This window comes from Aedes aegypti, chromosome 1 (genome assembly GCF_002204515.2).
Source record: "Aedes aegypti strain LVP_AGWG chromosome 1, AaegL5.0 Primary Assembly, whole genome shotgun sequence".
Taxonomy (NCBI): Eukaryota; Metazoa; Arthropoda; class Insecta; order Diptera; family Culicidae; genus Aedes; species Aedes aegypti.
Genome location: NC_035107.1, coordinates 242,016,405 through 242,088,493, shown reverse-complemented (window position 1 = coordinate 242,088,493; position 72,089 = coordinate 242,016,405). Strand labels below are relative to the sequence as shown.

The window sequence follows — 72,089 nt, the reverse complement described above, 5'->3', positions numbered from 1 at the left end:
AAATTTCATAACGCTGGAGGGGGTGGGTGGGTGTCGTAAGGCTGTTGCGGCTCATACAAAATTTGCAAAATATTCATACAAATTGCGTTACGAGGGGGTGGGGGGGGGGTATCGAGAATGGCCATTTTCAGCGTTATGAAATTTGTGAATAAACCCTTAAACCTTTTTTTGAAAACAAAATATTTTTTTCCTAATTCTGCAACCATGTTTAACAAATGCTTAAGAACTCTTAAAATCATACTGCACATAAAAAAAGTATAATATTCATGTCTTTACAGTCAAAATAGGCAAATTCCTTACGGTATCCATACTGCCCCGTGTCCCCCTACCCTACTATAAATAAATAAAAAAAAAAACATAATATGTTGATATTATCAAAGGTCTCGGCCGTCAAAAAAAGAAAGGAATCTGTCTTATAGTATTTGCCATGTTCTGGAACATAATCTATTCATTAGCTTAGTGTTACCAGAGCGCTCCATCACTTTCATTAGAGAAAGCTATCTTTACCACGATGATACAGTGACTCAACCTCATTTTCGTACGGGGCACTGTTTCCATATCAAGTAGGTTTAAAACTAATAAATGATTTACGGACTTCGATGTACTTTATCAATTACGAAGGTCGTGGGTGTCATCCATTACTCGGCAATCATAATCATATTTATTCGCTCAAATCTTTAGAATAATGGAAAAGTATTGAATTTGTGTCTTAAATTGAGCCAATCGTACACCTTACAAAAATCAAACATACAACATTTCCAAACTATTTTTTTGTGTGCTAGATGATTGCTCAATATCTTCATAACGTTGTTCAGTTGTATTAGAGTACATTTGGAAAAAATATAAGCGGACATATTTGAAACTTTTCCAATGTTTTTTGCTAAAAATAATCTAGTAAGTCGAAAAATAACGTAATTTTTCCAGGTTCACTTCATTAACAATAGGGTCCTAAAGCCCTGTCTCAATTTTATTACCAAACGCTTAAGTTTAGGGCAGAAACACATGTTTACTCAATTTTTAAATGATTTTCATTGGTTTAAGTACAAAAAACATTTTTTTTATGATTTTTAAGATTTTGTCACACCCCTTGGTTTAAACTCGAATTTTGGGTATATTTTGTTTTCCGTGTCCCTTCCGAAATGTCAGATAGGAACAACCCCAGTGTTAAAACTATATGCCCTGTGGCATTTTTGTCGAAAAAGTGAATGTCAAACAAGATCACAAGTGTCAAGGTTGATATTTGGAACCATTTTTGAAATTGAAGTTAAAAAATGATATAGCCGTTATTTGAGCGGGAAAACTTGCTAAAGTAGTTGCAAGAACATGCTCTTTCGTATTATTGAATAAAAACGAGAATTCATTAAACATTTTAGGACCCAATTATTACTACAAATACTGAACAGGTTTCAAAAACTTATAATCATTTTTAGGGTACTTACGAGTGGTTATCGGTATCTCATACTTTACAATCTTGGTTAATATAACATTTAGAAAAAAATCTAAAACCAAAAAATTTAGTCAATTACTTTCAGTTTGGCTCTTATATAGATGCACATAATCCATAGTTAATGTTCCCATCTAAAAATTGCGCAATTATTTTTTTTATTTCATATTTTACTACCAAACATTATCATAGAGATTGATAGAATAAATATTATTGCCGTGACCGCAACACATGCATTATTTGAAATGATGAAAACAACACGTTATATTCTACAGTTAACTCTCCCTTACTCGATATTGAAGGGACCATCGAGTAAGGGAGGTATCGAGATACAGAACACATATTTTTTAAATTTTAAACTTTTTATTATTTTGACAAAATACATTCAGAATAGTTATTTTAACTTGAAAAACAATACAATTTTTCCACATTTACCTATGCGATACTTTTTAACCGATCTGCAAAAATTAAAAATTTTAGCACCCAGAAATTGGCAGTAAACCTTAATTTTACTGTCAATTTAATCATAATAATCGAATTCATGAAATTTATTATCGTTTGGAGGACATTTGAAACTTTTAATGAAAATATCGAGTTAGAGAGGTAAACTTACTTGGGAAACTCAAACAGATAGCATCGAGTTAGGGAACATCGAGTTAGAGAGGTATCGACTTACAGAGGTATCAAAGCATGCTAGATTGAAGGGACCGCGCATTCCATCGAGTTAGGGGAAATATCGAGATACAGAATATCGAGTAAGGAAGAGATGACTGTAGTAAAAAGTATATCAGTGCTCTCCGCCCACTCGGAATATTTTGTATTTTTATTATAAAATAAATAAACCGCAGAATAGGGTCATATTTTGAGTATAATCAGAATAAGAATCAAAAAATAATTCGAATATTGGGATAACATCAATCATGTGAAGGTATGTACAGCATAGTGTAGGGTATTTTGTTTTAAAACGAAGTTCTTAGTTTCTGCTGACAATTTTGAAACTAACCTTTTACTGTTGTTTAGAACAAAAATTTGGTTTACATTGTTTGAAAATAACATTTCAGAAGAGTTTTGAAATTATGACATAATCATTTTCTATACTCAAGGAGAATAAATTTTTTTTATGAATTCTGTAAACTTAATATGGGTGGTAAATGACTGGACAATGCGTACCATTGGTACTTCGCGTACCTGCAGGTATAAAATAGACCCCATTTGTGGTCCTTAGCCTCTTTTCCAGTAACTCCTATCCCTACCTCCCCGTGGTGCCGCCTGGGATACGAGTAACCGTAGGGAAGATCGGGTAACCAACCCTGGTGGAACCTTGGTCGTATGCTGACAGGGAAGGGGGGCTCCTCTCTTCTGAGGGTGTAGCTTATCAGAGCGTCTGTTCTCCATGTTAGGGGCGGCTCAAAACAGCGTCTGTTCTCCATGTTAGGAGCGGCTGATCATCGTCCTAGTGCCAGCGTGGGACTCTAAACAGTGCTGTGCACGATGATCCTCCGGCGAGACAGGGGGTTGGTGCAGGCCTTACAAGCCAGCCGTAAAAATCATCAGTACAGGAAGCATACAATGTAAATTCGGACCGGAACAATCGGCATAGACCCAGGCATCGAAAACGGACTAACGATTGGAAACTCGGATCATGGAACTGTAAGTCTCTCAATTTCTTGGGAAGTACCCGCATTCTTTCCGAATTATTGAGGGTCCGCAAGTTCGACATCGTAGCGCTGCAGGAGGTTAGCTGGAAAGGGTCGACGGTACATACGTATAGGGATGGTTATACCATCTACCAGAGCTGCGGCAATAGACATGAGCTGGGCACAGCTTTTATCGTGATGGGCGAAATGCAGAGGCGCGTGATTGGGTGGTGGCCAATCGACAACAGAATGTGCAAGTTGAGGATCAAATGCCGTTTCTTCAATATCAGCATAATCAACGTGCACAGCCCTCACCTAGCAAGTGACGATGACGATAAGGACTCTTTCTACGCGCTGCTGGAACGTGAATACGACGGCTGCCCAAGACATGATGTCAAAATCGTTATCGGAGATCTCAACGCTCAGGTTGGCCAGGAGGAGGAATTTAGACCGATTGTAGGGAAGTTCAGCGCTCACCAGCTTACGAACGAAAACGGCCTTAGACTGATTGATTTCGCCGCCTCCAAAAACATGGCCATACGTAGTACCTACTTCCAGCACAGCCTCCCGTATCGGTACACCTGGAGATCACCCCAACAGACTGAATCACAAATCGACCACGTTTTGATTGATGGAAGGCACTTCTCGGACATTATCGACGTCAGAACCTATCGTGGCGCAAACATCGATTCGGACCACTACCTTGTGACGGTTAAAGTGCGCCAACGACTCTCCGTTGTGAACAACATTCAGTACCGACGCCCGCCCCGGTACAATCTGGAGCGACTCAAGCAACCCGAAGTCGCAACTGAATACGCGCAAAGCCTTGAGGCAGCGTTGCCGGAAGAGGGAGAGCTCACCGAAGCCCCTCTTGAGGACTGCTGGAGTAGTCTCAAAGCAGCCATAAACAACGCAGCGGAAGGTGCCATTGGGTTCGTGGAAGCAAATCGACGGAACGGTTGGTTCGACGAGGAGTGTCAGACGGTTTTGGACGAGAAGAATGCAGCGCGGGCGATGATGCTGCAGCAAGGCACCCGTCAAAACGTTTAACGATACAAACAGAAGCGAAGACAGCAAACCCATCTATTCCGGGATAAAAAGCGCCGCCTGGAAGAGATGGAGTGCGAAGAGATGGAGCAGTTGTATCATTCTCAAGAAACACGTAAGTTCTACAAGAAACTAAATGCATCCCGAAAAGGCTTTGTGCCGCGAGCCGAAATGTGCCGGGATAAGGATGGTGGTATCTTGACGGACGAACGTGAGGTGATTGAAAGGTGGAAGCAGCACTACGATGAACACCTAAACGGCGCAGAGGAGGAAGATCAAGACAGCAGGAGGAATGGCTTCATCAGTACGGCGGATGAGGGAGACGTACCAACTCCCACAATAGGTGAAGTGAAGGATGCTATCAAACAGCTCAAGAACAACAAAGCAGCTGGAAAGGATGGTATTGGAGCGGAACTTATTAAAATGGGCCCGGACAGGTTGGCCACTTGTCTGCACCGATTGATAGCCAGGATCTGGGATACAGAACAGCTACCGGAGGAGTGGAAGGAGGGAATAATATACCCAATATTCAAAAAGGGTGACAAGTTAGAATGTGAGAACTATCGAGCGATCACCATTCTTAATGCAGCCTATAAAGTGCTTTCCCAGATCATCTTCCGCCGTCTATCGCCACTGGCAAGCAGATTTGTTGGAAGTTATCAAGCCGGATTTGTGGACGGTCGATCGACGACAGACCAAATCTTTATGTTGCGGCAGATCCTCCAAAAGTGTCGCGAATATCAAGTCCCTACGCACCACCTATTCATCGATTTCAAAGCGGCCTACCATCGACCGCGAAGAGCTATGGAAGATTATGGACGAGAACGGTTTTCCCGGGAAACTGACTAGACTGATCAAAGCAACGATGGATAGTGTACAGTGCTGTGTGATGATATCGGGTGCTTTATCGGACCCGTTTGAAACACGCAAAGGACTTCGACAAGGCGATGGTTTTTCCTGCCTCCTGTTCAATATTGCGCTAGAAGGTGTTATGAAACGGGCGGGCTTCAACATGCGGGGCACGATCTTCAATAAATCCAGCCAGTTCATTTGTTTCGCTGACGACGTGGACATTGCACATTGGACCGAATCGACAATTTAGCCGGAAAAAAGTGTTATCTCTGTTCTCGTCGAATTTAGACGTTCGATGTCTTCAGAGAAGTTATTCGTAATTGAGTTTTGCATCTTTTAAGGAAAAAGTTAAATAGGGTGGCCCATATTTAAGCTAAAATTTCGACTCAAACTTTTTTGTTTGATGAAATTTGTGGCTACGCTCTTCTGCAAACTTTTAGAAAATATTATTTTGAACAACTTTGTCGAAGACACTTTTGATCTAACTCTTCATTTGAGCTAAGTAAATTGATTTTGAAAGTATTAACTTAGGGTGGACCCAAAAAATCAGTTATTTTGATTTAACTTTTTTGTTTTCAGTTTTACGTGAATGTGGTCTTCAGAAGAGTTGTAGAGGAAGTAAAGATACACGTTTTTGCTGAACATCGCAAGTTTGTAATTTTTGTGATTTTGAAGTTATAAGCAAATTTAAGTGAAAAACTATGAAATCTTTAGATGCCCATAACTCATGGAGTTGGTTCGATAAATTTTTTCTTTAAGTGGCCTTCGAAAGGCCATACAATAGGCAACTTTTGCTGAAAAAATTGTGAGAACGTATTTTTTGTAAATTGAGAAAATTCACTTCAAAGATACACTTAAAAAACTCGAAATTCGCTTGTAACTCACAAGATTTTAAAGTTCACGGCGTGCTATCTTCAGCAAAGTTGCAGAATTTCATTAAATCTACAACTTTCCCATACACCAATTTTAAGAGAAATGTGCAACAAAATATGAAGAAATGATGATACGATTCAGATGTAGGTCACCTTATATTTATTACTATAAAACATTAAGTTATTATATCAGCAGTCGCTTTCATATACTTGCTGTTGTAAACTTTGTATGGTATTGTGATTTTATTATTATTTTATCAGTACTCAGTAGTATAATTCACGTATAATTCAAAATGTAAAATGATGCCAATGCAATATAAGAAACTTTAACTGTTTCGTCATTGTGACAGCCTTTTGTGACTGAATACATACAATAGTGTCCTGGGATACAGAACTGTGGGAATGGTGGAATAATCTAACATTATTGAAGAAGCCAACGTTATCAAAAAGTGTGCAGGTTTGGAAAATTATTGATAGAATAAAAGTACAATTATATTGCTACTACTTGAATAATTTTGTATTAACTATTAGTAAAATGTATTATAAGTTCTAATATTTTTGTTTCACATTTCTCTTAAAATTAGTGTATGGAAAAGTTATAGATCTAGTTAAATTCTACAACTTTGCTGAAGACAGCACGTCGTTAACTTTAAAATCTTGTGAGTTACAAGAGAATTTCGAGTTTTTTAAGTATATTTTTGAAGAGAATTTTCTCAATTTACAAAATATACGTTCTCGCAGTTTTTGCAGCAAAAGTTGCCTATTGTATGGCCTTTCGAATGCCACTTAAAGAAAAAATTTATCGAACCAACTCCATGAGTTATGGGCATCTAAAGATTTCATAGTTTTTCACTTAAATTTGCTTATAACTTCAAAATCACAAGAATTACAAACTTGCGATGTTCAGCAAAAACGTGTATCTTTACTTCCTCTACAACTCTTCTGAAGACCACATTCACGTAAAACTGAAAACAAAAAAGTTAAATCAAAATAACTGATTTTTTGGGTCCACCCTAAGTTAATACTTTCAAAATCAATTTACTTAGCTCAAATGAAGAGTTAGATCAAAAGTGTCTTCGACAAAGTTGTTCAAAATAATATTTTCTAAAAGTTTGCAGAAGAGCGCAACCACAAATTTCATCAAACAAAAAAGTTTGATTCAAAATTTTTGCTTAAATATGGGCCACCCTATTTAACTTTTTCCTTAAAAGATGCAAAACTCAATTACGAATAACTTCTCTGAAGACATTGAACGTCTAAATTCGACGATAACAGAAATAACACTTTTTTCCGGCTAAATTGTCGATTCGGTCCAATGTGCATTGTCGGAAGAACGTTCCAGGTGGTTGCTGAACAGTATACCAGGCTGAAACGTGAAGCAGATCGGGTTGGATTGAAGGTAAATACGTCGAAGACGAAATATCTGCTGGCTGGAGGAACCGAGCGCGATAGAGCTCGCATAGGCAGACGCGTGACGATCGACGGGGATGAGTTCGAGATGGTGGACGAATTCGTCTACCTCGGATCATTGATAACGTCGGATAACAACTGCAGCAGAGAAATTCGAAGACGTATCATCGCCGGAAGTCGTGCTTACTATGGACTCCACAAGACCTTGCGGTCTGGTAAACTTCACTTCCGTACTAAGTGTACCATGTACAAGACGCTAATAAGACCGGTAGTCCTCTACGGGCATGAGACGTGGACAATGCTCGAAGAGGACCTGCAAGCGCTAGGAGTTTTTGAACGACGTGTGCTTAGGACGATCTTCGGCGGAGTATGTGAGAACGGCGTATGGAGGAGAAGAATGAACCACGAGCTTGCGCAACTCTACGGTGAACCCAGTATCACGAAAGTCGCCAAAGCTGGAAGGGTACGATGGGCGGGACACGTTGTGAGAATGCCGGACAACAATCCCGCAAAAATGGTGTTCAACTCAAATCCGGCCGGTACAAGACGAAGGGGAGCGCAACGAGCTAGGTGGTTTGACCAAGTGGAGCAGGATCTTGGAAGTGTGGGGCGATCGAGGAATTGGAGGTTAGCAGCCATGGACCGAGTTAGTTGGCGTAACATTGTGACGCAGGTCATGTCTTGAAGGACGTAGCGCCAGCAAAAGAAGAAAGAAAGAAAAGAAAGAAAGATTAAAATTCAGTTTGGAATGTTGTATGTTTAAATTTTGATAGGTGTACGAATATGGGATTGGGTGAATTTCAGACACAAATTCAATACTTTTCCATTAATCCAAAGATGAATGTAAACGAAAACATTTTATGGCTGTCAAATAATAGATGACACCTATAGCCATCAATATAGATAAAGCATTTTAAACTCTGTTAGAACGACCAAGTCCGTTTAGCGTAATTCAAATTTTATTTTGCTTTTAGCTGTAAATAACAATAGTAATTAGATCGTAAGAATTTGTGCTAACTGCAGTGTCTACTTACAATCTTGGTGTTCGCACTAGTTTAGGTTATGTTTTCTCTCTGTTGGAAACCTTGGATCAGTTAGGCAATCGATCTATTATAATCATAATTAGTTAACATGTAGAAAGGTAATGATTAAAATAGTTCTTAATAATTCCGTTTACCTTCGATTATCGCAACTTAGGCTAATAATTCCTATCGATGTTTTTTTCAGCTAAGTTTGCACTATGGTCGAAGCTAATAATGCGATATTTCTCGCCTATAAAACGCAACAAATTTAATGATATGCAATTCGATTTCATGTGTGTTACTTACGAATAGGTTCTTAATATTATGGATTCAAAAAATAGCTTTAGATTTTAATGAGTTGTTACTGCAAATTAACCAAAATAAATCGCCAAAGGTATTCAAGAATGATAATGACTCAGCTTCGATCAAATGACACCTAAAATCCAGTCTCTTCTGTCCACACTGACAATTGTCCGCTGACCCTTTTGTACATTAGCCGAGCTCAGGCCGGGGGGTGATCATCGATGTGTTGTAACAATTCCCCCTCCCGTGAAGCCTGGTGATGGTCTACAGATTCTGAAGAACTCTCATCAGCTTCACCAACGAATCCAACATAAAGCAACGCTAGTTTTACCACCGGTCGTTTGTACAATCCTCTGGCCGTGCGCACTAGAGCCTGACGTACTCGTCCGTCCCGTCCTACGAATACCTTCTCCACCCTTGCCCTTACATACTGGTTACGCACCGCACCACCCACGATCAGCACTAGATCACCTTCCCGAATATCTCGCACCTCCTCCAACCATTTACCACGGCGTCTGATAACCGGTAAATACTCCTTAATCCACCTCCTCCACATCGTATCGGTTATGTGTTGAGTGAGGGACCAGTGGCTCCGAAGATTAGTTCGGAAATCTATTGGCTTTGAAGGTGGCTGTTTGACTCCTGACGAGCTTCCCAACAAAAAATGGTTTGGAGTTAGTGACTCCTCATCTGCACTTTCCAGAGGCACATAAGTCAATGGCCTCGAGTTGATCATCGACTCGGCATCGGCAAGAATGGTGGCTAATGTCTCATCGTCGAGTAATCGTGGTGCCTCGATGATCGTTCCAATAGCTTGTTTGACGGAGCGAACTAAGCGCTCCCATACTCCGCCCGTATGGGGAGCGTTTGGGGGGTTAAAGCACCAACGGGTGTTGGTGTTAGTAAACGTTCCAGCGAGGTCATCATTTATTGTTTGCATTTCTTGTTGCAGTTGTTTGTTGGCACCTACGAAGCAGGTCCCATTATCACTAAAAATTTCCGCAGGAACGCCGCGGCGGGCAATAAATCTTCTGACCGCCATTATGCATGACTCGCTCGACAAGCTATAGACCACTTCAAGATGTATGGCTCTCACCGTTAAACATGTGAAGGAGCCACCCAACGTTTCGATTGCGTTCGACCCACCTTCACGAGCAAAGGCCCGAAATATTCCACCCCGACATAGGTGAACGGTTTGATAAACGGAGTCAATCGTTGTTTCGGCAGCGGAGCCATAGGTGGTGGGCGAGGAATTACGTTGGCCAAATGACAGATGAGACAGCTCTTTGTGACTTTCTTAACGAGTGCTCTCAGCCGCCGAATTTTGTAACGCTGACGCATTTCGTTAACTACTGTCTCTGAGTGGGCATGGTGGTATAAGCGGTGGAACCAGTCTGCAAGGAGAGATGATATTAGGTGGGTATCTGGTAATATGACGGGATACTTAGCTTCGTGTGGCGCATACCAAGCGGCGCCGATTCTTCCACGCATACGCAGAATACCATCCTCGTCCAAATTATGTCGGGCATCAGCGCTTCCCTGTGTCCCCTGTAGTAAATGCCGTTCTTCAGCAAAAACTTCGTTCTGACCTGCTTCCATAAAGCCTTCTCCGCATGCTGAAGTTTAGATTGCGACAACATACCAAGTATTGTTGCTTCCCCATTTCTTCGGCGCTTGAGATTCTCGATGAAACGAAGTACATAGGCTTGTGTTCGTTGAAGTCGCTCCCACTTACTGAAACGAGTCACGTCAACTACTGGCTGGGCTGGCTGCCAGTGTACGTGTTGCACATTGCTCAACTCTGTGGCGGTCGTGAAACAACGAATATTGGGCCACGAATCTTCAGGGTTATACAAGAAAGCAGGTCCACGGAACCACTGAGTTTCCGTGTCGAAATTAGGGCCATTACCCCACTTCGTGGCAAAATCGGCTGGATTTTGGCTAGATGGTACATATCTCCATTCACTCATTCGTGTTGACGATAATATTTCCCCGATTCTAACCGCAACAAACTGATGATACCTTCGGTGATCAGAGTTGATCCAAGCGAGGACGGTTTTTGAATCACTCCAAAAGTACTTCCATTCGATTTGGTATGTTTGAGAATTGATCACCAATTCTGCTAGACGTGTGCCTCAAACGACAGCGTTAAGTTCAAGCCGAGGGACGGAGAGTACCTTGATTGGCGCAACCTTGCCTCTTGCAGCAACCAACGCCACTTCGATTCCTGCAGGTCCAATAGCACTGAAATACGCCACACATGCGTACGCTTCGGTGCTAGCATCGACAAATACGTGGAGTTCTACTGGGCTTGTTACCGTATGCCGGAAATAGCTGCGTGGTATTCGTAGACTATTTAGCAGAATAAAACCACTTATCCAAAGCCGCCATTTGTGAAGCAATTGAAATAACTATTCTTTCTAAGGATTGTAAATGTAACACGTCAGAGTTCGTGGCAAGTCAAACTAGATATAGTTTATTCCCCTATTCGATACATCGCTCATGCCTATGATCTAATCGATAGCTCTCAATCTGAGAACCCTCTTATGGGTTCTGCTATTTCACCGAAAGTAGCATCTTCGCTCCGCCACTACAACTCCTTTTCCCTAAAGTCGAGAGCTCATTCGAATCTATTATTAATCCTAAACTTATAAAAAATCAGAAAGCAAACTTCTTCTTCATGCTTGCAAGGTAAAAATATTTAAAATCTATTTGTCTAGCTATTTGCTTAAAACATTCGAAAATTCAACAAAATTCAATAGTACACGAAATCTATTTTCCTTTTCTTCTTAGATTTTCTTTTGCTAGTTCTCTTATTAATCACTTGATCGGAGGTTCGAACACCTTCCGCATTAACTTCTATATCATTGGCAAGATTGGTCGCTCCTCTTGCATCAACATCGATGAGAGCGGAAGCAACCTCAGCTGGAGTAGATAAAAGGTTCCAACTGGAATCCTGTTCCTCATCGAACAACGTAGAATCGGCCGCAAAGCCATAAAAGTCCGAATCAGAATCATCATACTCCTCTTCCTCACTCCTCCTGCGTTTTCTGCTGGGACCAGCGTTGCCAAAATCTTCATTCAAATTGCTGTTGCTAGTGCAAGAAAGTTGTGCTGTTGAAGTGCTGGGACTCTCTCCACTAAAAACAAAGCGTTGAGTAAATCTTCGGCGAGAGTCCTCGGGGATCTTGACTTGACGTTTGTGCGCAGACACAATTCTTCCCCGCAAAGATATGTTTTACATCATTTATCACTTCCTCTCTCGTTACATCCTCCATCACGGCGTTTATACGGTGTATAGGCATAATCGGATCCACGAATGTTCTCCTCCATCCCTCGAAGAAAACGTCCAGCCAGCTGCGGCCCATGAGCGGAACAAAATCATTAGCTCCCTGGAGCACAATCAAATACTGATCACTTAAAATTCCATTCAACTCTACAGAAACTTTCGCTTTGCCTAAAATGTTTAGCCTATTACCGTCAATAACATACAGTTTCCTATTGCATTTTTCTAAATGGCATTTACGAAAATTTCGCAGAAAAAGAGATTCAGATACTACGCTTTCCGCGGAACCGCAGTCCACTTCCATCGATAAACGCTTCTTGTCAATCATCGCCTCAACGTAACACGGTGCGTTCGTTTTACTCCTGGCAGAAACCATCATGCAATGAATGTCCTCATCATCGGTGTCTGATTTGTTCAAATCCACTTTCAAACGCTTGAACAAAGCCGATGAGTTAGAAGTCGAAGGTTTGGGAGAGTCAATAAAATTAACAAATTGCCTACTCTTACGAGGACTCTTCCTCTTCAATCTGTAGCAAAATTTCTTGGTATGGCCAGCTTTATGACAAAAGGAACACAAAAACTTTTTTTTTTTCCACTATCATCCCCATGCTTTCTACCTTCGCTTCTGCTTCTAGAATAATACGAACTATTCCTATCAAAACTCTTGCTCCTACTGCGAAAATGTGACCTGGGTGAATTGCGAACGATCCTTCTGCCAAGCCTAGCAACTACACTGCCTCTTTGTTCATCGTCGCGATTAACAAAACGAGTACTATTCGATGACAACTCTTGATTGACGATCAATTTCTCTGCCTTCGCAGCCGTCAAGTCGTCCTCGTCAAACAATCTTTTCTGCAAATTTCGGTCATACGATCCCAAAACTAATGCATCACGAATAGCTCGTTCTTTGAAATCTCCAAAGCCGCACAATTCAGCCATTTGCTTAACGGCAAGTACGAAATCCTCAGATTTTTCATACTGCCCCTGTCTACGGGTCCAAAACTTAAAAGTATGTATGACATCGGAATCCTTCTTGTCATACCTCTTTTTCAAAGCGTCCGTAATTTGCCTATATGTTAAATCTTTAATGTTTTGCCCCGGAAAAAGTAATTTAAGCTGACTATAAACTTCTGTGCCACAAACGGCCAAAAACGAAACTTTGAACCTATCAGCAGTGTAATTGTTATGCTCAAACAAAAATTCTAGTTGCTCCAAATATTGCGAAAAAGGAATCGTTCCCGGTACATACGGCTCGGTTGTTGTCGTTAACGACATCCTGATTAAAAAAAAATAAAATAAAACAAAAGCACAATATGCAAATTAATCCACCTATTCGGCTTTAAAATCCGACAATTAAAAACACTACAAAACAGCTACAACCCAAAAGTCAAAAGGAAAACGTTTCACGTACCTGTAAAATGCACTCTGCAACGGCGGTGCACAACCAAAAGCGCAACAAAACACCAAAGCAGTCAGCAGCAGCAACTAGCAACAACAAAGCACTTTCCAACCAGCTCGCAACCGGTCCTCCACAGCAGCCGCAACAACAACTTCTAATCCGGAAAAGCAGCAAAATCCTCAGTCGGACGATGCACTCACTTCGCAGCAATGTCAGCAAAATGACAGAGGTCGACGAACTTCACCTCGATGTGCAGCACACCACCAACAGAACGGTTGCACTTTCGTACACTCGACGGCAAGCAACAGGCACACAAAATGCACTTTTCGGCGATGTTCACTCGCTGCGTCAAACTGTCAAAACATGGAAAAGTGGTAGGCTGGTTTTACCACACTGTTTCCACAGTTGACTACGATGAGGTGCTGGAATTGTTCAATTCACCGAATGCTTTGTGCTGTGGATAAAAGAAAAATAAAGTATAAGAAAACTGCAACAACAAAAATTGCTTTAGGCGAAAGACAATAGTCTTTTCTTCTTTTGTATAGTGCGAAATAAAGCACTGCAAAGAAATAAAAATGAAATCCTTCCACACAATAATGTTAGCGTCAAATTCAAAAGGCAATCTTGCAGCCACGCTAAACGACAAAATGCATGGAGTTATACAATTTTTTCACCACACTCGGAACGAAAGAAATAATTTTGCACGCTTTTCTACAAATTGGCTCGTAATTCACAATAACGTCGCACTAAAAACCAACTCACGCCGAAAAAAAATCACACCAAAATGATCCAAAAAATCACCAGCGGTCGTGAAAATAAACGGGAAAAAGTGGTCCAAATCCTCTACCTCGTCGACACTGAAATAACTATTCTTTCTAAGGATTGTAAATGTAACACGTCCGAGTTCGTGGCAAGTCAAACTAGATATAGTTTATTCCCCTATTCGATACATCGCTCATGCCTATGATCTAATCGATAGCTCTCAATCTGAGAACCCTCTTATGGGTTCTGCTATTTCACCGAAAGTAGCATCTTCGCTCCGCCACTACAGCAATGGGCCGTCTATCGGGGCATCCCACCCTATACCAGCCGCCCACGCATCTTGGATTAAAATTCGACCATGAATGAGAAAGAAGGTAACGAGTCCGAGTGGGTCAAATAGACTCATAACCACTCTGAGCATCTCGCGTTTCGTAGGCACGTGTAGCGACTTGAACATTTTTGAAATTTCCTCCTTCGGAGATAGGGCGTAAGAGAACACATCAGTTTTGGGGTTCCACTTCATTCCCAAAACAGATTCTACCTTTTCAGCCCGGGTAATGTTGTTGTTCCTTTTCTTTTTGTCGAGGGTCTTCTTGGATGGCCTCGAGCAATTTCTCCGAATTTGACAGAAAGTTTCTAATCTCAAATCCACCCTTAGAGTGGATGTATTTAACGTCTTTTACGACTTCGATAGCTTCATCAACAGTTGCGAAGCTATCAAGATAATCGTCCACATAGTGGAACTTGATGATCGCTATTGCGGCCCTGGGGAACTGCTGCATATAGTCCTGTGCGTTTAAGTTTTTTACAAACTGGGCAGAACTTGGGGAACAAGTTGACCCAAACGTTGCTACATCGATTATGTAAATGTGGGGGGTTTCGTCGGGGTCTGTTCTCCACAAAAATCGCTGGGCATGTCGGTCCTCGGCACGAATCAGCATCCGGAGAAACATCTCCTTGATGTCACCGCTCACCGCAAACTTATGCTCGCGAAAATGGCTGAGGACGGCGACTAATGGTGTAAGTAAATCCGGTCCCTTTAGCAAGGCCGAATTGAATGACACTCCATGGACCTGAGCTGCAGCGTCCCAGACGAGTCTGATTTTCTCTGGTTTTCTCGGGTTGATGACGATGCTTAACGGAAGATACCAAACACTTCCGCCCTCCGCGGCTACCAATTCCTCTGGAGAAGCTTGATGGCAGTAACCTTTCGCAACGTATTCGTCCAGTAATTGCTTTACGCGGGATTTGAGAATTGGTTCCTTGTTCAGTTTCCTTTCCAATGCTTCGAGTCTCCGAACTGCCATGGGATAACTGTCCGGAAACTTCATGTCATCAGCTTTCCATAACAGTCCAGTCTCGAATCGTTGTCCAACGCGACGAGTGGTCTCTTCAAGCAGCCTCCGTGCCCTTTTCTCCGCTTCAGATTCTGGAATAGGAAAAGATAGATCAACTCCTGCCTTGTCCAGGGTGAAGTAGTCGCTGAGTTGTTGATTCAGTTCTCGATCTGGAACTTGAACAGCCGAAGCATGGAAGTGAACTGATACAGAGGACAATGGTGAGCTTCCACCGCCCCCATAGATAGTCCACCCTAATCTGCACTTGGCTGCGGTTGGCTCCTTGGGCCCACCCTCACGTATTTTTAGCGGAATTCCTAGACTGAGATTGTCTACACCTATGAGGATTTTTGGTTCAACCATCTCGTAGTCCTCAAGATACGGGTATTTCGCACTCAGAAGCCTGTATGGCAGCGATTGTTTCGGAAGCAACAAGTTATCCACCGTTCTGGCGTCGATCAGTTGGTAATTTTGCGAATTCCTCTCTTTTCGCGTGACGTTGCCTGTCCATTGCAATGTAAGAGGCTCCACTGGGCCAGTGAGTCCAAGAGCATCAGCTAATGAGCGATCCAAGAGAGTTGACGAGAATCCTTCATCGATAAACGCAAATGTGGACAGCTGAACACTATCTTTGGAGAGAGTGACCGGAAGTATACGGAAAAACGGAAGTAGTTGCCGATTATCAGTACGCAGCGATGAGTGGCTTGTAGATAGGTGTACCGGGTCACGGGAAACCGGTGCGTGTAAGAGGGAATGGTGTTTCTCCTGGCATCCTTCAACGTCGCATCCCTTAAAGGTCTTACAGGGCCACTTCTGATGAAAGTTTAGACGTGTTCGGCACAGGTTGTTTTGTCGCACGAATTTCATACGATCTTCGAAACCTCTTTTCCTGAATTCCTTGCAACCCCACAGTCGGTGGCTAGGACTGCTACACATGGAACAGACCCTGGCTGGTTTTTTCGTTGACTCCTCGTTGTTTGATGAATATGCCGAATGTTTGTCATGAGAGTACGAATACGCTACAGGCTATTCTCTACTTCTTGATTTATCCGGTTTTGTGTTCGTCACGGTTATCGGAATTTCGAAGGAAACTTCGCTAGCTGCTTGCATCAACTGTTCCATGAAATTTCCGAAAGTTGCGAGAGTCGGTGCGGAATTTAGAATTTTGTACCTGGCCCAGTCTAGTTTGAGCTGTGCCGGCAGCTTTGCCACTAGCTCCTGAAGCAGCGTGGGGTTGTTTAGGTGATTCTCTTGCTTTGCCGCCTGGAGATGAACGACTAAATTCTGAACAGCCAGGCCAAAGTCTATTAAGGTTTCAAGGCGATCCGGCTTTGGAGCTGGAAGTCGTTGTATCCGATCCAACATCGATCGAATAATCAGCTCAGACCGACCGAATCGCATTTCGAGAGTTTTAATGACATGCGGGACTCCTTCGGGCATCAATAGCCTACTACGAACGGTTTCTAAGGCGCTGCCGCGTAAGCACCTTTGGAGCCGAACCTGGTTTTCCACATTGGAGAATCCGCATGCTGCCGTTGTTTCCTCGAAAATTCGAATAAACATAGGCCAGTCTTCCGGGTTTCCATTGAACACTGGAAGATCCTTTCCGGTAACCTGACGTGCTGCGATCTGCATGTACGCGGGAGGCAGTGAAGGTTGAACAGTTTGCTGTGGCGAAGGAAAATTGTGCAACGACATATTTTGAAATGGGGACGCAATCTGCTCATGCAAACGATGTTCCGTGGAAATCGGTTGATGGTGAAGGTGAGAAACATTTCCGACAATCAACGATGGTCGTGATGGAGGCAGTGGCAGAGGGGCTTTTCGCGAAGGAAGATCCGTTGTCTCTTGTTTTTGGAGATCTTTCTGTTTGTCTTCCTGACGATCCGTTAACCACTTTTCTACCTTGCTGCTCTTCGTTCCAGCCGAGAATTCGGAAACAGACGATCCTCGATCGCTCATCTGGGCATGTTGCCTAATCAGCTCCTGGCGCTTTTCGAGAGATGCTTGCTTCATTCGCAACCTTTCTTCTTGTAGGGCTTTCTGTTTCGCCAGCTTCTCTTCGCGTAGCTTGGACTCTTCTTCCTGACGACGATGCAGTTTATCGATTTGCCGCTGCTTTTTTTCAAACTCAAGTCGCTCTAGTTCTTCCTTTTGTAGAAATTCTTCCTCCTTCAAACGTTCCTGCTCCTCCAATAACTTCAATTGCTCTTCGATGATATCTGATCGGTTGGATGTAGCACTCCCGGTTTTCGAACGGACGACGATGTCCACGGTCCTTTTGTATCTTGACGAAGCTTTACTGCTGGCAACCTTCGATCGAGTTTTCATCGTATGCGTTTGCTGCACACCATCCTTGTCTCTGGCGGTGTTCGAGCTGGACGGGTGGCCTTTAAGTTCACATCCTCGGCATATCCAATGATGATTTTCCACGCTCGCATCAACTCCTACACATCCGAAGTGGTGCCAATCTCCACATATATCGCAAGCGACCATTGCATCCGCTGTATCTGGTCGATTACACGATCGACAACCTGGTTTAGGGGTACCCTCTTTATCCATCTTGACGAGGTCAAGATTCTAAAAGATTTTGTTAGAACGACCAAGTCCGTTTAGCGTAATTCAAATTTTATTTTGCTTTTAGCTGTAAATAACAATAGTAATTAGATCGTAAGAATTTGTGCTAACTGCAGTGTCTACTTACAAGCTTGGTGTTCGCACTAGTTTAGGTTATGTTTTCTCTCTGTTGGGTACCTTGGATCAGTTAGGCAATAGATCTATTATAATCATAATTAGTTAGCATGTAGAAAGGTAATGATTAAAATAGTTCTTAATAATTCCGTTTACCTTCGATTATCGCAACTTAGGCTAATAATTCCTATCAATGTTTTTTTTCAGCTAAGTTTGCACTATGGTCGAAGCTAATAATGCGATATTTCTCGCCTATAAAACGCAACAAATTTAATGATATGCAATTCGATTTCATGTGTGTTACTTACGAATAGGTTCTTAATATTATGGATTCAAAAAATAGCTTTAAAATTTAATGAGTTGTTACTGCAAATTAACCAAAATAAATCCGTAAAGGTATTCAAGAATGATAATGACTCAGCTTCGATCAAATGACACCTATCATCCAGTCTCTTCTGTCCACACTGACAATTGTCCGCTGACCCTTTTGTACATTAGCCGAGCTCAGGCCGGGGGGTGACCATCGATGCGTTGTAACAAACTCAATATATCATTTCATAGTTTTTTACTCACTTGATGTGACGCCATTGTCCCGTACGAATATGAAATTGGGCCACTGTAGGTACATGGTATTTTGTACCCGGGGAAGTCAAGGAATCGAGCAGACCAAAACGATCGGAATGCATTGGATTCTATAGGCGGCTTCAGGATGGAAGTTCGGCATTAACAATAATCTCTAGAACCCACCACACCTTCGCTGTACATATTACACTGTATTCCAATATTGAAATTTTACGGTTAAAGCTAAATAAACGCTACTACTATAGTTACTAATAACATCTTCAGTCGATTTCGCGATCGGCTAGTTAAAGCGTTTGCCGTTTCTGTTTATTTCGGTCTTCTTCGTTTTCGCCTTTGGCTGATCTTTTGGCAGAACCTTTCTTACCGTCCGAATCTACCGAACGGTTGCCTTCCGCACCTTCGGCTTGAGATTCCACCGCTTCCGACGAGGCAGGATCATGTGGATGACTGAACCTGTTCCTTAGCAACGATTTAAACTTACCCTCCATGGTGAACATGGCCTTGCAGTTATGAGCCTGCCTGTCCGCACATCGCCAACAACTGACGCCAGTTTTAGAGATTGTTAAGCAATTGTACAGATACCCATCGTCCAGTCGCAACTGATACACGTAATCGGGCCGTTTGAAGAATGTGTAGCTCTGGGTGGAGCCGAGATCACTGTCCATGATTTCCCCGTCTAGTTCCTGGGGTAGTTCGGTGAACATGTCCTCCAGGTCGGACGCGTGACAATGACTCACCCCTGTTACCACAACTTCCTGGCAGTCTTTGTTGAGTTGCACCTTGCCCCTGCACGTGTACTGGGGCGAAAGATGACACTTCCATATCGAGAAAGCATCATGGACCACATCCAGTTCGTAGGTGAACTTCTGGAACCGAATCAGACACGTGGAGCTGTCTTCTGGTGCGATCAGTACTTCAAAGTTTCTTTGTTCATCGGGGATCTTCAGCCGCTTGTGAACGTCCACGACCATTTTGAGTGCCGCCAAAGAGTTCTTCTTCGGCTTTTTGTGTTTTCTCGTGTCGACCGATTCTTTTGCGGAGTCCTTCTTGATCATCTCCTCAAAATCATCGTTGGACGGTCCGCCGCCCGTGACATTTTGATCTGTGCTCTCTTCGGGAGGCGATTCGGTCGCCAAGGACGCTTGATCCCCCTTGCGTCGCATTTCACCCGTCAGAGGGTCAAGATATTCCATCTCGTCATCGTCTTCATCCGCGACGATGTCCTCGAGTAGAGCCTTTCGAGCTTCTTTCCGCTTCAAATCGCCCTTCTTGACCATTTCGCCGTTCGATGGATCCAGAGTCATCTCCTCGTCATCATCGTCGTCATCAGAGTTATTTTGGCTGTATTGACCAGTAGATGGATTCAGAAGACCTTGGCTGTCTTGACCTGTGTCTCCCGTAATTTCCTGAAGCATTGCATCGATGGGATCAACTTCCTCAACCGATGCCACCGGATTGGGTTGAGTTTGAGTATGCTGCACAGAGGTTTCATCTGTGGATGTTCCTCCCATTTCTTGATCTCTACCCAGGTCCTCTGACGTTTGTTCAGCCTCTTTGGACGAGTTATCATCAGAACCATCAGAATGACCTTGGACTGATTCTGAGTTGTTCTGTGCAACCAACCTATCGTCAATGGTAGCTTTTTGCGGCAGCGACCGTTGAGACTGATGCGGTGGAACGGGTTTGCGAGCTTCAACAGATCTGTCCACCAAATCGACCAAATCGACGACGTCGGATGTGGGTTCGTGGTCGTGTGTGGCAAGTTCCATACAAATGGAGAACTTTTCGTCGGTCTCAAGTAGGCTGATGCAGGAGACGCATTTCCATCTGGAAATTAAGATTGCGAAAGTTAGGTAGGTATAGGTTTCAATAAGGTTATTCTGTCCAAAGGTTCTTCAGATTAAATTCGAAGAGCAAAATCAGAACGGTAGATTCAACGCCAACCCATCCCAATCTTAAAAGAGTACCTAATTAATTCCGCATAGACATTTCACATTAACAAGTTTGCCATAACGGACATTTCGCATAAAGCAGAAGGTATACATATAACTTTAATTGTGCAAAACGTTCGATGCGAAACTTCACACGAAATGTCCACCCCCTAATAATAGGGTAACGACTGTTTATTTCGTTCATAACCATAACGGTTACTTTTCATTATGGGACAGTTTGACTTGCTATTTTTTTTTCTATTTTTTCCGAACAAATCATATTATCTTATGAGTGGAGCTGAAAGAGCATTGGAAAATATGTTGAAAACTGAACTCAACTCAATTTTGACGAAAATGCAGATGGGACTGACTTGCGATTCACGGCAGTGCATTGGATATAAATAGAAAACGTTGTGTTGGGATGGGCATCTGATTCATCCGGAAGAGGTGCACGAAAAAGGACCAAGTGATTATTGAGCTGAAATTGAATTCAGGTTAACTTCTACAATATGATGTTTTTTGAACCATTCACGATTCTTTTTTTTTTCTTCAACAACTTCAAACACTACCTCAGCACCTATACTACTAAGCTTACCCATATCTCTACCTGCAATCATGCACTTCGTTTTGGTAGAACAATTAGTCAAACCTATATATAATATTTGCCTTTTTCTTCAGAGGCACGAAGGCCTCCTCCACTGACCTGCGATCGATTCCAATAATGTCGATAACGTTCACAAAGCCAAGGTGCATGTGCGACCGTGTGACAATAGTGCCGCCAGATTTTCTAATAGCACCCTCGAGTGCAATGTTGAACAGTAATTTCCGAAGGGCGTCTTCCTACTGTAATCCGTCTACCGTCTCGAACGAGGTTGACACCTCGTCTGCGATCCCAAAACTTTATTTTGAACCATCTTGATAAAGCCTCGCCAACAATATTTCGCCAATTCACTCGGTTCATGGCCGCTTCTCTCTATCCTCGACTGTGACCCACGCTCTCCAGGTCTTGGTGCACCTGGTCAATCCACCTAGCTCGCTGCGCCCCACGCCTTCTTGTTCCTACCGGATTCGTAGCGAACACCATCTTTACAGGGTTGCTGTCCGGCATTCTTGCAACATGCCCTGCCCAGCGTATCCTTCCAGCTTTAGCTACCTTCACGATACTGGGTTCGCCGTAGAGTTGAGCGAGCTCGTGGTTCATCCTTCGCCGCCACACGCCGTTCTCCTGCAGCGCCGAAGATCATCCTTAGCACTAGGCGTTCGAAAACCCCAAGAGCTTGCAAGTCCTCTTCGAGCATAGTCCACGTCTCATGCCATGAGCGTTTTGTACATGCATTTGGTGCGGGGGTGAATCTTTCTTTACCGCAGTTTCTTCAGTAGACCATACCCAGACAACCAGAAATCGCATGAAAATTCACGTTACAACTCGTTTATTCATACTAATTACATCAAACCCGCAAAACACCGTGGACAAACTCGTCAGATTGATGAGTTTCCTCGCATAAAATACTTCTTTTCTGAGTTCATTTGTACATTTTGTTTCGTCCCGTACACTCTTACAAAGTATGTCGAATCAATCCGTAGCAGCTGTCAAATCAACATTTGTTATCATAAGTTAAGACGCATAAGATCGCAGGTAAGATCGGTAGAATATTTATTCACTCGCATTGTATGTTATTATTCATCACATAATATATGCACGCATATCGCCTCCACTTTTGTAAGTAGAAGGCCTCTTCGCGACATCTTATGAGTGAAATTTTGCACATACAAAGCCTTCAGGTGATTTCAAGCGCAATATTGAACAACAAGCACGAAAGTCCGTCGCTCTGTCGTAGTCCGCGGCGAGATTCGAGCGAACTGAAGTGTTTGCTCGAAATTCTCACGCAGTTTTTCACACAGTTTATCGTCGCTCTAATCAATCTTGTGAGCTTCCCGAGAAAGCTGTTTTCGTCCTTGATCTTCCATAGCTCTACACGATCAACACTGTCGTATGCTGTTTTGAAATCGATGAACAGGTGGTGCGTAGCGACCTGGATATTTCTGGAGGATTTGCCGCACGGAAAAGATCTGGTCCGTTGTCGAATGGCCGTCGATGAAGCCTGTTTGATAACTTCACACGCACTCGTTTGCTATAAGCGATAGACGACGGAAGACAATTTGGGATAGCATTTTGTAGGCGGTGTTTAGGTTCGTGATTGCACGATAATTTTCACATTCCAGTTTGTCGCCCTTTTTGTAGATAGGACATATAACTCCTCTAATAGCTGTACCGTTTCCCTGATTCTGACTATCAGTCGATGTAGATGAGCGGCCAACAACTCCGGGCCCATCTTGATGAGTTTGGCTCCGATACCATCCTTGCCAGCGGCTTCGTTGTTCTTGCTCGTTGTTGTTCTCCCCCATCGCGGGAGATGGTTGTTTTCCACTGTCCGTTGTTCTTACGCAGCCATCACCTTCGCTTTCCTGGCCTTCTGTGCCTGTGTTTCTGCGCCATTCAGGTGTTCATCGTAGTGCTGCTTCTACCTTTTGATAACATCGCGTCCGTCCGTCAAGAATGAGAGCTCATTCCTGCACATTCCAGCTCGTTGTACAAAGCCTTTGCGTTGAACTTCTAATAGAACTTACGCGTCTCTTGAGAACGGTACAGCAACTCCATTCCACCTCTACCAGGTGGCGCTTTTTGTCCCGGAATAGGCGGGTTTGCTGTTTCCGCTTCAATCTGACTCATTCCACTTTTTCAGCGTACCAAGCTGCAGCATTGCAGCACATGCTACATTCTTCTCCTCCAAAACCTACTGGCACTATTCGTCGAACCATTCGTTTCTGGAACTCCGTTCCTCGTATCCAACAAAGCTTTCGGCAGCATCGCTTATGGCTGCTTTGACTGTCCTCTAGCATTGGCGACATTGTTTCAGTCGTGTTAGGTTGTACCGAGGCTCGTTACCGTACATAGTTGATGACGGATAGTTTTGGGCTCAGTTCACCATCACCAGGTAGTGGTCGGAGTTTATATTAGTGCCACGATAGGTTTTGAAGAATCCCTAAAGTAATTTTTGGAGGTTATGTCGGAGAAGTGCCGTTAACGCTCAACGCTCCGTCATCGTAATCATCGTCATCATCGAAATTTCAAAACAGTTTTTCTGTCCAAATCTAAAAATTATTCGATGAAAATGTGTTCACTGTGTTTCGGTTGGAGAATAGAATACACTGAACACATTTTCATGTAAATTTTCTGGATTTTGAACGAAAAAACTGCTCTTGAAAATTCCGAAATCAATGACGGATCCTGCCCCCTTAATCGAACCCAACGTGGTCGATTTGCGATTCTGTCTGCTGGGGTGATCTCCAGGTGTACCTATACGGGAGACTGTGCTGGAAATAGGTGCTACAGATGGTCATATTCTTCGAAATATGAGTTTCGAACATTACGAAAAGACGAAACGGTAATTCCTAAAAATAACCTTAGAGACATTTCTGGTTGAAAACTTTAAAAAAAAAACACAATGAAAATTTTAGAGTAAATACTAAGAAATATCTGGAAGAATCCCTAAAGTAATTTCTGGAGGTGTTTTTAGATTGAATAGTTCTAAATAATGGACGCAGTAGTTTCAGTCCCCCAACAAAAAAAAATGATTGAATTGTTAAAGAAGTCCCGAACGAAAATTTTTAAAAATTCATTGAATTATTTCGGGTTGGGCTAGGGGCTTGAGAAATTTCTTGAAAAATCTTGAAAATTCTGTGGGAAGTCCATAAAACGATAATAAAAATCTTCTGGGTAACACATAAAGGAACTTTTTTGTAGTCTCTTCTTGCAGACATAAGGTATTTAAAGTTCTAGTTTGTTACTATGTCGCTACTAGCCCAAAACTTCCCAATTTTCGGCGCTATGTTACCAGAGTTCTGAACTTATTGAAGGACTACAGAAACAACAGAAATACACTTACCTGAACCCTGGGAAGATGGCATGCGTAACCTTGTACTCATAGCCATCGAACTTCAAAAGCACGCCCCGAGCAATCCTTGTGATACTGTACCCGAACATCCTTCGCTTCGTCACGCTCATCATCCGCCCGACCCGGTCCTGAATGTCGGAGATCTTCATCGACTGCGCGGGGATGTGCTTTACCCTGGGAAGGTTCCCTTCGTTCGTGAGCATCCGGTAGCTGCTGCGGTTCTCATCGTTGATGATCGGCTTCGGTACCTTGTGGTTGTGCGAGCCGAACTTCCGCCAGTGGCGACTCTGCTCGCCTACCGTTTCCAGAACGGCCATGCAGTTGACCTGGTCCCGCAGCATACAGTCCCAGTAGCTGTGCCGCCGGTTGTGCCATTTCATTTTGTACAGATGGCCCTCGTGGCTCAACATCTGTTCGGTGCGCTGCAGTTTGACCAGTTGAACCGACTTCGATGCGGATGGCTTCTTGTCCGCTTGATTGCTTTGCTGATCTGATGCTACAGCCGGAGGTTCTTCGGCGGGAGCTGTCTCCTGAACCTCCTGAACCTGGCTTTCGTCATCTTTCGGAGGAGTATCCGATCTGGCGATAGATTCATCGTTAGTAGAACTACTTGATTGTCGTGAATCTTCGTCATTCGATTGATTTTGATGGGGTTCTATCGAGATAGCGATAGGATCTTCCGCTGCCGTTTGGCCTATCTCTTCGTCTTCCGGCGCTGCAGATTTGTCCACGTCGACAATTGCCGTCTCTGGCGGATCCGAGGACTCTGTTGATTTAGCCTTCTTTGCTAAACTGTTGTTCACCTGAAATGTAATTTGATTTCGGTTCTAGGACGATGTCAACTATTAAATCAACTCCCCCTCGAAACCTACCTCTTCGGCACCACTATTGATCCGCTTCGTGGCCGCTGGGTATGAACAATAGAATTTGAGGTTCCTTTCTTCATTGCGGTTCGCAATGGTTGGCAAGACGTTCTTTTTCGTAGTCCTCGCCGATGACGGTGGCACCGAACCCCGAGAAAGTATGGTCTTGCGTATCACTTGAGTTTTGCCATTGGGAAGAACTCTGGTCGTATATTCGCTGCCGATGATTCTCGACACTATATCGGCATCGATGGGCACGATCGGCGGAATTTCGTCGTCGTCCTGAAGATCGTGGAGACCGTCCTGATTGGGGGAATGAAACATACGTTAGGGTGGTTTCTTCGATTCAAGTGTGGAAGTATTTACGAATTTGTTAGATCTAGTCATGTAAAAGGGTATCTCAAGGGTCTTTGAATCACCTGTAGAGATCAACAATGAAATAAATGATTTACTTGGATTTTTGAAGAGAACGCCATCTGGCATTAGTTGGAATTCGCTTTCTCAAGAATATCATTTAGTCCACTCCAACAAAAATGATCAAAATAATGCCAAAGCTTATAAAAATTAAGGAAATTTTTTAAAAAAGACACGGACATCGTCTTCAGCCATTAAGCTGCACAGAGTAACAGACTGTAACTTAAAACTAGACAACGGACAAGCATGCTCCAGTGGCACAGCCGTGAAACATTCCTGACGAAAAGTTTCAATGGCTGAAGCGGGAATCGAACCCATACCCCATGACACGATGCGCTTAAATGCCTGACGACACTAACCGCACGGCCAAGAGGCCCACTCAGTGCCGTCGGTGCTAAACAGTGGGGTCATGGAACCAAACATCATGGGATCTTGTCACACTAAGGAAGTCTGTCCTGTGAAATAAAAAAAAAAGTTTATATATGCAAATTGCGGAGGTAACCATAGGTCCAACTTTTGGGATTGCCCTTCACGCAACCGAATTGTGGATGCTCATACCAGGCAGATGAGTGGAAACGTTTATCGTACCCGTAATTCTGCACGTAGAATCTCCATAATTTTTTTTTCAATTAACGATTGCTTACATAACAATCATACCCATCCCTATTAAATTATATTCATGTTCATTCACAAGCTAATTTTCTTCCAACCAAAGCGAGTTACCATTCGAATTCCTCCAATTCGAACGGAAATACACTGCTCACTAGGGCGATTCAAAATTCAAAAATGTTTGAAAATCCAATCTCCCATATCTTCTTTGCCATCCTTACCATAAAAAATAGTGTACTGTGAAATTTTCAGCGTTCTAGGTGGTGATTGAAAGGTGGCCCAAAGACGATATAGGTTTATATGGAAATTGCTATGGACAAATTTTGGAAAATATTCCAATCACGTTAGTAGGGTGTCGGTGCCATTAGTGGACTACCTAAGCTATAAAAAATCATAACAAAATAACGAAAAGCCTTAACAGAGATCTTTTGGCGTCAACAGAAAGATTTCAACCTCTACTATATGGGAAAAATATAGAAAGAGTGATAAAACTAATATTTTAACATGAAATCGCTTGAGCCACTATTGGTACACGTGTTCCAGTAGTTGCGCTAGTGCTCCAGTAGTAGACGTTCGGGAATGATACAAGGTATTTTAATCAAAATGGTAAATTTTTATATAGGTTTAACATTTTTCACTCGGAACAGCAATTAATATCTATCGAATGAAGCATAAAGATCATCTCTAGGGCTTTTCTTAATTTTTATACATCCATTTTAAAAACTGCTTCCATCCGTTGATCCACTACTGGAACACGACGGCTACTACTGGTGCAAGAGAGCAAATTTTTTGCATAAACTTAATTATTTATATGACTTTTTGATAAAATAAAAAGCTGAAATTTGGCAAATCGACTAAACTAGAGACGATCTATCCACCAAAAATACCACATGTCATTTTTATCGAAAAATGTTCGTTTTATTCCATAGTCCAATCTACTGGTACATTACAACCATTGGTACCGGCACCCTACTGTAATGTAAGAACAAACTCAACACCCCATAGTGAAAACTTATTCTTCTAATCTTGTTGAAGGATGTTGTTGAAGAAACAAGTCCCATTCCAGCTAATTTTGTTTGGGATTTTTGTAGATGTTTGCAGGTCTATAATCCCATATGAAGATAAATAGTAGCAAACAAACTCATGAATATCTGGGAATGGGTTTAGGGTTCTCTGCAGCTCGTCCGGGAGGTCTATCGTAGTAGCTTGATCATCGTGTCATGGCATTGGCACCTGAGACGAGACTCGCGAAGACGGTCTTCTTTTTCTGTGATTGCTGAGTTTTTTTCTTATTCCACTTTGTGCATACCAATTATGCGCATGTGCATACCAATTATGCGCATGCTGTTCAAATCCTCACATGAACCTCTCAGCAAAAAATGATTAAGTTTGCATCACATCGAATCATAAATAGCCATTTGAGTGAAATTTCATGCCAGCAAACGTAGCAGACATTAGAAATAATTAATCTTCTGCTTAGATTTATCAGCAACTTTGGAAAAAACTGCTCCGCCGACTGAGGTTTTTAATAACAGTTTACTTTGAACACAATACTTTTCACTTTTTCAGCCATAAAAACGGTGGGCTGCATTTGACGTTTCGTGAGAGGGGAAGCTGGGCTGCATATGACGTTGATATTTTTCCTCTTCGCTAGTCTCTCTCAGATTGGCACCAATTTCTTGTCGGTATTCGTTTGCCAGGATCCGCAATCCAACACACAAAACTAACTAGAGAAGAGAACGCAAGAGAATTAAACTTTTATGCAAGACAAGCAAAAGAAATCGTAAATGGCGACCATATAAATGAATTCGCAGGTGCCCAACACATCTCTACCAGGAGCGTAGGGTTGTCTACCTCGGGCCGCAAGGGTAGTTGCGCTCTGAAGGCGTCCATATTCGGACATTTCCATACTACGTGATCGATATCATCATAACTGGAACCACACCTATTATAAGTCTTAACATCACGCGAATAAAATCTCAACTTACATCCAAACCTTTCTACCATGCTCGCAAGGGAACTCTAGGGATTATGGAATGTTGCCTCCGTCGCGGTAGACCATTTTGCCAATCGCTTTGCCAACGTTGACGTACTAAATGAAAACAATCATCAAGTGAAATTCTTCTATCCTAAATCTCACTTTTCTTAGCGCTCACCTTTGTGAGAGAGTCCGCCTTCTCATCGCCATAAATTAAGCAATGTGAGGGGACCCATACAAAGGTGATCTTATAGGATCTCTCGACCAGTGTACACATTTGCTCTTTTATTTTTGTGACAAAGTAAGATGCATGCTTCACTGGTATCATCGAACGGGGGGCCTCAATAGTCAATAGAACTTGTGAAGTAAAATTTGAATCCGTGATTATAGATGATGATCTTAAACTCTTGATCCGTCTTAAAAACGTGAGGAGAAGGCAATTTCAACGCACTCGCGATCCTGCTATGAAAATTATATGGCAGGATTTGCAGAAAGAAATCAAAAAGCGTTTTGCTCAATTAAGAAACAAAAAATTTGAAAATAAAATTTCTCAATGGATCATTAAAATAACCAAAACGGCCGCTATGGAAAGCATAGATAGCGCCACCGTAGCCTTGTGTGTTTGACAGAACAGCAATGCTGTCACAATGTTAAATCCCATATACATTGGCGCCTTTGTTTTGATGCGGTAAGCAATTGCAAAAACTACATTCAATGATCCATTGGACCCTGGCTCTAAGCCCTTTTGGAAATTATCTAAGATCTTGAAAAAACCTCAGAAGCCTATACTGGTATTGAAAGAGGAAAACAAAGTATTACTAACTAATTGCGAAAAAGCTCAAAAACTTGCTATGCAGTTTGAAAGTGCGCACAATTTTAATTTAGGACTTACTAGTCCAATTGAAAATGAAGTTACTCAGGAGTTCGAAAATATTCTTAATCAAGAGAACGTTTTCGAAAATGCCTGGGAGACTGATTTGGAAGAAGTGAGAACTATTATTAAAAAATTCAAAAATATGAAAGCTCCTGGCGATGATGGAATTTTCTACATCCTCATCAAGAAACTTCCAGAAAGTAGCTTATCATTTCTAGTTGATATATTTAACAAATGTTTTCAATTAGCATATTTTCCTGACAAATGGAAAAATGCTAAGGTTGTTCCAATTTTAAAACCAGACAAAAATCCTGCAGAAGCTTCTAGCTATCGTCCAATCAGTTTGCTTTCCTCCATCAGTAAACTTTTTGAAAAGGTTATTTTGAACAGAATGATGGCCCACATCAACGAAAATTCAATTTTTGCCAATGAACAGTTCGGATTCCGCCATGGACATTCGACCACTCATCAACTTTTACGTGTAACAAATTTGATCCGTTCCAACAAATCTGAAGGCTATTCTACTGGTCTTGCTCTTCTAGACATAGAAAAAGCATTCGACAGTGTTTGGCATGAAGGTTTGATTGTAAAATTAAAAAACTTTAATTTTCCAACATACATTGTTAGAATAATTCAAAGTTATCTGTCAAATCGTACACTTCAGGTTAATTATCAGAACTCCAGATCTGAAAGACTTCCTGTAAGAGCTGGTGTTCCTCAAGGCAGCATTTTGGGACCAATATTATACAATATTTTCACATCTGACTTACCTGAATTACCTCAGGGATGTCAAAAATCTTTGTTTGCGGATGACACAGGCCTCTCCGCCAAAGGACGAAGCCTGCGTGTCATCTGTAGTCGATTGCAAAAAAGTTTGGATATTTTTTCTTCATACTTGCAAAAATGGAAGATTTCTCCTAATGCTTCCAAAACTCAACTAATAATATTCCCACATAAACCAAAAGCTCTTTATTTGAAACCTTCAAGTAGACATGTTGTCACGATGAGAGGGATTCCAATAAATTGGTCAGATGAAGTTAAGTATCTAGGGCTCATGCTTGATAAGAATTTAAATTTCAAAAATCACATTGAGGGCATTCAAGCCAAATCTAACAAATATGTAAAATGTCTCTATCCCCTTATTAATAGAAAATCAAAACTTTGTCTTAAGAACAAGCTTTTGATATTCAAACAAATTTTCAGGCCAGCCATATTGTATGCTGTACCAATATGGACTAGCTGTTGTAATACCAGGAAGAAAGCTCTGCAGAGAATTCAAAATAAAATTTTGAAAATGATTCTGAGGCTTCCTCCCTAGTATAGTACCAATGAGTTACATAGAATATCCAATGTTGAAACATTGGAACAAATGTCAAATAAAATAATAAATAATTTCAGGCAAAAATCGTTACAATCTTCTATTGCCACGATTAATGCGTTATATGTTTAAGTTAAGTTAGGTTAAGTATATTTAAAGCGTTTTTTTTTTCTCTTATAAGCAGGTGAAATCAACTCACCTGTAAAAAATCTGAACTGCTACGGCAAATGAAATGTTATATGTTGTTAACAAAATGTTAATAAAATCTTAAATTTGTTTTACCAAATTAGGATGATAGTGTTGTCTAATAACACAGAACACCTAGATATAAGAAATGAATGTGAAAAAAAAAGTCAATAGAATTGAGACCATTCGAGAAGATGAAGAAGTGTTATGCGGGCATGTTTGAAATCACCCCCAAAGCGGAGATGACTGAGGCTGCCAGCTCAGCAACGTAAACCGTGCAAGGTTCCTGAAGTTTTCGAAAGGCGGTATAGTTTTCATTGAAGACACCGAAGCCAATGGATCCATTGATGAGGGAGAGGGATCCGTCAATAAAATGTCTCCTGTAGGAATCGATATTCTGTTACTTTGCGTTTGAAATACGTTAAATAGGCCTTTTAGTGTGACAGGTCCGTCTATGCATTTGTTTACATCGGTGGAGGACCGGTGCTAACACGGGCCTGTCATTTTCATAGAAGAACTGTCAAAGAGCTTCCAGATCAGCTGATTTGAAACGTCACGTGAATAGGCCTATAGTTGTACATCGAAGTTGATCTGGAATAAATTCCATGAATAGCAGGTAAATATTTGTAGTGTAATTTTGCGATTAGTCAGGTATTTTCTTTATGTGTATGATGTTGGTACATCAAAGAATATTCCGGATGGATAACTCCAGTGAAAAATTCACCAACGCCAGTGATTGACGATTTTTTTTTTGAAAATCTATGAAGAGATCTTGATATTACAGCTATCAAACTAGTAACCACATATTTCCTAGCACCAGTACTGAGATTCTGGTGGAATTGCAGTAAAATTTTGTTGCTCCCCGTGTTACATTCCGGAAATTCTAAGTGCTTCTGTGATATTTTCGTTATTCCGGTGAGGTTCCTAATAGTATAGTATAGATTTTTATGGGAATTGTAGTGACTCTGATGGTAGTCGTTAGAATTCAATGAGGATCTCCCCTACACACCAGGGTTCCCTTTAAAATTTTTGAAATTCTTATCGATTCCACAAAAAATCCCATTGGAATCTAGAAAATATTTATCACATTCAAAAGGTTTATATTGAACCTTTGCTTTAAAATTCCAACGGAACTGGAGACCAACGGAATCTTAAAGGTAATTACAATAATTCTAAAGATGGTTCCAAATATTGACACAATAATTCGCAGAAATCCCACCGAAATCTCATAGATTCTTACAGAAAAACCGTCTCAAAGATACCCACAGAATTCCAAGAGATTGATAACCGGAATCTAGCGTTGGGCAATTATGAGCGATGTTCCGAAAATCAATTTTTCTATTCCAATTAATCTATTTTTTGAATCGATGTTTGAGGCATCTGAAATCGGGTGAATCGATTTCTTCAAACGATTTTTTGATTCGAATTGTTTCGGTGTGCATGACTAACATGAAAGGCAGATGTATTTGGGCTCATTTCAAACTTCATGAATTCGAATCCGGGATCGATTCAAAGGATTCTATTAAATCGGTGAATCGATTGGGCAGTTCAAATGTGAATTGATTCAGTAACATCGATGTTATAGACAAATTTGCCGAACGCTACCGGAATCCCATTCCCACCCGAATTCTAAAGTTTTCACCAGATTTCAAATATTTCCGTAATATCACCAGAATGGATTTTAAAATTCCAGAATTATCATTAAAAATCCGACATCCCTATCGGAATCCCTAAGTTCCTACAGGAATTCCGGAATTCCAAAGGAAATTTGAGAATCTGAGATGTCAGAATTTACACGTAAAATTCAGAATTATTTTATAAATATCTGAATTCCCACCGACATTCCAAAATTCCTAGAAAATGGCATAATTATCGTAATGGCAGGATTCACACGGATATTATAAATTGCTACAGCCGGTAATATTACCGGAATCTCAGAATTGGCAGGACGAATGTTTCGTTCGAAATTGTGGAAATTTGAGATTTACAGAAATCAAATCATTATCATAGCAATCTTACAAATTCTATCGGAGTTCTAAAACTGGAATCTGCAAATCAAAAAAGGAATTTTTAAATTTTAACATACTCCTGTAATTGTAGTGGATTCCGAACATATATTCAGATGAGAATGCTGTGATCCACATACGCATTCGGAGCGATTCCGCTAGGTGCTTTCAGTAAAAAATAACAATTTTGAGATTTCAGAGGGTGTGTTTGAGAAAATTCAGAAATGAATGTAACAGGCATTTAACTTTTTGAAGATCTGGGGTTTTTATGAGATTTTGAGATTTTGTTGAACCAAAAACAAATTAAAGACACCCATGTCCCTTGCAGTTGCCCAAAATTTTATGGCTCATAAGGTAATCTAGATTGCCGTTCAAAGTGTACTGCGATCTGTCAAACTTGGGTACCTTTTGCACTACCGAGGGACCAAACTGCCCATAAATGCATACAGGTCCCACTAGCAAAACAACGCACCTAAGAAAAACGCTATAGAAGTCGTGAACACTTTTTTGCTCTATTTACTCCAATTAAGTTGAAAAAAACGATGTTTTCGCACCCAAATTTGCACTCAAATGGTGCAATAAACCATTGGTTACAGTATTACATACATTTTGTTTATTAATTTTCTCAAATAATTAGTTAATTTGCGAGAAAATGTACGCGTGACTGATATGCGTTTATTTGCTCTTGTATGTACGAGAATAAACGCATAACGGTATCAGTGCTTACTATGATGCATCGGTCTTCACATGTGAATTATTGTTGTTTTGACAGTTTAGTGTCCACATTAAAAGTCGCGGATATGTTTGCTCTAGATTATTTGAAAAGTTGTGGTACTTCTGCTAGTTCCGAGGATGAGTGCAGGATATTGGCCGATGGCGACCCGTTGGACAATGACGTGGGCTCACTCAGAAGACAACTGCGCTGGCTTCAACAATAAGGACGGCTGTGACCGCAATGCTGGTGGCGACGACACCTTTCAGTTTCCACCGAAGGCGTACCCTGAACATTGGGTAAGCTATTTGAAATCTTTGGATGACACCGAATATGCGGCGGGGACTGATGAAATGGACTCAGACGTAAGTTATACGGCCATTGATGAACTCGCCAAAAACGCAAGAGAATAAAAAAAGAATTGAAAGCGAGATACACCGTCACCAATAAGCGCCTTTCATCACACCAACTAATGCTTGTCGATTATGGGTGTATAATGAACTGCGGGCTTAACATCTCGAAGGACCACCGTATTCGTCTCAACACGGTGCTCTGGGCATTGGATTCACGAGAGCAAACCAGCTATATTTGCCAGAGCGTGAAACAAGTGGATGTTCAAAGACGGCGGCATCGCTACAAGTACAAGAAAAAATCACACGCTTATGATCTGTGAATATCTGCAAGATTTAATTAGGATTTATGTTTCGACAAATTGAACTCTAAAAAGTGGTAGCATTAAGGGGACGAATTGTGGGTAAATATATTTCCCTTGCTTGACTTCCTTATTAACACAATTGCTCGCGAGTCCTTATCACACAAGTCGCGAGACTGACATGCGTTTATTAGTAACGTGGGACAGACCAAGTTCGATGTTGTTTTTCACATTTCTAGAACAAACGTACTGTTTTCTTATAATACCATGAAAGCACATACAATTTAATGAAGTTTCCCGTAACTAACAAAAAATTGACGAAAATTAACGTGGGACTGTTATGCATTTATGGGCAGCAAATGCAGTACTCGAAGTGGTACCCAATCTGAGCCCGAGTGGGACGGACCTGGTTGAACTGCAGTTGGAATAGGTTTTAAGAACAGTGCTTTGGAATTCCAAGATAGTGCTGGTAATGGTACAGACATATTGGATTTTATTTATTACGTCCAGGCATTTCAAAAGGAATTTTGTGATTCCGGAAGTATCAATTGGTTTCCACATTTTTGAAAGTATCCAGACAATACTTTGGTTTGAACGGGGTTTTGATGAGAAATCTTGAATTCCGGAAGTAGATCTGATATTTTAATGGGAATTCAGATAGAAGTTCTGGATGTATTATAAGTGTTCTGAAATATTCTTGGAATCAGAAAGTAATATACTAAGACTTTGATGGGAATTTCCAGGTTTTTTCTCACGTGAAGGAAAACTAAAACAGTAAAATTTCATGTAACTTCATCAGCCATTAGAGAAACGTTAAAGTTAGTTGCACTTAATCAATTTTTGATTGCTGCGAAAAATGTTTATTAAAACGAGCATGAGAACTTTTAAACGTGAAGTTTTGATACATTCTAAGTGAAACCTTTCTCACACAAGAGTAGAGTATTCGGAATTTGATTCAGAGCAGTATTTCGCTTTCCTCAAAATTATGGATAGCACATAATGTTTACTTCTTCTTTTCTGAACGTTCATTCGAAACCCAACTAACAATTTTAGCGCTATAAGCCAAGATTATTTGCTTTGTGCTGTATAACAGTTGAATTGAAGCAGCGAACGCAGCAAAAAATGAAAGCTGTCAAAAATAGAACGATTAGCGTTAATACAGCTGTAACGCAAACGTTTTGCAGCTACAAATCTTAGCTGAATAAATTTCGTCAGTTATCGCTTTTGCTGCTTTCACTAAGCTGTAACTCAACACCGTAAAAGATAGCAACCTAATGATGTGGAATAAAACTCGCCATCATCAATCCGGCTGCTTCTATACAATATGATTTGTTATGCTGCTCAATATATATTTAAGGAGCGCTTTGTCGTTAGTTATACATCGAGCATACAGCAGTATGCTGTAAAACAACAACTTGTGGCGCATCTACTCAGCTTGTTGGATGTAAACATTGCGTTTGACGTTTCGCACCCTTTTACAGCCTGATGAAGTGGTGTAAGCGCGGCTATGGCATCTTTTACGATCATTATAAAATATTGTGTGAACCGTTTTCGATGTAGAACAAAACGGTGTGTTTTCTTTGCCTTTCGATGTAGACTGTGGTGGCAACAAGGACAGCGTCGAGACTTGTGGATGCAGAGATCGTGAGTTCGATTCCAAGCGGTAGCAGGTAACGTTGGGAACATTAAATTCAGATACTTATGATATGAATTCCGGAAGCTGTGAAACAGCTTGAAAATAATATTTAATCGATAATACAGCGAAGCTGTATAATAATTATTCAACAGTTGCGAAATGGTTGAGAAAGCGCCTTCCGAAGATGTTACACAGCTACTTGTCGTATAACTGTCGAGATAGAGCAATGATCGGTATGAATAAGAGCTGCCAACACAGCTTAAAAGTAGCTGAGTAGATTCGCCAGATTTGTTGGTAAAAGGATCGCATAGAAGCTTAAGCACATTCGAAATATAGTTTCGATGAATTTTGATGATAACATTTCAATGGCATCCTTAATGTGAATACATGTCCATTAAGGTGGTTCAGAAAATGCTTTTTTCATGATCAAATTTAGAGTGCCCTCCAAAAACTAAAGCTTATTTGGCTGAAAAATGAAACTACACAAGTCCTTCAAAGTATGTATGGGAGTCACCATGAGGAAAGAAATCAATTCATTCAATCAAGCATAGTTTTTGTCCAAACGCCTTGGTACTAATACAGTGCCCGTTCGATTTTGGCGACATGTCAAAATTTTTTATGTTGACTAAATCGAAACTTACCAAAAGCGAACGGTTGTTATGAACAATTTCATCGCCGTAATAATGACCACGATTTGAATTTACTTATTTTAAACATGGAAAACCTCAAAAAGGACCTCAAAAACATTTAGATGAACAGAATTTAATCGATTCATGATTATTTTTTGTATCTGCATTTCCGTGTTGCCTAAATCGAACGGTAAAGTTGCCAAAATCTGCTGCAAGGATCCCTCTTGGAACTCCTGTAGGAAGTCTTGCGGAAATTGCTGCGAGAGATCATGGAGAAATTCCCACGTTCATCGGATATTGGTTCACAATTTGTCGAGTAAAAGCTTAAGGAATTCGTTCAAATCCAGAAATTCAGTGTCACGGTTAAGGGATCACCCTTCCAGGAATTCCTTTGAAGACCAGAAACGAATTAAAAAAGGGGGCTTAGAAAGTTTACCATTTCTAGTACACTTGGTCTCTCGCGAAGTATCGCGGTACTTTCAACTAGATTCTACTCTATTAAGAAAGACAATTTACACCGTCTTCAGTCAAAGGCTGTACAGACTGAACAATCACTAACATTAGGCAACGGACGACACGGAACACCCGGTAGCCCAGTGAAGAATTTTTAGTTTGACGAAGTTTCCTCCGACTAGAGCGGGAATCGAATCCACGCTTCGCGACACACCGAAGACAAGAAAATTCTGCTCTATTAACCCATAAAACATTGGGGACCTCCAAGGGACATGAGCGTCTTTATTTCGTCTTTGCTCCGAATGAACAAGTTTAGAGTTTGCAATGATTGCAACTTGCGATTTTTACACTTTGATAATTATTAGCCATCCTAATGAGTTTTTTGGTCATATGGCATAACTCTTTTTGATCAAGAACAGGCATCTTTTGAAAGAAGGGATATAATTCTGGTTATGCTAAATGGCCACTATTGCAAACGACCGTTATGCCATATGGCTTTTTGCCGAATGGCCCATTCCCCCCGTAATGATCATTCTTGGATTACCTTCTGATAGTACTTACATCGTCTTCTTCAACTGGCATGGTTTCTTGGGCGCTCGCCATGTTTTCAGTTGTTGTCGTTGTCGGCACCGTTGTTTCCAAGCCATCCATACAATCCGGATCCAGCGCGGTAACGTCCAACGTATTGTTGGTGGACACCGACGCCGACGACACCAGCATCATTGGCCGTGGCGTCAGCGGAGGCGGTTTCGGTAAATTCACATTCTGATCAATGCTGACGCTCTGAACGGGTATCGTTGTTGTCGTCGACGCGACCGTAGGTAGTATCTCATCCGTTATGGTTTCCGGTTCGTCCTCTGGGAAAGGATCGGGTTCCAGTTTGATTTGAGACACCATTCCGTCCCACCCGTCGGCTGTGGTCAGCGTTTGGGGGACGGGATCCGGTGGTACCTCAGCGGCGATCGTTGTTTCCGGTTGGTGCGCCAGGTTCAGCGACATGACGTGGAGGATTTTGGGCATTGTCGGAGGCTGATCTGTTACTGATGATGTAGTGTCTGGCGTTGGCACTGGGGATGGAATGATGGATGTTCTAGGTGGCGGATGTACCGGAATTACAAGCTTAGGACGAGCTGGAGGTACAACGCGTACCGTTGGAGCAATCGTTCGTTTCATCACTTGGATGTGGTGATTGGGTCTGATAGAGACGTTCGGGAGTTTCTTCGTTGGCAATGGAGGCGTTATTCTCGGGGTCATTGCTGCAGCCGATACTACCAACGGTTGATTAAGTTGAGGCCTCACAGGAGCAGGAGGGACATGAGTCGCCAGGGAACTCACAGAGGCAATCTGTAGTTCTTGGGGTTCTGTCTTTATATCAGTCATCATAGTAGAAGCACCTAATTCGGTTGTGCTTGCCGGGGTCGTAACCGTCGGCAGACCTGAATGAACAATTGTCGTTGATTCCCGCAAAGCTACCGGAGGTATTGCCTGAATCGTAGAAGTAGGCTTCGGCAAAACAGGCAAAGGGTTTATGACCTTCATCAGGGTCGTGGTTTTCGGTTCAATGGTCTTGTCCTCCTCAGCTCCCCATTTCAGGAAAACCGGTAGATGGCAGTGAGTTCCAAAGTACTGAACCGTCCCGTTAACCATGGTAATCGTACTGGTGCAATCCGTCCGAACACATTTCCATTCGGATACATTACTCTGCTCCGCAACGGTTGTGTACCAAAAGCCTTGACAGAATACGATCTCCTGATCGAATCCACGGATCAACGTAATGGATCTCTTCGCTCCGTCCACGCTGTCTTTCACCGCAGATTCAATGATAATCTCCCGCTCATGATTGTGCTGTCCCACCGAGAGTACCTCACTTCGGTCGTTAGAAGTCAAAAGTGCCCTGCATTCATTGTGAGGATCTTTCAAGCTCCTACAGCTGAACGTCAGCGTTCGATTCCGGTTGATCAGCTCAAAACTGTACCGATATCCATCGAAAACGTACTCGCCATTGCAGTACACCGCCTTCACGTCCTCCATCTTCTGCTTGTGCTGGTGGTTCGCGAACCTGGAGCAAATCCGACCACTCGGGTGACTCACGATAAACGCCGGACAACACACGACACTGCAACCCCAGATGACGGAGTTCATGTTGTTTCCCAGACACGAGTACCAGTACCAGTTGTCCTTGTAGCGGAGCGGTTGTTTACGTTCCGGCTCCAAAGATTTTCGCATGTTCAAGTACATATCCTGACGGGCGCAGCGAGCACGGAACTGATGAAACTGCTCCAAGTTTTCGTAGCATTTTTTACAGATCAAACTACGGGTCAGCTCTCCTACCGTTATCTGGAAATTGGAATGGATATATGTTGAAAAGTTGCCGAAATGCATTTCACATTGTATGGCTTTTGATATATATTTGAATAAAGTTACAATATCGCTCTCAAGCAACAAGGAAGTTCTTCCAAAACATAAAGCATCTCGCATTGGCATAGCTGAGATGCACAGGGGTAAGGATGACAGCATGTTGTCATATGAAGACGAGGTCGTTGAAATATAGAAGCAGGACTACGACAAACTCCTGAATGACGTTGAGACAACGAGATTCATAGCATCTATAAGCTCGAGCTAGCAGATTTCATCAATATCATCTTAGACAATTTGAAGTTCTTAGAGCTTGACCTTGATTGGTCGCCCGTGGTTGCTACTGGAGTAGCCAGATCAGCTGCACTTACACAAGAAATTAACCGGATGAATGTTCGGGATTAACAGACACGCTCAATGTATAAGTGCTGGTGATCTTCTATTTTTAGGCAACAATGACGCCTGCCACATCAGAATGCTGATCAATGAGGAGAAGGAGGAGGAATTAATAATGCATTCAACTGGCTCCTACAGTATATATCACTGCGTCTACGCCAGTTCATGAGGCTTGCAGTTTGGTTAGCAGACTGCCTATGTATCAGGCGTAAGCAAAGACGTGCTATAATGATGGAAGAATGGAAGCGTAGGGAAAGATTTTTTTTTGCCCGTCTCTAGTTCTAGCAAATGATATGCACCAAATAGATCAACTGTGATAGATTTGGAGTGGAAAGATAGAAGTAAAAGATACAACTACAAAGTACGAGGAAAGGGACGGGCATGGGATTGAACCCATGACCATCTGCCTATGAAGCAGAAGCGGTAGCCATTAGACTACCAATCCCATCATACGTCGTGGACAATTTGTATTTCATAGATTAGAATTACACAGGAACCAAGTAAACAAAAATATACTAACAGAAATAAGGAGATCAAGCACATTAGATTTTTCCAAAAATCCTGCCAGGTATTTTTTTATATATTTTTTAGGATCAAGCTGCTAGTATTTTTGTCCAGGATTTCATCAAGAAAATAACGGGTGTTCAATAAAAATGAGTTTTTTAGTCACATAGCAAAAAAAATAAACGAATTAAGTGTATTCATTAAAAACATAGAGGTTATTCTTTAAAAAAAACGTCAATTAAGATTCGAGAAGTGGCTCAGATCAGCCGTACGACGCAACTTAGTCGCGATGCTCTCACAAGAGCGCTGGATGGCACTGACGTGCACTGCACGTGGTCAACTGCTTCGTACCTTTAGCCTGCCAATCACTTTCGTACAGTAGGACACTGAATAAGCTGAAAAAATCCTCAAAAAAACAGCACTGGAGCAAGTTGATCGGGTTCCTTTCATCCGGAACGTATGACGTAAAACCGTACAACACGCCTGCGGAGTTCAACGCCATCTTCGATTGAACTGACAGCACCCAAGCGAAAAAAAAAACATGCCGTCCATTTTTAACGAGTCCAAAGAGCAATTCTCTTGGATAGGAAAAAATACACTCTTTACTTTAATTACAGAAAGTTATTGAATGCATTCTCATTTTTTACTGAACACCCGTTATTACCGGCTTTCTTAAGGAATTACTACTTTAATTTAGTTCAATATACCTTTATGAATTAAACCAGGATTTTTCGAAGGATAACCTAACTTTTGGAATTCGAAACGTTTCGCAATGATTATTTTTAGGAATTCTACCATTTTTTATTATATTACTCAAGAAAATTCTGGAGTTCAGCACATTTCATTCAAGAACTCAAGCGATTCTCGAGAGGTGACTCCACTTCTTCTTCTTATAATTATGTCCGCACTGGGACAGAGCCTGCTTCTCAGCTTAGTGACTGACAGCTTTCTTTACCTAAGCTGCCATTTTCGCATTCGTATATCGTGTGGCAGGTACGATGATACTCTATGCCCAAGGAAGTCAAAGAAATTTCCATGACGAAAAGATCATGGACCGACCAGGAATCGAACCCGGACACCTTCAGCATGGCTTTGCTTTGTAGCCGCAGATTCTAACCACTCTGCTAAGGAAGACCCTCAAGATCATGGGATGCCTCCACTATTTTTTTTTAATTTCTTCCATAATTGTCGTTCAGTTTTTCTAAGATTTAGGTGATTTATTAAAAGCTTCCATTTTTTTAATTGTTAAATCCATAACATTCAATCAAAGGTAAAAAGAAGATTCAAAGCTAGGCTCACATTCGAAGTTACTTACCGTCAAGCGTAAATGATCGCTGATTTTGCTGGCCAACTGGTCGTATACCCTGGAATCCTTCGGGAATACCATTTGCACTCCCTCGGCTAGACACAGCCGGCAAAATTCGCTATATGGAGAAAAATAAAAACACAACGATCAGACGTAATTTCTGTGCACTCCATCCAACAATACTTTAACAGTTAACAGTTTATCAAAATGATATTGATTGTTATGTTCGATTATGAATCGTATTGCTTTTTATAATGTTTGTCACTCAAATTTGTTATACTGATGTCAATTGTGTGTTGTGTTGTATGTAGCATTTAGTTTAAGATTTTCAATGAGACAAACAAATGTCAGTTGGAATGAAGATAAATAAAGAAATAAAGAAATACTTACGGTAGGTTGAAGTCTTTGGGAACGCTTTGTGGTCCCATTATCGGAACAATGGGCACAGCTTCCCGTTGTGGGGGCACAACGATGCTCGCGGTCACGAGAGGTGTTTCTATCGGGAAAAGAGAGATGTTATCAAATGCAGTGAAATTCTAGGAGCAGGGAGAAGGTACATAATATAGTTTACAATAACGTAAATAGTTTATTTATTGTTAAATGTTTGAGCAAGGTTGAAACATTGGGGGTCCGTACTGAACATTTTATTATTTAACCCCTACACCAGCAGCTCATGTTTCATGCTCGCTAGCGCCGCCTGGTGACAAAATCTCGAATCTCTTGACAAGAATAATGAATACTGAAAATTTTTCCGAAGACGCCATCTCTCTAAGTGGTCAGGCTCCTGAGATATCTGCAAAACAAAAGTTTCAGCAGAATTAACTAGCTCGAATACTGATTTCCCTTTAGTTATTGAACAACTTTGCCGAAAACATCATCTTCCTAATCGGACAGAATCCTAAGAAGATATCCGCAAAACAAAAGTTAAATTTTCATGTCCATCAGCACTGTCTAGCGGTCGAATTCCGAACTAAATGAGGCACCATCAGATAGCGCTTCACCTCCAAAACAACTTTACTAAATACCCTTAGTTCAGAAATTATCTGGATTTTGAGAATGAGACAATATGATTTGTTCGGAAAAACTAAGAAAAAACAGCAAGTCAAATTGTCACATAAAAAAAAAGTAATCGCATATCAGTCCCATTATATAATTACCGTACACGCTGTGAACTAGACTATCGAAATGCATATATTTTGCCTTATGAAAGGTGGAACGGTTATTGCAATACGAACGCTTTACGTATCGTTTTAACATCAACTCCCATCAAGGCGTCGATATGCGCGTGGTGTACGCACGGGCCTAACGATCACAAGTTCCTTGGTTCGATTCTAGGATGCCGCGAAAACACTTTTTTGTTTTCAAAGTTTGGTTTCATAAGGCTATGAGTTTCAACCCGATTTACTGTGGCGAATATTCATAAGTGGTTCCTATGTACCGGGTACCCCCGTTGGTTTGACCACATTTAATCTGAACACTTTTTAATTTGTACCCCGCTAATTTGCACATCGTTCAGATTAAAAATGGTTCAAACGTCATTTAGCTCATGGAGCGAAGTAAAGTGAAATGGAACGCTATGGAACGAAACGCATAATCAAAACAAAACAGTGAAAGAGGTAACCAGAAACACGGTTCTAGGGTGACTAGATGTTCAAATTAAAAATGAACCCCTATAGTTTGCATGAGGTACCGTTCAAATTAGCGGGGGTGCACGGTATTTCAAAAGTGTGTGCGGAAGTGTGCCTGAGTGTGTAACAAAACAAAAGAACCAAGTTTTGATCATCTATAGATATATTTTCCTCGGATAAATATCACAGTGAAAAGCAAATTGTGAAAGTTCCATTAAGATTGGAACATATTCCAATCTTCTGGATGTTTTTGAATAATCGTATGGAAAGCAAGTTCGTAAACTTCTAAGTCGATTTCCCTAATGCCTACAGATTGGACTGACTTGCAAACTCACGGCAGTAAGGTAATAGAGCAAAATCTAGAATGCCGTGAAAAGTGTACTGCGATCTGTCAAACTTGGTTACCTTTTGCAGTACCAAGGGACCAAATACAGCACTAGAAATAATACCCAATCTGAACCCGAGTGGGACACACCTGCTACTTCTGTCAAGGGATATTTTTAAGAAAAAAGGTTAATTTTTATTAATCAATGTTACACAAAATATGAACGCCACTTCAATAATATAACGAATGTTCGTATTTTATGCACTGATGAAAATCCACACGTTTGATTCGTGTGTTTAAAATTATGGATCGATTCATGAACTTCTATATTGATTTGTTGTGATTTTCTTACAAACTTAGTGTGTGTTACACATTCAATTCTTTAGTTTTGCTTCATATGCTGATTCACCAATCCACAACATGCATTCCATAGGTTTCCACATAAGTTCCTGAAGCTTTCCCTTTCAGATTCGAATGCGTCAATCTATGGGTGCATAGATCATCACCCAACACGGATTAAGTGTGTTTAACTTATGCTTACCCTGTGTCATTATTATCATGTTCAAGCTGGTCGATTTGAAATCGATTAGCTTGCTGTCGATTTCCGTATATTCGGAAAATAAAAATATTTATGTGAGCTTACGACAAGCAGAGGAGCCTCGAATCCATATTTTGGGGAGCAAGAGTTCTTCTATCAAATTTCTTCTTTCTGTCTCATGGCATTCATATTCTATCACATATGATTATCTAAAGCCACAACATTTCGAATTGAAGAGCAAATCAGTTGGTTTTTGTGGAGTTTTAACAAAGACAAATTAAAGACCTCCATGTGCCTCGCAGTTGCCCAAAATTTTATGGCTCATAAGGTAATCTAGAATGCCGTGAAAAGTGTACTGCGATCTGTCAAACTTGGGTACCATTTGCACTACCGAGGGACCAAATGCAGTACTAGAAGTGGTACCCGATCTGAGCTCGAGTGGAACGGACCTGGTTTAAACTTATCCGCGGAAAAGGAATCACCCTCCACGCGATGCACGCACAACTTACCCAAGCAAGTGCCAGTTAACAAGTGCGGTAAAAGGAATGCAAGTGTGCAGGTAACAGGAAACCGATTGCTGTGATCAATCCTATTGCCATACGTCAACGCAGTGGATTCTATATCTTACAGTTTTCATAATTTAATATTTAGACATTCCTATTTGTTTCACATGGCAACCTAATGTTGATACACATGTTATTATACCGTGAAATCAATGACGAAATCTATATGGCTACCACACTCAAGTCTTGTGGTTTTCCTCATTTCGCAAATCTTTAAGAAAAACACACGTCCTTGACGTGTAGATTTTTCTCAGTGTGTTTTTCCTATCGCCGCCAGATTAATACAGTACCAGAATAACGGCCTAACTGACAAATGTAAACAAACTAAGTTTTATTCACCTAACTACCGTCAGAAGGTGCGTGTAAAACAGCGTAGCTGATGATAGTCAAACCAGAAGGACGAGGTCAAAAGGCGCAATCACTGTTGTCAAACTAAAGGAAACGAAAAATCGAGGGGCACAATGGCGCATTGTGCAATTGTATTTATTTGAACATGTTGTTCATAATATGAAAATCAATTAAATGTTTTGCTACATAAGTAATACTGTAATAAATCCTACAAAAATGCATCATGCGATTAAATCGATCAGAAACATAATATAGAATTCAAATTATATTCGCTAAACTTCAAACCGATTTTACTGAGAATGTGCTAGTTTTCACATTCGCTCTGATTCTGACTCTGTATTGAGATGTCCTTTAAAGCAAATAACATCTGTCAACTAAAAACAGAAATGGCGGCCAAAATGACACTAAATGCCCAAGGTACATACAAATCCCATATTGAAGGTAGGAACAAAAGAAAATCGATGATAAACAATATTATTTACGATTTTTGAATGATTTTAAATTATCAACAGAAAATAGTAAAATTACCTGCAACACTATTGTTCACCGGGTTGGTCATGGAAACCATCTCTGGGCCGGATTTCAAATGCAGACTGGGAAGCCAATTGGGGGCCCTTATCTCCATAGGAAGCGATGGTTTTCCTGTAAAAGAAAATCAATTTTAATTTCGCCCTAAAGAAAATCGTTCTAGCACCGCCTCTTACCCTTTTCGAAGTGTTTCCCACAAATGATGGACATGTCGATGATATTTTTATCGTTCGGCAAACCGACCGCTTCAACCCACAGTTCCCGTCGCAGCACATCCCGAGCAGTGTTGATCGTCGGGAACCGGTGGAAGCTTTTGCCCACTTCGCCATACATCGAGGGGCATCCTTGGACGCAGCATTTTACCACACCGGTCGATAGACCGCCACTATTTGTGGTCATCTGGCAAGATTTGCGCACTCACAACTGCGAACAACAAACTAAACTCGCGACTAATTTATTGGGCACTGAATAACGACAGCAAACAGAAGAGCAGCGGCTGCTTGGATTGATTTTTCGGCCGACGTCTTTTTTGGTGTCAAATATTTTGACAGCAAGGGGCGCGGGTTGTCAAACGTACCTGTCAGGGGTGAGAAAAGAGACAGATAAGGGTTGCTTTGAATGTTAATTGGAAGATTATTGTAAATGGAAGGAAATTAATTTCAGCAACTGGATCTTGAACTGGATGCAATAAATGTGCCTTGAAAAATATAATTGCACACATTCAATTAACGAACGGTATTAATTGCAATATGTTGCAGTGAGCGGTTTTAAGGTCACTATAAATTTATCATCTTATTTTGAGTGAACATTTGGTAATGACTATATCTCGTCCTATAAGCTTTCAGTAACCGAGTGCGTAGCTCGTTATTTTTTTAATGAATGAATAAAGATGAAAATTATCACCGCTGTGAGCTAGATATAGAAGGATTTTCTCTCCATCACAGTATTGTTGAATAAAGTTTAAATCCGGTAAATCCTCTCGTTCATTGGTTCTTCTCCAATAAGCTACATACACATTTGGTTACAAATGGCTTTTAGGGCGAGATCATAAATTAAACGAGATATGTTTGATTATTTTGCGAGAGGAGCGAAACAAACATCTTAAGATTGAAGGGCCATTGGAAATCTTTATACTACAGGTAGCAGTATGGACTCTGACGAATAAATCAAAGGGGGTTACATCACAATTATTTTATTATGTATGCAATAATGTACAGTAATGTAACAGTTATTTAATAGGTTATTCAAATTGTATACAAAACTGCAGTATATGTGTAGGAAACATAATAGGTCTGGTTAAATAATCGAAATATAGGAAAATCATGTGAATCATCGTGGTTATTGTACATATACAACAGTGGGGAAAAAACTCGCTTATCGTACACAGCTTCATCGTGGTGGTTCAAATGGTGGCAAACCACGCGACGACTGAAGGGTTAATGAAATCAACGAAATCAATCAAAAGATTGGTCACTTGGCGAGTCTGAAAGTAGACAATTAGTTTAAAATCAATTGTGCCGAGATAGTTTTGTGAAAGTACGGGATTGTAAATAAATATATGGGTTTCCAGCCATTTGGCCGAAAGGTTCGTTTGGTTGAATCACGAACTAAATATTAATCAGATTATGTTCTTCTTCTTCTTCTTTCTGGCGTTACGTCCCCACTGGGACAGAGCCTGCTACTCAGCTTAGTGTTCTTATGAGCACTTCCACAGTTATTAACTGAGAGCTTACTATGCCAATGACCATTTTTGCATGCGTATATCGTGTGGCAGGTACGAAGATACTCTATGCCCTGGGAAGTCGAGAAAATTTCCAACCCGAAAAGATCCTCGACCGGTGGGATTCGATCCCACGATCCTCAGCTTGGTCTTGCTGAATAGCTGCGCGTTTACCGCTACGACTATCTGGGCCCCACATCAGATTATGTTGACTCGCTGGATTTATGAGTGCGGCCCAATGACTGATCAGCTTTTTAGTTTGTAGAGTTTTATGATGTTACCGTAACTGTTTGTAAGAGTTCTACCGATTTGTTAATTTAGAACAAATCTGTGAATTTCGCACATGGTTTCGAGACTCTTAGCTGATGGCTGGTTGTGTAATCAACTATAAGCTGAAGTTTATTTTATAGACGCATCAATCTTACGAATGTGATCCAACGGTTATCCTGTTACCAGGCATCGGGGTAACAGGAGCTGTAGCCACGCTTTGATGCAGATAGGTTAGATTTTGTTTAAATGGTTATAATCTTGACTAATGAGGAGAATGACTAAGGATCCACCGAGTAGAATGTGACTTACGGGTGACATTTTGAAACATCTCTCAATTGAACGTACGAAGCGCATCATATTTAAAACTTCTGTACCAAACAACGTCTTGAGATTTGTTGAATTGATTCGTGAAATAACATATATATTTTATTCAGCCATTTTGAAATTATAGTCGAAACACGGTATTTCGAACTCATAGGCAATCGTGTTCTAAAACCGTGTGTTGGTACCAGGCGATTGCATTATAAACTTATTTGCGTTAGTTGTATGTGTAACATTAGTTCAAATTTGTCATGGCTTTCTATAGACTACTTAATATGCTGTCATTTTCGACAATCATCTAGAAAAATAAATAATGTAATGTGCTAAAAATACACATAATTCCCAAATACACGGTATTAGGCAACACAAGAAATTAGAGCAGGTCACGGTATAAAACAAACTGACCAACATGACAAAAATAATGAACTTAAAACATTCAACTTGCTCAAATACGAATATAAATGTTAAAAAGGACCTATAGCAATTCTGGCCTACGGGATTGAGGAAACCTAGATAAACACATAATGTCGTTGACTATAATCAAGAATGTAATTCAATAACAACTCACTAATTCCTGTTAAATCCTAATACTAATAGCTTTCTTTCTTTCTTTTCCAACCAAACCAAAATATTATTTAAAAAGTAGCGCGAGTCAAATGAGCCACCTGGAAAAAATGATGTTTTGAACATAAACATGCATTGTCTAAACATACTGGATTATTTTTACTGCCATTACAAGTGGAACAGTTCGTTTGAAAATAGGTTGAACCAAGAACTCCAATTTAAAATACTAGTTGGTCTCCAATTTGAAAGAAACCGTTATTAACGCAAAAAACGCGGCACCTACCATTCGAAAGATATGGTATTCAAGCATCTTTTCCGAGCATTTGAAAATAATCTAACGAGGAAATCGAAAGCTATCGTGATCTACAGGTGTTGAGCTATTTTGAAAGTAATATTCACATGCTTTAAAATATTACCCAACGATGCTTCGATATGAATTGGTAAACCAACCAAGTAATCATAAGCTTTGCATTAAGCATTGGAAACATGAGAAATCCAAGCATCTTCTCTGTAAATTTGAAATCATTCCTTCGAGAAAATCAGAAGTTACAGTGATATGTATATTTACCATTATTTCTATGAAGTTTGAATAAGAGCTTATTAATATGGCTTTGTGATATCAATGTACATCATTTACAAATAAAAATGTCCATAAGATTGACACACGGCATTCAAAAGATAGAGTAGTCAAGCATCTTTGCACTTAGTTTGAGAATACTTTATCGAAAGACGGCATGACTAGAGTACTTTAAAGTTTTTGATGAAATCTGAGTCGGACAGGGCTGGGAGAAATGACCAGGACACGGGTTCTAACAATAACGAACAAGGTTTATTCACAGGAAACGGTATGTACACTTCGTGTCTTGATGTGGAGTAGGGTTGAAAAAATTGCTCGGGCGCTCACGTCAGTAAACCAACGGCTACTACGTTCACACCCCCTCTCGTTGGGTCACTCCTAGCTTCTTCCGAAGTTCCTCAAATCGTCCAACGTCCAAGGCCTTTGTGAAGAAGTCAGCTAGTTGGTGTCCCAACGAGAGCGGGTGTAAACTACTACCGTTGGTTTACAGTTTTGAACCTGTCTTTAAGATATATTTTTCAATCGTCTAAAATGGTGTTCGCAACACGCATTTTATCATTGCGTTGCGACACAAATTAATTTAACAGATTTGTAATATACTTTTATATTTCATTGAAGATAGACAGTGCTTCGTTACAGCGCAAGCAAATGGACTAATTTTTGACAATTTCATGTCGTTTTCGCGCGTTTTGCTAGACAGAGATTCGTTTTCGCTCAAATAAGCGTATTGTTAAACCTGAACAATTTGAAAGTGGCTCCTTGTCGCTCAGTCAAGAAAGGAATATCAACTGGTGAGATCGTTTTATGCGCCTATTCTAAATGGGTTAAATATGATTGTACACATTTTATTCGAGACAACGCCAGGGGATACTTTTAAGTATTTGTTCAATAACTAGTCAGTAGCCTTTTTTTTGTATGGTACTCAGTTGGAGCTGCCTGACAGCTTAACTTGTCAAGGCTGAACCCTCGGTCTGGCTTTTGCCAAGTTTCCCGTCTACCAGGACCAATACTTAGACGGACTAGGCTATGGTGCCCACATGAACACTGTTTTTTTTTATTATTATTGTGACGTGGTAGTTTTTTAAATATACCCATATTCCCTTGCTTCTGAGAAAAGGAAGCATTGTGAAAATCAGCAGCTCCATCAGAATGTTTGAAATAGTAGTGTAGTAGTGTCATTACTAATACTGTCTGTCTAGTCAAAATGGTTTTGAATAATTTGTCATTTAAGTGCTATTCTGATTACTCTTGTCTTTTACGTAAGATTAGAGTCTTAAATGTCAATAAATTGACGTCAAGTCTTAACAAAATTAGGCTGTTTAGTAGTACCGTCGATGGGGGTGACAATGGGTCTAGGGGGTGAGATTGGGTCAAAACGGAAAAATATGTTTTGTGAAATATTTCAGCTAATAACGCTGATATTATTAAAATAATAAGTCATATGTTAGGGAACATATTATTACACATAATTCATTACAATATGCATTTTTAGAAATAGTAGTTTTTGTTTACTACATCAATAAACTTGCATGTTGAAACTAGATAAAATTTACAACATTAAATTTCTCCTGTACAAAGTATCACGCATGTACTCTAGCCTCTATCGTTGTATTAGTAGAATGTTGAAAGTCTTTTCATTACACATCACAGGTATTTTCCAGAATTTGTTTGATTTTCCCACAAAAAAATCATTTTTTTCGGTATGATGTCTAAAACATTGAAAATGGGGGTGAGATTGGGTCAAGCAAGAACGATAGTAAATGAAATTCCAAGTCCTCTTTTTTGTCATTTTACGGTGCCGGGTGTTCTCTTTTTTCATTAAGATGTGTTTATTCTTTCTAAATACAGCATCTCTGAAACATCAAACAAGTCTACTCGAGTATTCCGTGCATTGAATAACAATACAACGCATTTTGGCAAGTTCTCAAACCAGCAAACTGTGTTTCGTGCGCAGCAACATCGTAAATTTTTATCAAAAGGGTGTTTTTTTTTTTCTAAATTTGATTATTTATCAGTGTTTCCATATTATAGAAACATCTCACGGAAGTACAAATGAGTTGGATCGCTGAAATACTGGGATTATGACGTCAACTTCTGCCTGAAATTTATTGACCGTGGAATGTCGCAACAAAATTTAACTATTTGCGAAGGTTTAAAATAATCACTGTTTCAGTACACCTTTGGGGAAAATGAATGGGCTTTATAGCAATGGGGATGAGACTTTTAAGACAATTTGAGGGAAATACCAAGAAAATTTATGTAAACTTGACGATAAATTTTGGGTTTACATATTTTTTCTCATAGCTCTTCAATTTTCAGTATAATCTTTCTTTTAAGTGGATTTATCATACTTGTGAAACATCTTAGATATCTTTTTGTCTTGTTTGCATCGTTTTTTGTCAATATTTTTCAGTTCCGAATGGTTTTGAAATCATATTCTTAAAAACAAGTTATTTCCTCTATGGGGTGAGATTGGGTCATTTTTCATTCACTTGTGGTGCTGCTGTGAATAAATATTTGTCTTTAATTTTTGAACAGTTGTTAATGTACCATCAAAGTACATACACACCAAATTTGAAGTTTATTGGAGTTAAATTGCGATAGTTATTCAAAAAATAAATTGCACATATCCCTTTTTGACCCATTGTCACCCCCAACGACGGTAGTTCAAGTTAATTTCAGGTCTTTACGTTCATATATCCTTAAAGAATAAAGTCACTTTCCTTGTCTGTTCAACAATTTCTCGAAACTAGCAAGTGTACCCTAATGATCGATCTCAGCGTCTTGCTTTCCATAGTCATTGTATAGTGCATATTTAAGAGTAAAGTTACCTTAGGCTTCTATTATTGTCTCCTACAAGATTCACTTTTCGGTGGCAAATGCAATGCTTCACAACGCCTACTTTCTACTTGTAAATTTTGCGAAAATGAAGCTGGAATCAGATTATTTATACCGTTGTTACCAAAGAGGTGTTTCTCATTATGGCAATGTAAAAACCATATTGAAATAAGATTGTCGCCACTTATTTCTACTCAGTGAATCTACTAGTCCTTTTTTTTATGATAACGGTGTGTCTAGCTAGCTAATAGTGGCTACCGATCATTCAGGTTAGCAAAAGGCAAACTGATCGTTACCAATAGTATTGATGTCCACTTCGAATAGATTAATTATTTGAAATGGGCATCAATTCTATCAATGACGCAGAATGTCCGTTGGATCACATCCGAGATATTATTGCGTCTATGCCATATAAATTATGACGCGGCTTTAAGGTGAAGATGAATCGAAGCCAGACCTCAAATTTTCAAGAGCACGGATCTGGACAATCAAACATCCGTTTAAGCTGAAAACCAGCTAGTGACCAATCGATTAAGTTTTCAGCTCAAACGGGTGTTCGGATCTCCAGATTTGTGCTCTTGAAAATTTAAGGTTTGGCTTCGATTCATCTTCACCTTAAGAAAAATATGCCAAAATGTGATACCACCACTACAGGTTACGCCTTTGGTTTCCATCATATGTGCCAATGGATTATGCATAACAACCGCATAACCAAGGGGAGGGAATAACTAGTCAGTAGCCAATTATTGCAGCATATTGGTTTTAGTTTTACATAATAATGTTGAAATGAAAACTACAACTAAAACAACAAGGCTATTCGCTCCACACCGCAGGCTACTGACTGATATTTCTACCAGCCAGCTCCTCTCTTTTATTTCATGTCTGGGTAAACTGCCCATACTCGCAATACAGTCCCATTCGAGAAATCATCATGTTGAGAAAAACGCATCTTTACAATTTTACAAAAAATACGTTTTGCTGCTACTGGTTATAATAAATATAGGTAGCATTGTTCAGCATATTATAATTACAATATGGAAGAGTCGCTGGCAGTTAAGATACATTTGAATGCGTTGTATTTTCATATTTAAATTGGAATCCTGGTAAATGGGACTCCTTATCCGAGTATTTCTCACGCCAAATGCATTTATACCCGCATACCAGTCCCATTAGTTGGGACTCGCTTACTTTGTTATCGCGAACATTGACACATTGTCCCAAGTTTATAATCGATTCCAAGACACTTTTGGATTTCCAACCGTTGTTTGAATTGTTATAATGTCCCTCGAATACATTAAATTGTATGGTGGTGGAAGTGAGAGTGAAGGTAGCAGTGATGAAGATTTTGCTGGATTCGATTTGTCCGCACCGGCCAGCCGATACGGAAAGTTTGGTGAATCCACCCGTAACGCGTTGATGTTGGATTTAAACCAGTTAAGAAACCGAGCCAGGTTTGGTCAGCGTGATGACGGCAATCCTGTTGGCGTCCACCCAAATGTGAAATTTCCTATGGTGAGTTCAAAACCTCCTCGTTTCTCCGTATCAGATGTCGAGTCCAATGGAAATGGGCGCGATCCTGCGGTAGCACAATAAAGCCTCAAGTATTGTGCATTCAGATTAACTTTAGACCGAACTTCATAAGAGATATTAAATATCACCGAAAGTTCGCCGAAGTTCGGCGTCGGCATTCTACCGAAGTGCCACGCCGACAAAGGCAATCCTTATGCGTCGGCGAAGCACCAAATTAGAATGCCGACGCCGAACTTCGCCGAAGTTTTGACTGCCGAACTTCTAATTGTCACTCGAATTGTCAATACAATGTGAGCGGCAGCGCGGTACAACGGCAAAACGGCAAGCCCATATTGAGCTACACTCTACTTGTCAAGTCAATGTTGAAAAGGATTTAGTCAACACTGGATTGATAAGTAAAGTGTAGATCAAAACGGGCATGCCGTTTTGCCGTTGTACCGCGTTGCCGTTCACATTGTGCTTGGGGCCTAAGCGGACAACTCACCGCCATTAGAAGATGAACCTACCGTGGCTGTTTCACCGGATGACAATAACAGCCATAGCCACAGTATCGACTAAGAGGGAAATAGTTCTCAAATATTTTGAGTCTGGGCATACGTTTATGGCTGCAGATTCTTTCCAAGCTGCTGTAGAAAAAGCAATGCGCCAGAATCCGACGATTACATACCCTGATTTTGTTGATGTTGTAACAAAAGCAAAAAATAGGGTCGATGTATTTGATATGCAAGTGTCTGATTTCTTCCAAACGCCATTTAACGTCAGTCAGTACACACTCAATAAATGTACAAAGCGACCATATATTGACAAGATTAAGAAGATTATTGTTCAAAAAGGATGTTTCGTGTTAAAATACAGTGAGTCTGTAATCGACGGAGAAGCAACACATAATTGTACGTTGTTTTCTAAATCCCAAATGAAACAGATCAACGCTGAAGGATTCAATTTGGGAAATTCGTTGAAAATGCAAGGAAACCCCGTGGGTATTGACGCTGTTCGCAAGGATTCACTTGTCAGTTTGATTCTACCATTGGTTTCAGAAGAGAAAAAAGCATTCTGGGAAAATTTGCCTATCAAGAAAAAATAAACTTTTTTGTATAGAAATATTTTTTAAATATAGATGAACTGCACCACCTTAGCTTGTATAATTTGATATTTTATAAAATGAAAACCATAATGCTAGATTTCAACAATAATTGAAGGAATATATTAGTTCATTTTCTTCGTTATCAACTAATGGGACTGTTATGCGGGTACTTTCAATATGGGACGCACATGGTTTGGTATTTTTTTCGCATTTTGCCCATACAAAAGTAAAATTTTAAAAATGATTTCGAAAAGTACACTTAAAATAAACACTATTCATGAAGTTATCTCAAAAGTGGTGAAAATTCAAATGGGACTGTTATGCGAGTATGGGCAGTAAAGATATCTACAATTCATTCACTTAAAATACTACCTCTACAATTCTTACCCAAGACATCTCCACTACAAGGTGTGTGATGTACCTGCTCTCCAACAAATAACACAAGATCCTTGAATGGTTTGATACTGTGCCGATCTTTATTTACATACTTTTTGGATTGATGTTGCATGATTCGCATTATGCAAATTTTTTGAACGCTTCGTCATCAAAGGTGTCGTCATATTGAGTCTTCAGTCATGTTTTGTATATATGAAAGGATTACTTGTTATTTTATTTTATTCATTATGTTATTGACTTTATTATGCTTGGAGGGAAGTGTAACTAGTGATCCCATGATGCGATGATCCCTTGGATTCTTGTAATTAATCATTTTGTTTACCTACTGTAGCGAATAATTCGTGATCAAACGTCAACATCCCACCGCAAGATCGCTAGTGTTTGGAGGTGATTTTAACCTACAAATTGCAAAATCATCACCTCCAAGTTAGTTCTAATACCCTCCGTTATATGAATTATGGTGGCGCGTCGATCGTCGCAAGTTTCTCGTTAAACAGTCAATAGAGGGACGTCTTTCAGGTTTAAGCGTTTATTACATAATGAGCCAGTCTAATGTCACTCTTTTTCTTAGTACTAAGTGAAGGCCTACTATCGCCTACTACATCTCGGGCATCCTGACACTATCGATGTCCTCATCGATCTCACTCTCGTAATATATGTGATCATTCATCCATTTCCTCATATTTTGAGGTGACCACACCGAGTTGAATGGTATATTTGCAATTTGGAACCCATCTATGTCAGTCACAACGTACCTGTCATTTGGCAAAACTTTATGAATTTTATACGGCCTTTATATTTTGGAGCTAATTTATGTTTTTCATCAGTTTTCAGAACTATGAAATCGCCTTCTTTATAAATCATGCTCTTATTTCTTTTAAAGTTGATTTTTTAGATTTTGTCTACGAGCATTTTCACGAGAATCCATAATATTAGTTGGTTCAGTTGATTCTTGTCTGTTTGCAACAAAATTAGATATATTATAACTTTCAATATTTAAATTATTTTGTGGAACTCCAAACAACAAAACGCTAGGTAAATTACCAATTGACCTGTTAAAAGAATTGTTAAATACAAACTCAACTTTTGGCAATAATTCATTCCAATTTTTAGATGTTTCATGACACAACTTTGCAAGCATAGGAGTTAGTGTTTTATTCATCCGCTCAACTTGACCATTTGCTTCAGGAGTGTAAGCTGCTGTTTTTACATCTCAATTTGATTGATGTTGATAAAATCTTTAAATTTCTGTGATGTAAAACATTTACCTCTATCAGTTATGATTCTTTTAGGTGTACTATAATTATTCATATAACTAGTAGCTTAGTAAATTTTGAAAATGCGTCTATTATAACTAAAACATATTTTGCTCTATTCGAAGATGATAACTGGATTGGACCATAATAATCTAGATGAATGGTATTGAATGGTTTATTTCCTTTATCAAAAATTTTAACAAAACCTTCTTTCTTTACAGCTGGACTATAAAATATACAAGTTAAACAATTATTTATATAGATTTTAACATTTTTTTTTTTCATTCTTCTGAACCAAAATTGTTTCTTTATCTCTTGTATAGTTTTTTCTATTCCAATATGTCCAACATTATCGTGATTTAACTTAATAACTTTATCGATCATTAATTTGGGAACAACTAATTAACGTTTACTACCATATTTTTTAAACAGAACTCCATTTAATAATTCAAATTCTCTAATAACTCTTTGATTTTAACTATTTTACTATCTTGTTCTTGAGCAATTATTATATTATGTTCTATATCGCTATCATTCAACACATGCATAGTATCATCCATAATATTCTTTTCAATTAGCCCAATTTTTTGAATATTGTCATCTTTTGGATGTTTTTAGCTATGGTGTCTAGCCGGCTTAACGCATCTACATGTACATATTTTTGGATTAAATTCTTTTTTGACAGTGTGTGAACTAAAGCACTGCAATCTGTAAAAATTTTGAAATGTATTCCAGACAAATAAATGTGGAACCTTTTAATTGCATAAACTACTGCGAGGGTCTCAAGCTCAAAACTGTGTAACTTTGATTCAAATTCGTCAGTCTTTTTGCTAAAGTACCGTCAAACTTGCTGTCACTTGTCACTTGGGGTGACTTGCAACGGCGGGGTGACTTGCAACACATTGCAAATTACAACTAAATTTCACTATAAAACACAAATTTCAAAACAAAATTTGTTTTAAATCGGTGCTTCAATACGTGTGACTCACAATTCAAGTAGATGCCACGGCTAAGGCTGTTATTATAAATATATTTATACATCAAACATAATTCTTTTGAATGTCTTGAAAACTGATATTTGATGGAGGTTTAAAATCGTGACCTGAAAACATGACATAGATTTAATTTACAAAAGTAATACTCTGCATGGTGTTTCAATAACTAGCAATTGATAATATGACCAATTTTATTTTAAGAAATTGTAGCAACAACTTTCTAATAAAAATCATTTTTATTAAAATGTACCTATACGGGGTACCTTGCAACACTTTATTTCTTAGTAATTTAGAGTTTTATGAACGTGAAAAACTTTTGTGTTAGGTCTACTTTATAAGCAAAAGGGTAATAATTCATCAATCAAATACAAACACTTGTTAAAAATATTGTTCAGTTAAGATATCGGACCTTGATGATTTAATGCCTCTTTTTCCCATACAAAAATAGCTTGATTATTTTCTTACAAAAACATATTCAAAATGCTCTTGTACTGGTTAGAATGCTTTGAATACATGAATAACAATACTTAACAAGTGTGACTAATAAAAAATATCAACATTTTGTTGGCAAAAACAATATTAGCATTGAGTGTTGCAAGTCACCCCGCACAAGGACGTTTAAAAAATTTCACCTTTTTGATGACTTTTGATATGACAAAATAATTCAACTCAATCTTCTGTCATCCCATTCTGTATGCGGGCTAGCCATTAAAAGTTCTACAGGGAATTTAGATTTTTAGATGACGTTTAGATCATGGTTTTGGTTGATTGAAGTTGAAAAGTGTTGCAAGTCACCCCGTTTGACGGTAACTAACAGGATGAAAATTATTGTCATCTTGCTTTTGAAGCAAAATAGCTCCGAAACCAAGAGAACTTGCGTCACAATGTAGCTGTGTTTCAGCATGAGGATCATATGTGGCAAGAATTGGTGACGAAATCAACTTATTTTTCAATTTATTAAAAGCATCTAGCGCTTCATCATTAAATATAAATTTAGCATCCTTTTTTAAAAAACAATACAATGGTCTCGCTATCGTAGCAAAATTTTGCACACATTTTCTAAAGTAACTTGTTAGTCCTAAGAATCGCTGAACATCTTTACTATTCATAGAAACAGGGAAATTCGAAATACTTTCAATGTGACTTTTATTAAGTTTTTTCCCGAATTTATTGAATGTAAATCCTAAATGTTCTATTTGATCAAACAAAAATTTACATTTACTCAGATTAATTTCTAACAAATTATCGTTTAATATTTGAAAAACTTGTGTCAAAGTTTCTAAGTGTTCTTCAAAAGTTTTACTAGCTATCAAGATGTCATCCATATATACTAAAATTTTACCATCATCAATCAAATGTTTAAAAATTTTGTGAATATATCTTTGAAATACTGCAGGTGCATTACATAATCCAAATGGAACGCGAAGATATTCATACTGACCTTTAGGCGTAACAAAAGATGTATATTTAGTAGATTCCTTTGCTAATCTGATTTGATGGAATCCGGATTTTAAATCTATTATTGAATATATAGTTTTTCCTTTCAACGAGTCAATTAAATCATCTATAATAGGCAACGGATAATTATCTCTAACTGTATTTTTGTTTAATTTTCTATAATCTACACATAATCTGAAATCATTTTCTTTTTTTTAGGAATTAATAGGGGAATTAGGGGCATAATGGACACGTTAAGCAAATGTTCGTTTTAAAACCATTAAATGGCAATATTTTTAATTTACCCCCGGCTAGTTTTCAAGTTTGATGTTAGTACGACGTGCCACATTCATTCATAGTGATAAAAATCATATCATATGTCAGAAAAGCGAGATAGAAAATTGGGTCGAAAACAAGGCTGGTAAAAAGGTATCGGGGCGAAATGAACACCTGCATGAAATTTAGTTATTCCAATATATTCAATGACTGTCAATCATTCCGATATGCAAAAGGGCTCTCCCTCAATCATAATAGCTAAAAAGAACCTTTCTGGGTTCGTTACTTTGCTCAAAAATTAGATTCTTTCACGGTCTTGCTTATATGCCAATTTGAAACTAAGAAAAAAATTAAGTCAAATTTTGAAGAACAATTGAAGGCAAAAATAAACTTTTATACCGTCAAACATTTCAAATGCATTACAGATTTCATGCAGTGAATGAACTTTTGATGAAATATGCGTATTATCAGATATTGAGAGGGTGTCCATTTCGCCCCGTATGTTCATTATGCCCCTAATCCCCCTACTATAGGACTTGCATAAGGTGAACTGCTTTCTTTAATTATACCTTCTTTTAGTAGCTCTTAAATTTTTTCATCAACTTTATTTTTCTGAGCAAGAGATAATCTTCTAGGTTTAAAGTGGAAAAATTCTTCTTTCTTTAGAGTAATGGTCATCTCATAGTCTGTAACTGGTTTCATTGGTTTTTTGTTAAAGTAATATTTGGTTTTGGAAACATTCTAAAAATTTTGCCTTTTGATTATCACATATATTGCCAATATTAGATAACAATGTTTGGTACGTATCTGAACTGATATTGTATATTTCTCTGTTATTTACCTTTTTAATAGATGGATTTTCAATTTGCAAATACCTTTTATTGGTTTCATAAATTTTGAAACCGTTTTGAATGACCGTTCGAATTTCCGCATGATAACATTTCTTCCGATAATGGCATCGAGGAGTCCCATACACTTGTCAGCAATTACATGGAATTCAATTCTGAAAGAAATATTTTGAATAGTTACTTCACTTGTAAAAATACCTAGAATTTTGAGTCTATTTCCACTAATACTCCGATAATGATTGTTTTGAACGCATTTAGAATTTTTTTTTTCAACCAAACCACGGCGTATTAATGAAATTTGACTCCCTGTGTCATATAATGCTTTATATCTACAGTGTTGACCAAATAACTCAAAGTCTACCAGTCCGTGATGTCCATCTCCTATAGCGCTACGTCATTATCTACAACTACATTGATGTGTTTTGGTATTGGAACTTCATTTTGAGGGTTTCTCCTGTAGTGATCTGGTCGTTCAATATGCTCACGTGTGTTCCGGCAAACAGCAGCAACATGACCAAGTTGATTACAAGCATAGCATAGATATCTTACTGATTTCCTTATTGGTTCGTGGTATCTTGAATCATTCCCAATCATGCGAAAAGCTTGAACTATTTCATTAACGGTTTTGAAGTTCGAAAGTCTAGCTTGATTCTTCAAAACAGGATCGAGAATTCCTTCAACAATGTAGTCTACTAATTCTGCTTCAGGCATCTTCAATGTTTGGGCAAGAATTTTCTTAGCTTGACAAAAATCAGCAAATGACTCAAATTTTCCTGACCAAATCCTCTTCTCCAAACACTTTCTGATTTCAAAAGTGTTGATGGGACGATCAAAAAATTCTTTCAAGCTTCGTATTATTTCAGGGTAACTTTTCAGCATAAAGTCGACTTGAGAATGTAACCTGGCTTGCGCTTTCCCCTTCAGGTTTCGAATCACTACCAGCTTCATAGTAAAACTATCAACATTCAAAGCTTGTTTCGTATTTTCCAAAATAGCAACGAAATGGTTAACGTTTTCTACAGGACTTCCAGAAAATAATGGTAGCATCATTGAAATTTCTCTAGCTTGAATCGACCAAAAACCATTTGAGGATTGTCTCGCTGAGCTTCATTTACTGTACTTCTATTGAGTGAGGTTAAGGTCATTACGGACGTAGTCTCCACCTCCATTTCCAATGCGATTCAACATCAAAGTTGGTTGGGCAGCAGTAGCAGCAGCATTCATTGCGTTCGTGACGTCGATACCTGCAGCACATGATCCGCTTTCTTGAAGTGAACTCCTTACATTTCTCGTCTCATCCGACAAAACATCAGCAGGAATGGCCCCGGAAATGATTGGATTGGCATTTTGAGCTAAGTTATCATTTCGTGTCTCTTCATTCTCCAATGTTCCGGACCTCGTTACGATAATATTCTCCAGTTCGGCCGAAGTTTTCTGGCTTCGAAGTAACATGGTGTATCCCACTTCTGACTTGTAGCGAATAATAGAGGGACGTCTTTCAGGTTTAAGCGTTTATTACATAATGAGCCAGTCTAATGTCACTCTTTTTCTTAGTACTAAGTCAAGGCCTAATATCGCCTACTACACCTACGTTGACCTGTAATATAACCCTTTCCAATTTACAAACTCCTAGACATTTCTCATGGAAGTGCAGATGGCTCCAACGGCTTCCTCAAAGATAGTAACACGTAAACATTTCTACAATAACTCAAATTGACCTGTATTTGAACCCAGCTGGCGTTGGTATTGCTCATTACAAGGAATGAGAATCCCATTACTTACACACTGAGGGTGGTGCAACCAACCCTAAGTAGCATCCGTTGGCACTTTGTGCAAGTATAGATGCTCTTGTAATAACGAAGAAGTAACAGCGGGCGATCAATCACGCTCTTAAATCACATTCATATTCTCAAGAATTTGTTGCATCCAGTAATGGAAAAACATTGAGCGTGCTAGTTTATAATATTCAAAATTTGCTTTCCATAATATCCAAGTACTCTAGTCATGTTGTCTTTAGATAGAGTATTCTCGAACCAACTGCAAAGATGCTTGCATAGGTACTACATCTTTTGAAAGCTCAGTTGTCACGTTTTGCTGGGCAGTGCGCTTCGGAAGCCCAAGCAAGCGGTTTCTTTGTTTTCATCGCCGGAGTACATTTTGATCGCTTTTTGCTGGGCAGTGCTGGGGGCGATCCATTAATTACGTAAGACAATTTTCGGGGTTTTTCAACCCCCCTCCCCCCATGGTAAGATTTTTTGTATGAAAATTAAAAATAAACTGTATGACGCGTAAGAAATCTCAAACCCCCCCTCCCCTATAAACCCTTACATAATTAATGAACAGCCCCTGGTGATGAAATTGAAGGGATTAGCAACTACTCTATCAAATCTTCTAATCAAAATCATTGCGTGGTTCGTCACCAATGATGTCGACATATTTTGCATTTACTCTTCATCTATGTCAGTAGATGACTTTTTTAATTGAGGTTACATGAATCGCTTTACTTACCAACGTGAATCCTGATTGTGTTGCTTCTGAATCCTTCCCACTAACAAAAACTTCTTCCCGTGACAACCATGAAGATGCAAAGGTATAATCGGTTTTTAGTAACAATGGATGTTACACTAACATTCCTTCCCTTCTCTGATATCGGTAAGGACGTGGCCAGTGCCGTTATTGACTCTGTAATGTTTGTAATTCTCGAAATTGTACACTGAAGATGAGCTAAACTACTCCTAAACTCTGTGAGTTCCTTGTGCAATTTTGATTGTTCTGGTCAATCACGGAGTAGCAACTACGAATTGTATGGTCATATACTCACGCTCATGCTCATGATTCTTCGGATGTCTTTTTTACTCCGTTAAATAATGTCACTTATAATTTCAAGCATTTTGGAAAATTTTTAAGAAATTTGAAATTATAGTTATTGTAAAGCAGTAATGCCCAGGTAACATTAGTAGCTAAGTAGCAGACTATCATTTCAAACTTGTGAATAAATATAATAAACAAATATAAAAAGTTACTTGAAATTCGTAATCGCTAGGGGACTTTGGATACCACTGGTTTAAACTGTACAATTAATGGGATCATTCGGCATAATTTTGCCACTTTTGATACATTGAAGTTGCGTTGCTAGTATGGATGTATATGCTCGCTAGTAATGGAAACTATATGCTGTGATAGATACACTACGTATTGAAAGACAGGTGACGATTAATTAGATTATTATTATTGGGTTTCTTCGCCAATTGGCTTATATAACATAATCTTTTTTGGGTTATATAACATAATCAGTACATATTGGTAAGCTTTCATATACTTATCACAAATTAATGATTCGAATATTGCTAAATGTCGCAAATAAATTAGATTTAGCCAGTCCATTGCTGGAAGCTTATACTGATGCACCATCGACGGTACCTACTTACCTACGGCACTATTGCAGTATCTTTGGATTGGCCACCCGGAACACATGTGGCACCATATCGGCCAGCGTACGGAACAGCTCCTCGGAGATGTCGTACGGCAAAAGCAGCTGCAGCGTGTTCAGCTCCGCTCCGCCCCAACTGGCCGATTCGATCATGAAACCCTTGGCGCATTTGAACACCAGTTCGGCCCGGCGGATACACCAGCTGACGGTCATGTCCTGCAAATTTAGTACGATTAGCTTACAGTAGAAAACCATTTTCCTATCTACAGCGAACAAGAGTCTTATAAATAAGGACTTTTCATTCTTTCAATGTTTGAAAAAGGGACCGAGGAAACAAATAGAAACCAAAAGGGACATCGTGATAAGAGTTTTCATGATGATTTATCAGAGAATCCGAACATGAATTTTACTATAAGGTACCGTGGGGAAAGTGGGTAATGGATTTCGCATAGTTGGGATTCTTCAAATTCTAGAGACCTTAACTTAAAACAAATGAGGGCGTATATATTTTTTAGCTTGACTCCCACCAAATATAAGCAGTATGCTGAAATTGATTTTTATATAAAATTGAAGAAAAAATTACAGAAAAAGTTTTTGAAAAACGTCTCCTTACTTTTCACTTGCACCATAAGTGGGGCAAATGAAAAGTTTATAGTTTTGAACAGTAAATTCAAAACCTTACAGTTACATTCACCATTGCTATTACCTTTAACACCTATTAAGGCGTCCCATTGAACAATAACATAAGTAACATGTAAACGAAGAGAATTTTATTATTGTTACTTCAATTTTCTTTTGTTCAGTTATGTTTGTTGAAATAAATCGACAACATTATAACTGCAACATTCATGGGACATAAATTTCATTTCTGCTCTGCAGGAATTCCACCGCTCGTTATTTGTTTTTAAGAAAATCGAATATTACGTCGGTTAACTCTTCGAGAGAAATCTAACGGAATCTTACAATAAAATATTTAGAAACTTTTGTGGATAAACCAATACCCTATTATTTATGTTTTGAACTAGCTTTACATAAACACTCCACGAGATATCCGTGCGTTCTCTTATATTGGAACTTTTCAATTAACGTCTTCCTTTTAATCGGCTGTCCGAAGTAAGCATATTAATATCGTAATATTTCGCAACCTTTTTTTAGAGAAGTTCCATGATTTGGCCATGATAATAGCTTTTAAGTGCTTCTTGAATTATCAGCACGCTCTGTGGTTCTATTAAAATTGCGAACCTTGTATACTTATAGCTACCTAAAGAGAAAACACAAATTCAATCTCTAATGAGAAACTTTTCACTTGCCCCACGTGATTAGAAAATTGATGGTGTTTCAAATTAGTTATTTTTAGGTCTATGTCGAATTAATTCTAAAACTTATTTTTATTGCGGTTTAAAACTGTCAGAGGGGACAACTTAGAAGTGGTACAGACAATTATTTTCCGCAACTTTTTTTCTGCTGAAAATATTAAAATAAGATTGCAGTGATAGTTGACAGGTTAACAATCTTTCGCTCTATTATGCAAATATGGCTGGAAAATCTCAGAAATCTGTTTGAATGACTTGGGCGTGGACCTCGATAGTGAACTATCCTTTACTAAACATATTGACAAGGTAATCGCAAAAGCTAATGCCATGTTTGGAATGATTAGACGGCTTGGACAGGAATTCGATGATCCGTACACAATAATTTCTCTCTACGTTGGATTAGTTCGTTTGATTATTGAGTATGCTGGGATAGTTTGGCAGCCATATTACGAAACGCATAAGACAAGAATCGAAAGTGTACAGAAAAAGTTTGTTAGGTTTGCACTCCGGAACCTTGGGTGGAGAGACGTTTTGCCGGATTATAAATCATTATGCACGCTTGTTGGAATTGATTCGCTCGAAATTAGAAGAAAAACGGCTGACGCTTTGTTCCTAAAGGATATAATTGATGGTAGATATAATTCTCAATACCTAGCAGGGCAGATTTCATTATATGAGGGTAGAACAGGTTTAAGATTAACAAGGCCGTTTCAAATTCCAAATAGAGTTCAAAACTATGCTAGGAATGAACCTATATATCGTATGATGTCGTTTTATAATGCAAACCGTGATTGTTTAAATGTTGAAATGTCCAAAGAACAAATTAAGTATGTAATAAGATTTAATTTTTAGTTGTATTGACGGAAGAACATTGTAATTAGTTTAAGATAATGGGCAAATGCCTACAGTCACAATAAATCAAATCAAAAATCTCTTACCTGTTGTAATGTTCTCAATGGCCTCAAAGGTTTACGCATGAGTTTAAAACGGTAATCCACATATCCAGTAAAATATACCAATTATTTTCACTTACCCCATTTACCCACTTGCCCCGCGGTACCTTAGATGATTGCTAGAGATTTTGTTCAATATCTTGTGATATTACGACAAATATTATTACTCGTATTACTGTGAGATTGTTTTAACCCTCTAATACCCAAATTTTTATTTTCGATTTAAGTATTATTTTTCGTTATCTAAAATCGTTCTAAACACGTTTTGGGCATTTATTTATTTTTAATCACAAATTTTTAAATTTTGGTTTTTGATTTTTATAATTTTTATTTTTGAACATCCCTAGCTTTTTTCATTTTTTCTTGAAGCCTTTTCTAGTTGTTGATTTTTGGCAATAATAAAAATTTAAATTGTTACGGTATTTTTAAAAATATTAAATTTTTAATTTTTTTTCGGAGCGTATTTTATTTTCCGTGTAACTAACGGAAAAACAGGTTTGAAATGATTTTAATACCACCAGGCTCTTCGTTTGTGATAGGTTAATCGTAGAAAAATATAAAAGGTACGATTTTTTATATTACACGTTAAATGAAGCCCAGGCATTTGTAGGTTATATAAGAATGCAATTTTTCAAACAATTTCGAAAAATACAAAAAAGTTTCAAAAGTCATAAAAACTTTTCTTATATGCGTGTCATGAGTCAAGGTATAAGCCAAAAATAAAATCATTTTGATTTCAGAGCTACAAAAAAATACACAAAATTCCAAAGTGTACCCCGTCTAAAGGCGGGGTTGGGTATTAGAGGGTTAATGATTTTTTTTTTTTCAAGAATTTCATCAGAGTCTGCTCAGAGTTTTCTTAATACAGGTACATTTTTTTTTTCAGGAGCTCATTAAGTGATTCTTTTGTGGGAATCCTAAGGAGTTCCTTCAAGACTCAACCTGAAATTTTCCTAAGGCTTTCCCTAAAAATTACTCCGGATATTCCTCCAGAAATTAATAATAAACTAATTTATTTATTTTTGACCGCTTGAAAGATTTTTCCAGGAACTGTTCAAACATTAGCTCTCAATATTTGTCTAGGAGTTCCACTTATGACTCTTCCAGTAATTTCTCAATAGTTTTTTTCAATTTTTTTTTAATTTCCTTCAATAATCACAACCAGAATTTCATTTCTAATTATTTTAGTGATACTTTAATTATTTTTTCAGTATTAATAAATAAAATAAATAATTCCTTCAAAAAATATCTGTTGAGGTATCCTTCAAATGTTTCTTAATATACTTCTACGGTAATTCTTTTTGGAATCTACATTTTACTATTCTACGAATTTCATGAAGATTTCCCGCTCAGAGTATTACATTATCCAGATGCTTCTGCATGAACTTGTTGCAAAATCAGTCAATAAACACTTCCATCCAATCCTGGAGAGGATTTTTCCTAAGAATATATATTGTTTTAATTCCTGTTGTTCTAACAATTCGTAGAATCCAAGAGGTAGGGGTAGTCGGGGCGGTTTCGCCACTGGGGTGGAATGAGCATCCCTTGAAAACTGCATAAATGCTTTAAATTTCATCTGAAATAACATCAGGGTAGCCAGAAGATTTCCATTTCTTAATTCCCGTTTTTTCTAGGTAGGGGGAGGTTCCCCAGTACCGGACACTTAAGCCGCTAAATTCGTAATTCAAAAACTATTAAGTTTATGCGGTCTTGGTGCCCATCTATGTATACCTATAAATAAAAATGGAGTGGTGTTTGTATGTCACGAAATTACTAGAGAACGGATAAACGGATTGACGTAAGTGTTTCACAGTTGCACTCGACAAGTGATGCGACGTGATAGTGCGATGAAAAAGTTTAGGAAAGTTTCCGGAATAACCGAGAAAACGGCAGAAGACTAATGTGTCATTTTACGTGGGAATTACATGACGTTTTACAACAAAATAAATGGAAAATTCTGAAGAAATCTTTTCGAGAATTAGAATAGAGGAATTTGTAGAGAAATCTCTGAAAGGATTCTGAAAGTATTCCAGAAATAACCTCAGGAGAAATTACTGGAAGAAACAACGATTTTTTTCCTTGAGGAACCTGAAAATCCTGGGGAAAAGTCGCGTGACAGTCTCTCCGGAGCCTTTAGAATTATTCATTAAAATTCACTGCCAGTAGAATAAGGGAAAAACGAGGCCTTTCTGGTTGAAATAGACACTTTATACAACTTTCATTCAAAACAGGCTTACTAGAGACTTGTATTAAAATAATGACCAAGTTAAAAACAACAAGAAATCTACTTCTAGCTTCTAGTATCTAAAACACTCACCTCGGACATATGGTGCCGCAGCAGCGCCGGAATGCTAAGCGTCGTCACGTCATGTCGACTGGAAATCTTCAGAATATTCCGCAACCCCAGAATCACTGGATGGCGCGAGTTGATCTCGCTCGGACTCTGGAACGTTTCGTCCGAAATCAGGTGGAAGATCACGTGCGAGTGGGACAGATTGGAGTGGCGCGTGATGAACACGTCACCCGGTTTCAACCGCGACGTTCGGGGCTCCCCACCACCATTACCAAAGTCCTGTTCCTCCGGAGGGCTGTCCCGCAGTTTCCGCAAATCGTCCTGAATCTTCTCGATCTGGTGGTCGACCTGGTCGAAGTGGAACTCCGTCGACATGTTCGCATTGCGGCGGATTTCCGTATCCGGTGAAACGGATCCGGACGGAGTTAGGACCACTATGCCACACAATGAGCTGGAATAAAGCCCCAGAGCCACGTTTGGACCGCCGAAGCTGGTGTCGCTGTACAGGGGACTGCACAGGTCGGAGATCTTGGTGCTCAGGATCCGGATGTTGTGCATATGCTTCAGCTGGGACCCCAAATGGATGGTGAAGCTTTCCTCCATGGAGGGACCCTGTGTGGATATCATCGACCAGCGATTCCCGATCTGCGTGGGGCTGTCCGATTCTGCCAAGAAGCTGGCATCGATGTGAGTCGTAATCCAGTCACGGTACTCGTACTTCTGGTGCCCCCTGGTCGATTCTAGTTCCGATTCGCACTGCTTTCGAATCATGTTCTGCATGTTGTACTGCTTGGCCAGAATGTGATTGATATTCTCCGACGTAACAGAAATGTCCAACAGCTTCATCTTGGACTCGATCTCCTCCTGGTGCAGCGAGTTCATCGTATTGATCTGCTGGGTCATCTGGGCCGTGAGATTCGTAATGGTCTTCGCATAGTCCCGCTCTTTGGCCAATATTTCCGACAGCACCGACGAATGAACCAGCTGGTGGTAGCTTTGGGCAAAGATCTCCTCATCGGACGGTCCCACCCGATCGGCATACTCCAGAATCTCGTCCTTATACGACCGCTCCAGTTCCAATGCCAGGGCATCGACATCCACATGACCTGTCCTCAACTTCTCCAACAACGCCTCATCCCGCTCGTCATAGAAATCTTGGTTCTCCTTTTCAATAAAGCTCCTCAGCGCCACCTTGAGGTCTTTGTCCGCCTGCAGAAACGTCATGATCGGGTCCATTCGCTGCGTCACGATCCGATGAGCCAACTCGTCCGGACTGTCCCGGAAGGGGATCTCCACCGGGTAAATCAGATGGGCCGGCTTGTCGTCATGGTTGAGGAACTCGTAGCGAAAGTCCACCACTTTGCTCGGTTCCAAATCCATTTTTTGCGGAAATTTTCACTAGCACTTTCACTGGTTCCGGAAATGCAAGAATATGAACACTTGAACAATGTTTTAATCGGCCAATTTACAATGATAAGAATAAATTACAATAATTATTACAAATCTGGACGAAAAAACTTTCCTCCCTCGCGATTGTTTTGATGCTTTTGACACTTGTTATCAATCGAATCGATAATCAAAAAAAAAAAAAACCCTCTCCTGCCGTTCCAGAGCAAAACAAAACATTCAAAAATTTAGGGTAACTTCATTGGTGTTGTTCACTAATCTTTTAGGGAATCGCAGAAAAACAAGAGCACAGACAGCCTGAAACTAGGTCAGATTTGCATTAAACATTCAAAACATATGATATCTAAGCATCTTCTCTGAAAATTTGAGATAATTTCCTCTAAGAAGTTACAGTGATTTGTATATTTACCATTATTTCTACACTGAAATCAAATCTCCATTATATTTTATGTGCAGAAACCAGATAGATGCTGATTTTTTGCTTCGAATTTGATTTTATGTGTCGCATATAAATCTTACTAGATAACAATAAAATAAAATGTCAATGCACATATTATCCACTTGTGTTCTAATACTTTTTAAAGGCGAGATTGTTACAACCTAGTATGGTGGAAATTGAATTCTAGAAAGCAAACTCGTAGAGTCACGGGAAAAAAACATGTCGTCTTCTGCATCATCTTGCCATGATTTGCGAAAGTTTCTCAAATGTTCTCTTCAAACGATTGACGCGACGGATTGTGGACCTTCGTCTGCTGTTAGACTGTAAGGTATGTTTCTATAAGTGAAAATGTTTAAAAAAAAACTCATTGACGAATTAGCCATTTCTTTTATTCCAGAGATTCTGAATCTGACTACACCACTGTCTTTGCTAAAGTGAAAATGTTTAAAAAAAAAACTCATTGACGAATTAGCCATTTCTTTTATTCCAGAGATTCTGAATCTGACTGCACCACTGTCTTTGCTAAAGCTGTTCATTTTACTCACAGGCCACGAACTTGCTGCAGAAAACCTTTGAAATCCTCCCAAATGTTTTCCTTGGAGTGTAAATAAACATGTGTTTCAGTTTAATAAACGATATAAAGTGTCTATTTAGTTTTCAAATTATTTTTTATTTGGAGAATGAGGGAAAATAAACATTTTGTCGCAAGTTAAATATATTAGTGTTATTTATTGAAATCACATGCAATCGCATTTAATTTATAAAAGTGATGCAATTAAGAGCTAACGGTTACGTAACATTTACTTTTATGTGCAGAATTAATACAGTTCAAATGCGAAGCTTGATTGCAAAAATATATGTGCGCTGCACATATAATCTAGCTGGAGATTCAGCTCAGTGTATGAATCTATGAAGTTTAAATAAGAGCTCTTATATATGGCTTTGTTATATTAATGTACATAATTTACAAATAAAGATGTCTATAAGACTGACACTCGGCATTCAAAACATATAGTTGACTACACGCCCTAGTTGACTAGCATCTTCGCAGTTAGTTTGAGAAAACTTTATCAAAAGACAACATAACTAGAGTACTATGAAGTTTTGGAAAAGCAAATTTTGAACTCGCACGTTCAATGTTTTTACCATTACTAAATCCAACAAATTCTTGACAACATGTTAATCAATGTGATTGAAAAGCGTGATTAACCGCCCGCTGCTGCTTCTTTGTTATTACAAAAGCAACTATCCACCCGAATAAATATGAACCGTATCAGTACTGTTTCCCATAGCTTCCTAAACCATTTCCAACAGTATCTGAACCATTTCGAATAATTTGCTAAATAACAATATATCACCCCTACGTAAAATGGTTTTCACAATTCGGCAAACAGTAAATAGGAAAATAACAATGTGGGGAATAGGCGGTTAAGTTATGTAACCATTCAGAATCGTCGATTTTCTCGAACAAAATTTACGATCGACAATTTTTCAAACGGTAGCTTTATTATCCATTTTTTGCTAAATTCATCATACGACAAACAGTTGAGGAACAGTTCAACCATATATTTATTAGAAAATCAAATAACGTATGTGTAATTATTAGGTTACGGTTCTTTAACGTATTTTTACACTAACCTGTATTGTCATGTTGTGATTATATTATAAGACATGATCGCATATTCAAATTGAAATAAATAAGAGAAAAATGAAACAAGGAAGTATGTGAACTCACTTTTTCCTTGTTTCATTGTTTCTTATAAAAGGTACAATTAAAACACACAATGTTAAATTTTATTATTCCCATTCTCTTCCCACAGCTGGTTTCTAGTTAGATTTTTCGGAACCTGTATTATGGCTACGACTTTCTTTATTTTTCTTCTCATTTGAGCAATTTAAATAAATAATTTATTTACACACTTTAATATGCGTCCACTTCATACTGTACCATTATATTTTCTACTGCTGTACACTTACACACCATTCACTATCCATCGGTAGATTAGTGGTTAATCTGGAACATCGGAGGCTTCCAAGTAATCCTCTTTTCTTTCGCCGGCATCCCAACGGATGCCGCACTTCACCGCTCGAAAATATCAACTCCTGGACGCCACCCGCCGAGCATGTGGTCGGTATTGAAACATACGGGACATTACGGGAAAATCCAAGTGGCGCTTCCGGATCGACATTCAACAGGAGGAAAGTTTGAAGGCGAACCGTCACGTTCGACACAGGAGGAATTTCAGGAATCATCCGGGTGTGCTTCGAGGTGCTGCTGGAATATTTCCGTTAACTGGATTGCTTCGTGCATCTGTCTAAAGCGAACTTAACTTGTTTAACTTCCACTGGACTTCTGAATCTATTTCACTTTGGCAACGAAAACAAAACAAAAATAAACTCACGGAAACATTACACGCTCAAAAAGCGTCACACAGCGGTTGCAATTTCACAAATAAGTGAAAAAAATAATTTTCCTCTATCGATTGAAAAAGTGAAATTTTTGCAAATTTGTATTGCTGCGCCCAGGTTGTTTAGCTCTTTTGGTTAAGATGTACAGAAAAGCATTTTTTATTACCAGTGTGAATCCCTAAAATCAAGAACATTTATTTAGAGTTATTATGAAACGAAGATAATTTGTAAATCTATATCGTTCACAAATACCAAAACATGTAACTATTCGCCAAATTGTTAAGCATTGGTAAAATAAAGTAAAATGTACATGTGTAAGTGTGCTGTACAAACTCAAACAAAACCCATTTGTCAAGTGGTAGCGAAATATTTCCACCATTT

General features: G+C 39.4%; 2 protein-coding genes across 2 annotated transcripts; both read right to left on the bottom strand.

Moving 5' to 3' along the window:
* Positions 1-18,815: 18,815 nt before the first annotated feature.
* Positions 18,816-45,908, bottom strand: LOC5564808. Its single transcript, XM_001649106.2, has 8 exons — positions 45,529-45,908; positions 45,353-45,466; positions 41,813-41,918; positions 41,432-41,540; positions 37,423-39,198; positions 25,404-25,697; positions 24,523-25,334; positions 18,816-20,471 (listed from the first exon to the last, which is right to left on the bottom strand). The coding sequence occupies exons 1-8, from the start codon at positions 45,749-45,751 to the stop codon at positions 18,929-18,931; spliced, it is 4,977 nt and encodes a 1,658-aa protein (XP_001649156.2). The 5' UTR covers positions 45,752-45,908; the 3' UTR covers positions 18,816-18,928.
* Positions 45,909-62,671: 16,763 nt separating this feature from the next.
* On the bottom strand, positions 62,672-69,013 carry LOC5564810 (protein C12orf4 homolog). Its single transcript, XM_001649105.2, has 2 exons — positions 67,478-69,013; positions 62,672-63,110 (listed from the first exon to the last, which is right to left on the bottom strand). Exons 1-2 carry the CDS (start codon positions 68,831-68,833, stop codon positions 62,901-62,903), a joined length of 1,566 nt encoding a protein of 521 aa, XP_001649155.2. The 5' UTR covers positions 68,834-69,013; the 3' UTR covers positions 62,672-62,900.
* Positions 69,014-72,089: the final 3,076 nt, after the last annotated feature.

Bases quoted from the DNA above. Each gene is read 5' to 3' on its own strand.
- LOC5564808 (XM_001649106.2), bottom strand. From the start codon at position 45,751: ATGACCACAAATAGTGGCGGTCTATCGACCGGTGTGGTAAAATGCTGC. The intron at 41,919-45,352 runs GTAATTTTACTA...TTTTCCCGATAG, and splicing joins GGTGAACAATAGTGTTGCAG to AAACACCTCTCGTGACCGCG. The intron at 39,199-41,431 runs GTAAGTAACTTC...TCCAATTTCCAG, and splicing joins GCGATCATTTACGCTTGACG to ATAACGGTAGGAGAGCTGAC.
- LOC5564810 (XM_001649105.2), bottom strand. From the start codon at position 68,833: ATGGATTTGGAACCGAGCAAAGTGGTGGACTTTCGCTACGAGTTCCTC. The intron at 63,111-67,477 runs GTGAGTGTTTTA...CTAAATTTGCAG, and splicing joins TGCGGCACCATATGTCCGAG to GACATGACCGTCAGCTGGTG.